This window comes from Rutidosis leptorrhynchoides, chromosome 9, assembly GCF_046630445.1.
Source record: "Rutidosis leptorrhynchoides isolate AG116_Rl617_1_P2 chromosome 9, CSIRO_AGI_Rlap_v1, whole genome shotgun sequence".
Taxonomy (NCBI): Eukaryota; Viridiplantae; Streptophyta; class Magnoliopsida; order Asterales; family Asteraceae; genus Rutidosis; species Rutidosis leptorrhynchoides.
Window position 1 is genome coordinate 320,493,616 of NC_092341.1, and position 72,089 is coordinate 320,565,704.

The following is a 72,089-nucleotide window of genomic DNA, read 5'->3' on the forward strand; positions in this document are numbered from 1 at the left end:
AAATATATTTATTTTATATATATTCTATTAAATTATCATGATAATACATTGTATACTTTATTAGAATATTTTGAATAAGTATTTAGTATTAATATTTTTAAATACTCATAATTTTTAATATGATAACATTTTTAATGAATTCGAGTTATATTAAAACGTAAATGAACGAAAGTATTTTGTTAGTAAAAGTAGTATACTTGTTATATGCTTCTATATATCTAATATTTGTATCTAATTTATAATATCTATCTTTTTAGTTTAAGATCATAATATTGTAGTTAGATTTTATATACATAACATATTTAAAAACTAAAGTTATAGTTAGTTATATTAATTATAATAATAATAATGATAAAAATAATATTAACTTTAATAAAAATATAAATTTAAAAATAGTGATACTTTTAGTAATAATGATAATAATATTAATAGTAATACTGATAATAATAATAATAATAATAATTATTATAATAATAATAATACTACTAAAAAAAATATATAGAATAACAATACTACCTCCATGTAATGAGCTCTTAAAAGAAAAATAACCACCAGTGCCCGAGATCAAACCCGAGACCTCCCGTTCCCTTACACACACCCCTAATCAATGATCTGCCCATTACCTTCTGTTGTAATTTGTCCATTAAGTCTTTTTAACCATAATCACTTCCATTATTTATTTATCATCATCGCTTATTATCATAACTTTATTATTATCAAAACTTTTATTATTATCACTTCAATATTATCTTTATCATAACCATTTTAATCGTCATCATTTTTCAAGTATCATCATAACATCGTTATCTTTATCCTCATACCATCTCGTCATCATCATACTCCATCCTCTAAAATCATCATCTAACTTTGTACCAAGTGTTTGTGAGGTTTTCGGCCCAAAAGCACGAGCCATGCATGGCCCAATGAAAATTACAGCCCAACTACAATTCCAACCAATAAGCTCACGGTGGTTTCATTTTTAAAACCGAAAAAAAAATGGAGACATTTATCAAGTAGTACTTCAATAAAGTTCAAGTGGGTAACATGTTTTAATTTTTGTCTGCCATAAGGAAAAAGGAATATGCCTTATTAACTTAAAACAATAACATCACTTTTTTTTTTCTTCATCCTATCATTAATCGAGTCTTTTTTTTTATATCATTGTTGCTGTAATGATACCACCGTTTATCTTTCTTGGATTCAAACAGTAGCAGACGCAATTACGTAGAAGAAGCAGGAACCATTTAAAATGTCGAATAACAGACTGTTTGGTCTTGGACAAGCAGGAGAAAAATAGTCATATAATGTTTCATGTTTGGGTTGTGTTTGAAGGGAACAGAAAACGAGAAAAAAAAAATAACAACACAAAGTGGGTTCTTGAATAAATCATGCAGGTAGTAAAAGTAGTAGTAATAAAGTGGGTGTTCAAGTGGTTTTTAGATGAATATGTGTTTGTGGTGATGATGTAGGTGACGGTTGTATGGTGGTGGTTTAAGTGGTCTTTGTACATGGAAGAGAAAAATAAAAATAAAATTAACCTTCCCAAGTTCGATGGCAATGGTGGCAATCGATCATTCTATCAGGAAGATGATTAGGATTATTTAGTTGATGAAGTTTCGATGGGGTTGAATATCAGTAGAGGTTGGTGATCGTTTGCTTGAGGGTGTAATGATTTTGAGTGAGGGTGAAGGTGTTGATAGAGTGGTCGTGGGAGATGGACTAATGGTGGCCGGGTTCCCAACTGAAGGATGGTTGCGTGTTCAATGGTGCCGATGAACAAAGATAGACACAAACTCAAAGTAAAATGGTAGCAATGTAAATGATTATGGTATGTATATGAAAGAAGAGAGTGAAAGAGAAAGTTTATAGTTCAGTTTAATTGAAAAAGTCACCAACAAGTATAGTAACTCAATCACACTAATTATCAATCTTATACAGTAAATATCAATCAAATAACAGATTCGATGAATTGTGAATATAAATATATAATATAATAATAATAATATTAATAATAATAATCACACTAGAAAAGTCTATCAATTTACGGATCTAATATCAAGTAGGATTCAATTAGCCACAGTAATATATATTGTGTTTTCAATCAACTCACGGATCCTAATTAGTTTTTTGTAAATCCAAAAATGGAAAAGCAACTTCTAAATCTAATAATTCTACAAAGTTTTAAAACGTGTTCTAATTTCACGGAGTACTATTTGGTAGTCCGTTGTCACTCAGTAGTGAATAAAAGTGTTCAGAAGAATCCCCATATTTTTAAATTAACCATAATTATTTATTTTGGTCATTATGGTATAAAATTCGATCATAAATTTATTAAATAAATATTACATCAAATGTCCCTCTCATTAATGGGTGAAATATAAAAAGTGTTGAAATTTATTAATTAGCTTCTAAATATATTTTTAATAAACCTACAATTTATATAGCTCATTTTCGGATCACCGTTTATTTTAAAATTACATAAGTTTGAATTTAACTTGTTTAATATCAATCAAAACATCAAACGAGTATTATAATCATTTAATATTTATTTTTAATATACTTTATTTATATATAGAGATATATTTTAAATAATAATTATTATAATATCCTATTTTTATTTTATTAACTTTTAATAAAAACAACATATAATACTTCAAATTATATTTCGAATTATTATTTATATATACATACACACATATCTATTTACAATTAATTGTTCGTGAATCGTCGAGAGCAGTCGAATGTCAAATGAATATATTAAACACAGTTCAAAGTTTTTAAGATTTCAACATTACAGACTCTGCTTATCGTGTCGGAAACATATAAAGATTAAGTTTAAATTTGGTCGGAAATTTCCGGGTCGTCACACATTACAACGTCACATGTCTGCTTCCCGGCTCTTCTGATCGTTTATCATGTCATTCTTCACCAATCATGACTGTATGCAAGTTCTAGTCATTCTTCACATATGATTCAAACTTTGCTATAGTCCCCATGGTCAACTTTTGGATCTTTAGCGTTTGGAATACTATGGTGCAATAAGCAAATGATGTCCCCAAAAGGTTTGACTTACCAGTTAACATCATAATATCATTTGGTTAGAATAATTTATTATATCGAGTATCATATTTCAGCCCTGCAAATTTGCTGGTTATAAAATAGTAATTATTATTGAAAAGTATATGGTCATCCATAATCTGTTTAATAATAAATTACCGTAATATATAATAAACAAATATTAATCAATTATCATAATGGGTCTAGATAAGCCGTCCTTGAGAAACCTCCCTTAGTTGCTGATGTGTTAAGGAATAAACAATTTAGTCTTGTTGACTTTATATAACAATAATAACAATTGTCTTCTTGATAAATTCTTTTAGAGGTTTATTCATTCTCATCCATATTTCTTTGTGATCATTTAGTACAAACTAGTTGTGGAGCCCTCGCTTCGCACGGAAGGCTCCGTTTTGAATGCGAGTTAAAAAAAAGTCCGTCCTTTTGTGGATCTATTTTGTAAAAAAGAATTTTTTTTTCGACATCTAACATTGAAGGGTTTTTCTTTTGTGAAAGTTGCTTCTTTTAGCGTTAAAGTTAGTTGATCTATTTTGTAAAAAAGAAAGTTTTTCGACATCTTTTGGTAGCATTGAAGGGTTGTTCCTTTTAAGAAAGTTGTTTCTTTTATCGTTGGAGACAAAAAAAAAATGTAGCACAGTAGTGGCCTATGTGGGTCCTACTGTTTGAGCGCAATGTACAAGTCAGTAAAGCGTGATGGGTGTTATTATTCAGTATTTTTGGTATTAGTGATGGGATAAATAATAATTTAGAATATAGGTATAAAGTGGGGGTTCGATTTGTATTTTAATGGAAGTTAGGGGGTTAGAATATAGGTATAAAGTGGGGGTTCGATTTGTATTTTAATGGAAGGTAGGGGGTTAGGTTTGTAAAAAATGAAAAATTGAATAATACTATTCATAACAAATAAGACAAATTTTTTATATTAGTTATATTGGTAATGGTTGTAGACGATAAATCTATGGATCTTAGGTCGCTTGAACTCTAAACTAAAGGCGGAACACAATAGAATAGAGGTAAATCGAGATACGGGTCGTTTCGGGATCGAATTGGTCGAACCTAGTGCAAAACCTAGATTAGATCGACACCTAGACGATGTATTTCGGTGGTATTCGGTGTTAGGGTTTTCTGGAGACGAGAAACAATGATTTGGAACAAATGGGACGAGTAACCTCATCAAAGAAGTCTAAACCCGTATATATACTGCAAGTCAGACACACTCGGTCGAGTGTGTCTGTCAGTCGGTCGACTGACTTACACAGTCGGTCGAGTGTGTACACACACTCGATCGACTGTGTGCAGTTTAACATATTGATTATTTAATAAACTAAGAACGCACAATCACCATAGTAATCAATAGTCACTAGTAAATAACATTATTACATAACCGAATGTACTAAACGTAAGAATAAACTACGGCTGGGGATTCATGCACCAACAAACTCCCCCTAAGACCTAGCCGTAGAACAGAAATAAAAATTCGATTATCAATCAGTAAACGGATCTGTCACCCAGTTCTTCAAATAGCAAAGTTTCACAACCCTGCAGTACTGTTTAGCCTGCACACGATTTTCTGGGCGATACAGCATCCGATTGTAGTAAAGGGTAAACATATCTTCCTCACAGCAGTTTCGCAACCAAACTGGATCTAGAACCCTTATACAATCATTTTCATCTCCACCATCCTTGTCTAACACAATAACTGCTTCCTCTGAGCGTTCATCATAATACCACCAACGAAAACGAGGACTGAAGTGCTGCGGCATCTTTCTCAAAGGAACCTTCCGCATATACTTCACAGGTCGATATTTTACTATCTTCCTTCTAACCCCTGTTTTCTTGTTCGTTCGATAAGAAATCTTCAGAAACTGAGGACGAAAACCTATGAAATTATGTGACTGATACGATTTCCTTATCTTACGAGCCAAAACATCAGGAATTCCACTGTAATCCTGATATAACATCTTAAGCCTGGCCACCTGCATAAACTCAAAATAAGGTAACGTTTTGAATTCAAATGGAGATTTGATATAATCCACTCCATATTCTTTCTTGATCGCATACATATCGAATTCTTTAATATTGGCCCAGGCTATGATCTTTCCCTTAGCACGTAAACTCTCACAGTGCTCGATAAACTTCAAAAACCGCGGCTCTACTTCAGGTTTCATCACATACTTCCTAATCCGCATCTGAATCTTCCATTCTTCTTCCAACACTTCAATCTTTTCTTTGTTGATCTTCACCGGCAAGAAACCTTCTGGTAACACACTTTCTTGTTCCTTCTGTTCCTTTTCTTTACATTTTCTGTTTAAAAGCTCATCATTCATCTCAAAATAATCAGCAAAAGTTGGAAGATCATCACCAACGCCTTCATAACGAGGATAAGGCTCAGTTGGCTCATCCTCAATAACAATCTCATCAAAACTGTTATCACTTTCATCAAAAACATCAGTATCACTCATTTCATCTTCAAAATTCTGAGCTCCTGATGTCGAAGCCTCAGTTGCAGCTTTTGATGTAGCGTCAGCAGATTCCTTAGCTTCTCGCTCTAGACGCTCCATCAATTCCTGCTCAATTTCGGTCAGATCCGGAGGGATCTCCCCTTCTTCTAAATCAGTGTAAACAGTTGTATGATTAAGACGATACTGCATAGCTAAAAATTCAGAAACTGTTAAAACTTGAAGAGGAGTTACATACAACGGGTTATCCTCCGTGTACCCTTTAGCAACTTCAACAGCTCTGTCCTCTTCTTCCTCACCAAAAGTACCAAATGGATCTGGTTCATCATCCTCTTCTTTACCCACAATCCTCTTCCCCCATTCGTTCAATCTATCCGTCAGATCTCGGTTTTGTGTCTGAAGAGATAAAATTTCTCCAGCCTGACTTTCCATATTTTTCTCCAGCTCACCAATCTTCAACCTCAATGCAGACATTTCAGATGTTGTCTTTTTCTTATCTTCATCAACTGCCTTTTGAAACTTAGCAAAATCCGTAGACAACTGAATCAATTTTCGGTTAACAATTCCTGTCATATCACCTGCAGTAGTCTCAGAACGTTGAGAAATTTGAACTTGCTGAGAAGATGTAGTTTGTTGTAGTTGAGTGGGTGCAGCTTGAGTAGATCCACCAGTAGCTGGACCAGTCCGAGCAACCTTCGGCTGGGACTTTGTTGTGGAAGACGAACTTCCATCTTTAACCAAAATCTTCAAACGTTTCTGTCTCCCTCTTGTTGACACCTTGGGAGCTTCAGCTAACTTTTGCTTCACCAAATCCATTTGACTATCATCAAGCGCTGTTACATCATCTTCATCAACCAATCGAGGACCAGTTGATTTTGGTGGAGGCTGATTCACCTCTTCTTCACCTGCAATAGTAATATCAGTCTCATCCCCTGAATTACTGTTTTCATGTCGGCAACTCAAGCCTTCTGGACACACGTAGTTCTCATTAATCAGATGACCAATCAGCCCTTTCTCCGGTACTTCCACTCGGCTCTGCAAAAACCTGTTGAAAGATTGATCATTTAAATGATTCTGCTTTAGTTCATCCTCAGGAATTTTTACCAACCCTTGAACCTGCTTCTCTAACATAATCTGAAGAAACCTCGGGAACACCAGATGAACTTTCCTCTTCACGTTTAGAACCATTGCATCAAATATCACCTGTGAAAAGTTAAACTCAGCGTTCAAAACCAACGCAACAAACATAGAGCTGTATTTCGCAGTCATCTCATCAAAACCTCCTTGCATCGGGCTCAAACATCTAAGAAGAACGTATGTAAAGTATCGATACTGCCTTGGAAGTTTCGTACGTTTAACAGCTTTGGTTATGTCACCAGTATAACCACATCTCTTTAAACACCTTCTAACTTTCAGAATCGGCAAATCAGTTGGCATATTATCATCGTCCGGAAACCCTAAATCTTCCTTGATAGTCTGTGCAGAAATACGAACAATCGTGTTGTTGACAGAACTCAATATCACCTTCTTGTTATCTTCAGTAACAACTTGGGCAACCTCCCAGAATTTTCTCTGATGAGAATAATACGGAGTGCATTCAGCAGTAATAGCTTTAAAGATCCTGGAACGTTTCAAGAAAGCAATGATCGGACCAAAACCTCCTCTTTGGGCCTCTGAACCCTTTTCATCAACACACGCAAGTACGTTTGTATCTTCTCGACCAATCAGACCAGGTAACTCAGAAGATAATGGGATTCGTGGTTCACATTCTTCATCAGACATCTGCTGTTGTTCTTGAGACATAGTGAATAGCTGAAAAACACTCAAAACAACATAACAAATAAGCATTTACCTCCATGTATCATGGGGTATCTAATGAATTATATGAATCAATGAATTAACAAACATAACAAACACATTAAATAAATCACACAGTTACGTCATCCACAAGTTATTGTTTATTACACACCATAGTATAAGGTCTAACAAGCTAGCCTGATCAAATTACAAAACAACCATAAATAAACATAAGCACATGAAATCATAAGCATGAGAACTATCCTTCAATAACTTCCTCTGGAACCAGATTCCATTCATAATTCGTGTCCTCATCCAGATCAATCTCATCAAACAAATGATTTAAAAGAACTGCATAAGGAAATGGTTTTTCCTCATCATCCAAAGCATCTTTCATGACATTAACGACTATCTGCCCAAGATTCACCTTGACACGTTCCATAAGATAGTACAATAGAACAGCCTCAGTACCAGATAGTATATCATCATGAGGATCTCTAAATACCACATTTATTTTGATAATTCTCATGTTAAGCATCAAGTCATCCCTAACATCGCTCTCTCTGACCTCAATACTGTTAGAACCAATTACATATCCTGGCTTAGTGATGTGAGAAGCTACCCCACCGGCATCAAACTTGCTAGAAATCTTCCTAAGATCTTTACTAGAACAGTAAATCTTGGCTCCCCAGTAATTCAATAGAAGGTTATCTGCAAAGTCATCTATGGTCCACTTATAGTCAACACCAAAGAAATTAGCCTGAACATACTTCTTCTCTATGGTCACACTAGAATAGAACTCTTGGATTAGCTTAGGACAGTAATGATTCCCAATCTGAAGAAACATCAAGCAATCTAAACCTTTCCACTGATCCTTCGTGAACTGGGATGCAACAACTTTGGTCTCTACAAGGATAGGCCTATGTTCGACCAATGCTTTCCTACGTTCCAGGTCATACTTCCATGTTCCACTTAACCTACTACTTGGACCTGACATTCTAAAAGCAAAACTATGCAACATATTCAGTTTAAACATGATATCATAACAAAACAATCAAAAATAGCAAAATCTTAAAAATTAGGGTTTCTATACACTCGGTCGAGTGTGAATACACACACGATCGTGTGTGTTTTGGAACGGTCGAATGTGTGAACTCACTCGGTCGAGTGTGTTGTACACTCGGTTGATCGTATTCATCAGATCTGAGACCTCCAATTTTTCAAATCAATCAAATCCGTTGATTTTGCTTCAAGATCTGGTCACAATAACATCTAAACAGTCCGACTAACAAGTTCATAGCATCAATTATAACAGATTAAGTCTTAACATCGTTCAATTTGAGTTTATCACTTCGAATATAAAATCAAAGATTACGAACAAATTAAAATGAGTTAGAATACCTAGTTAGTGGCGCTGTGATCACAAGAAAAAGATGTAGGTAAAAAGCACGATCAAAAACTCCTTCCTTAGCTTCGAAAAATCTAGGTAAAATCCGCTCAAAAACACCAAAGTGTTCTGAGCCGTTCAAGACCTCAGCCTATTTATACTCACAGACACACTCGGTCGAGTGTGTCTCTCACTCGGCCGTTCGAGTATATATACTCGGTCGAGTGTGTTATGAACACAAAACATTATTTAAAACTTGATCTGTCGAATGATTGACACACACGGTCGTGTGTGTACAATTACTCAGTCGAGTGTGTAGCCTCAATCGGTCGTCTGTCTTTAGGGTTTACAACTTAGGAAATTTCGATTTCAATTTCACAAACCCTTTCCTATTCCACTCCCCCTGGGACTGATCTCCACCGTATATATTTAACACGCTTTGTACCTTTATGTTCCAAACAGCTTGGTTTTAAAAATTAACTAAAAATAAAGAATTCCTTTCACAATAAACCTTTTCGAGAACTGAGTTGCTTGACATAATACACTAAACAAAGATGCACATACAGCTAATCTAATTCAAGTAATCAAATATGGACTTTTCAGATAGGAAAGCATATGCAAATTCATAAAGCAAACTACTGTACAAGATCCAGCATATCATGATTAGCAGATAAATGAGGTTATCAGCGTAAGAATTAATAATACAACTTATCATGAAGCCCCGTACGAAAAGCATAACACATGTTTTTGTGAGTTAACATATCACACTGATTTAATCTTATGATTTGGGGATCAGAACTGAACTAAATTTGACATGTAATTTCACGCTTCATTCATAAAGTACTTGATAAAGCATATACAAAACAACTTTCAAACATATCAATAAACATTTACCAACTTTCACACTAGACTTCGATGATCACGTTGATTAATTACTTTAATATTTTACAATGTTAGATTTTAATCACGAAGTCAGTCCTCACTTGAGATCGCACGATGTTTCAGGTAGAACAATTGAGCACAACATGTTGACGCTGTCCTCTTATCACATCAATGTACTTTCAATCTGATTGAACAGAACCATCTCACGATGTTTCTAGTAACCCTGTCAGCCATGAGCTTCTACCTTAAACTTACACTTTTCATTTCAGATAACTTTGTGAATCTCAAATTTATTGCATACTTTGTTAAGGCACATACCGGCCGCTATAAACCCCATACTTAAACGGAAATCGTATGATGTATGATGTTTGATGGATGGAAGTGATAAATATATTTGAGTGATGGAACGCTAGGATACCTTCCAGAAGATATTCCCTCTATCCAGGTCAACATGCACAATCCCATATCACAGATAAACGATTTAAAGTTCACTAATTGAGATGTGAACTGAATGATTTAAGTTCTCTATATATGATGATCTGATAAATTCTCCCCCTCGGATGTAGATAACTAAATAGTTCAAAAAGTCTCCGATTGGAATATATGTTGTCTCAGACTTAGATAACCGAGGAATCTTTGAAGCTATGTTCAATTCTTGATCCATGATTCTCGTGCAGCTTGGTGGTGCATCAAATTATTTACAACATAAATGAACAACCACAAACAAACCATAAATTTTATTTATTTTTTTTTTTTTGGATTTTCTGATGTTGCCTTTTCTCCATAAATAAAACAAACAAAATAAATAAGTAAATACAACTATACATGATGATGATGCACTACAGTCTTTAACGTTAGTAGTAACTTCACGGAAAACCAATCTTCTGATATTGAAATCTAGAACCCGATGACATTGCAATATACACATCATTCTATGTCTGCGATACAAGACTGCACTTCTCAACCCTTCAAGATAAAACACCTCCCGTTGGGTATCCGATATGTACGTTGTTGGATTTCGGTCCAAGTAATAAAGGTAAATAGAAACAAGTATGCATCCTAGACAAAGTATGCTCACCTTGGGGACTCACAAAATTATCCTTTTGCTACCGAGTATAAACCGTAGTAGGGGAGACCTCAATCGTCTGTTGAGTTTCTGAACAACCATTTCTCAGTACATATTCAGTGATAAGTAGGTGACTACCCTCAACCGCTGTAAACCTTTCCATGATTTCCTTATCATGATATTTACGCTTTGTTCGTGTGATCACCTCTATCTAGAGTTAGGTCAATAAAGTCTACTAACACATTATCAATCATCCTGTATTACTTGTTTTATACAACTTACATGTCGGTTCAGTATTGCAATCACTTTCCCACAAATATAATAAGCAACTCATTTTCAGGCTTTTCAATTTTTATAGATTTTTCATTTTTCAATTTTTATTTGTTTTTCTGGTTTTTCTGATTTTTATGGCTTTTCTATTTTCTCTGTACAATAGTATAGATTTATCTAAAAACATAAGCAAACATGCAGAAATATCAGGAAAAACGAATCTATCATGCAAATGAAAAGTAAACATGCAAATAATCTACAAACTATCATGCAAAACTATACATACTCTACAAGCAGTTTCTTAACAAATCACAACTCAGTCTCAGGTGTAGGTTCCTCTGTGTCAGGAACCTCATTTTCAGGAACCACATCTGAAAGCAATTTAATACCTATTTCATTTAATAAGTAATTAAAACGTGGTTTATCAAAAGCTTTTGTGAAAAGATTAGCCCTTTGGAACATAGTGTCTATCTGCACAACATCTATCAACTTTTTCTCATAGCAGTCTCTAATGAAATGGTATTTAATCCCTATGTGTTTCGTTTTAGAATGATTTACGGGATTTTTAGTGACAGCTATGGCAGCAGTATTATCAACATAAATAGGAGTGTTAGAAATTTGCAAACCGTAGTCACGTAGTTGCTGTTGAATCCAGATAACCTGTGATGTACAGCTGGCCGCGGCAATGTACTCTGCTTCGCAAGTGGATTGAGCCACTGCAGTCTGCTTCTTACACTGCCATGTAACTAGTTTGCTGCCAAGGAACTGACAACCTCCTGATGTTGACTTGAAATACTTCTTGTATCCTCCATAGTCAGAATCACTGTAAGCTGTGAGATCAAACCCATCCTCACATGGATACCATAACCCTAAACTCGGTGTATCTTTCAAATACCTCATAATCTTCTTAACCACTAACATATGATGAACATTAGGATTTGCCTGATAACGAGCACACAGACAAACCGCAAACATGATATCTGGTCGAGAAGCTGTAAGATACATTAGAGAACCTATGATAGCCCTGTATAACGTTTGGTCCACTGCGGCACCCTCACACTCAGGTGAAATACCATGGTTCACAGACAACGGAGTTTTAGCCGGTCTTTCTGCTTCCATTTGAAACCTCTTCAGAATATCAGCAACATACTTGGTTTGATGCAAGAAGATTCCTTTATCTGTCTGAGCTACCTGTAGACCCAAGAAAAACTTAATCGTTCCCATTGAACTCATCTTGAACTTCTGCTGCATGACCTTCTCAAACTCATCAACCATACCCTGATCTGTTGACCCGAATATAATATCATCAACATAAACCTGCACTAACATAAGATGTTGTCCCTTCGTTTTGATGAAAAGTGTCTGATCAACGACACCTCTTCGAAAACCATTTTCAATCATGTAATTGGACAACGTTGCATACCATGCTCGAGGAGCTTGGTGAAGACCATAAAGTGCCTTTTCAAGTCTATAAACCTTTTCTGGGAAATGAGGGTCTTTGAAACTGGGTGGTTGTTCAACAAACACCCTTTCATTGATCTCTCCGTACAAAAATGCGCTTTTCACATCTATCTGAAAAACTTTAAATTCCATGAAGGATGCAAATGCCAAGAAAATCCTGATTGCTTCCAGTCGTGCAACCGGAGCAAAAACCTCATCATAGTCAACTTCAGGGATTTGTTGATATCCCTTTACCACCAATCTAGCTTTGTTTCTGATAACTATACCATGTTCGTCCTTCTTGTTCTTCAAAACCCATCGAAGACCATAGGGCACACAACCATGCGGTGGATTGACTAGTTTCCAAACCTTCAAATGTTTAAACTGTAACAGCTCCTCTTGCATTACACTAACCCACTCATCATACTTCAGTGCCTCATACGCATCTTTCGGTTCAATTTGACATACATAGCATGAGTGAGCATGCACAAATATCCTACCTGTCTTATTCAGCGAAGAATAAAATGCTGTAACCACATTCGCACTTTCAGTCTGAACATCATCTGCTGCTGTTGAACTATTGTTAATCACCGGGACCTCTGATGTGGTCGAAACCTCACAAGTTGATGCCTCTGTTGTCGTAATCTGGGGAATATTAATATGAGGAATTCCACGTGCGTCCACATAATAATCCTGTAGACGTTTAGGCGGTAAAATAACACGATTGGATCTTCTCACCCTTCCTGCTTCAGTTGGCCGTTCAGGCACTGTCACAGTTGGTGGTTGATTATATAGAGGATTAAGATGTTCCTCTGTCAATCGTGATCGGTTAACTTCCTCATCATCTTCAAGATCACTTTCGTCATCTGTATATTCTACCCTGTCCGCATTTTAATCAAAAGCATCTGTCACTCTCTGTGGACTAGGTTGCAAGCTAGAAACCGGATTCTGAAACTGCGATGGAATACTAACAACATTCTCAGTTGAGTTTTGAGAATCAAACAAAACCTGAGTTAAAATCTCCTCCTCTGTAGCATCGGGTGGAAGATTGAAGGAATTAAATAATTTATCATATTCAAATTGCCAAGCGAACCCTTTACTGACACGAGGTGGAGCATTGCGCTGAATATCCACCTCATAACGTTCCTCCACACGCCTAGACTCAGTGTTATATACTCGTTTGTTTGGATTCCCATATCCCAAGAAGATACCAGAGATCACCTTTGAATTGAATTTCCCTCCAGCGTCTCGTACCAGAATAGTACAAGGAGCACCAAAAGGTTCGAAATGTTTGATATTAGGCTTTCTCTTGTACAACAGCTCATAACACGTTTTACCATGTCTCTTTACCACCAGAACTCGGTTCATCACATAACATGCAGTACTCACGGCTTCTCCCCAGAAAACAATTGGAAGACATGAATCAGCTAGCATAGTTCTTGCAGTTTCGATTAGAGTCCTATTCTTTCATTCAGCAACACCGTTTGATTGAGGTGTATAAGCTGGACTGAACTGTTGTTGTATCCCTTTCTCATTACAAAACAGCTGCATCTGAATGTTCTTAAATTCTGTACCATTATCAGTACGAATCTTCCTTACCTTCAAGTTATACAGACTTTCGAGCTTCAGAATCAACACTTTAATATGCTTAAACGTGTCTGACTTGAGTTTCAACATCACAACCCACAAAAATCGGGAATACTCATCTGTAACTACCAAGCAATATGATTCTCCAGTGAGAGTTTTACAATTAACTGGACCAAAGAGATCCATGTGTAACAGCTCCAAAGGAATATTGACAGAATGATGCTTTTTGGTAGTATGTGACTTTCTAGTCTGCTTCCCCTGTTTACACGGAAGACAAACCTCAGGAATATGAAAACTTTTAACATTCACACCATCAACTAATCCATTGTGGACTAGATTATTCATCTTCCTCAGACTCAGATGACCCATACGCTTGTGCCAAAGAATCGACTCCTGTTCAGTAGATTTAGAGACAAAAGCTTGATGGCCTGTAGCTGCCTTAACATGAGCCTTACGCATATCAAGGATATAGAGATCCTTGCACCTTGGAGCAGTCATCAGAATCATGTCCTCCGGAATTACGAACTCTTTTCTTAAAATATAACAAAACTTATCCTCAAAAGCAACAGTATATTTCTTATCAGCAACTTGTGAAACAGAAAGCAGATTGTTCGACATCTGCTCTACATAGTTAAATTTATCAAAGCTGACATTCTCATTAGCAATAACACCCTGAGCAGTAATAAATCCTCCTTCACTACCTGCAAAAGAAACTGGTCCTCAATCTACTGTTTTCACATTAGACAGCAAAGACAAGTTCCCTGTCATGTGCCTGGACGCCCCACTATCAACAATCCAAGTACTGCAGCGTGGATTGTAGGCGACCTGCACATTAAAGTAAGAGGATTAGTTAGAAAGGGACACCCATGCCCTAATGGCAGTGGGTTTCCCATCAACACCAACAACTGGAAACTCCACCCATTGTCCTTTAGATCCAGAATTTAACTTCTGATTTAGGTTTCCAAACTGTGTTATTCGGTAATGGTTTTCTATAATAATCATTAGTTTGAAAAACCTTTTTATCATTTGTTTGCACTGAAAAAGAATTAAACACCGGTGACAGTGATCTCCTATTAGAGAACCGATTTGGACTAAGATCAACCTTCCTTCTTGGTGTCTGTCGAATGGGTCTGCAATTCATAGCCCTGTGTCCCAACCTCCCACAATTAAAGCAGTTAACATTATCAAAATCATGAGAATTAAACACTTTGCGTCTAATTGGTAAAAACTGTCTTCTAGGTGGTTCAGTATGTTGTCTAGTCGTAGGGGATGACAAGACTTGTTGCTTAACAGTCTGTCGACGACCAGGCGGAACATACTTGGACACATTCTCAGATTTGGAACTCGCCTCTGTTGGTGATTGTTCTACCTTAGGACATGATTCATCTATTCGGCCCTTACTGATAAACTTAGGTGACACTCCCTGGGTGTTCTTCTTCTTATTCTATTTGGGACTCACAGTTTTCTTAGGCTGAGCCTTTTGACTCTGAGTCATCTTACTAGCATTAACTGGATTTTTCAGAATGGTAACAGGTTTAGTGACAAGCTCAAATGGTTTGCTGTCTTTTTCAGTGTCGATATCAGTATCTGACTCTGTTTCATAGACAGCATCTAAAGGCTTCTTCGACTCAACTATCTTAACAGTGCTCTCAACAGGTGCTTCTTTAGGCTTACCATATTCTAGTTCTACAACATGACCCTTACTTTTCTCAACTGGTTTGTTAATGTACTCACCCAAAAGTGGCGGGGCAACCTGGTTATAACCTAAACCCTGCTGTTTAGGAGGATTCAAAGTCTATTTCACATAAGATATCCTCTGCCAATTGTCGATCCTAGCTTTTTCAGACTCGTATTTCAACTTAAATGAATCTCTTTCAGCCTTAAAAGTCTCTATCTGGCCCAAATACATAGTAATCACTTTTCCATCATCTATAACAGTTGATTTTAAGTGACCTACCTGATTCTCTAAAGACTTAATAACATCAACATAGTCTTTCTGTTTGTTAAGGTAGAAAAGTGCATCATCATAGTTCTTTTTATTAGTCTGATTCTCCAATCTAAGATCCTTAAGGTCAACTAAAAACTTAGGACAGGTCTCACATGTAACAGATATCTCATTAAGCTTCGAAATTACACACTCGAGCCTCTCAATTTCCTGTTCATAATCAACGCATCTAGAACATTTAGAAACTGAATCATTACATACCTTATCGTTACCGGATGTGTTGGCCATAAATGCATAGGTATTTCTTCCAACCTGAGTGTCTTCATCTGATTCTGACTCAGACTCTGAACTCGTACTGTCCGCGTAGTCAGCCTCATAACCTCCTTTGTTCTCGCTTTCGTCTGAACTATAACAATCTTCTTGTCACCACTCTTAAGATCACAGTTGAGCAAATGTCCCAACTCTTGTCTGAACCAAGTACCAACATGACAACTTCTTTCTTCATCCTCATCGGAAGAATCAGTCGTAAACTCAAAATCTGATAGGTCTCGAGCTTGGCGAAACTTATCATACAGTCGATCTTTAATCCTCTTTCTGAGGCACAACTTCATAATCTCCTCAGCTCTTTTCATTCTAGCATCACATTTGCACACATAGCAGGTGCAATTCGGATTATCTTTTCCAGTACAACCTGCATTTCTCCTAGCAATTCTTTCTTCTTCAATTTCAGCTTCAGTTTTACCTACAAACACAACATTAGCTTGATGCGTATCTGCCGTGATGGACCAGTCACACACTTCATCAGCATACGTGGTCGTCAAGGCCTTAGATTGAGTAGACCCCGAAGATTCTTTCTCAACAATAACATGTTGTGGAGTAACTGAAATGGTTGTATTGTGAATAGGATCAGAAAAACCAGTCTTGGGTGGCCTCGTGCAAGTCTTCTTAAAATGACCAAGCTCATCACAATTGAAGCATCTAACCTTTGACATATCAAAACCAAACTTCGAGTCTCGATTCAAACTCAAAGACCTCTGTCCGGTTTTCTTCAAGTACTTCCTAGCCCGTCTAACAATGCTACCCATGCAATAAAGTATATCCATCCTTTCGATATCGTCCTCATCAATCTGATCATAATCTTCATTTTCAAGATGACTATTAATCACTTGTCCACTAATCATATCGTTGTATGAGTTAACAACAATAGCTGCCAGAGCCATATCTTCCTGAATTGATTCGATGGGTCTCTTCCTGATATTCTCAGTTTGAAACACAGGAGTCTGAGTCTGAGTCTGTTGAGAAGGAGAATTCTAAGTCTGAGCTTGTGATTTAGCATTAAAGTAGCCAGACTGAGATTGTGGAGCAGACATTTGAGAAGCATTTGCTGTAATATAAGCTGTTTGTAATGGAGCATGACCAGAAGATGAAGCTAAAGTGGATGCAGAAGCAACTACAGAACCAAGTCTCTTCCTCTTAGCTTCTACCTGAATATCCTTCTCCATCAACTTAGAAGTAAAAGCTGTCAATGTTAATGTACGACCTGATGTGCTGTACATGTTCTGAATCTTTTCAATCTCATGGTCCCACTTTTCTGGAAGACCATCTTTCAACACCCTGACTGCCTTATCATCAGGTACATCAATCCCATAATCCGCCATCTCTACTACCAGTAAACGATATCTCTCCAAAGTTTGTCCCAGTGACTCTGATGGAAGAGCAGCTAATGCCCTCCATTCATCCTTCAATACCTTACCTTTTGTTGCCCGATAAGTAGCAGTACCCTCTGTTGCAGATTGAAGGGCCAACCAAAGAGTATACGCGGTTTTGTTACAGTTTTTGAACTGCTGGAAAATGTCCTTTGACAACGCTTGCGTTAGCTGAGCATAACATCTACACTCAAGATTATATTGTTCACGCTCTGTAGGACTAAACTGTTGTGTTTCTTTGGGTTCACCATCACCTCCACAAGGCCAAACAAACAGATTCTCAATACATTCCCAAAGTCTAGAGTCAACACCATTTAAGTAAATAACAAACCTAACTTTCCAGTCCAAGAAGTCTTTAAGATTGTCAAGTCGAGGTACTTTATTTGTCGATCCAGATTCGCTTTCGTTAAGTAGCAGTTTTTGTAGTCCAGGTGCAATTACTAACGCACTATATTCATTTGTCACTTGTTCATTAGTGTCCGACATGTTAATTGATTAAGTTTGAAAATAAAAGATTAATTAAGATCCTGATTAAGTCACACGGTCGACTATCTCTGACACACGGTCGACTGTATAAGACACACGATCGATTGTACTTATCACACGGTCGATTGACTAACAAAATTTTGGCAGCACTTCGTTACTATATAAGCCTTGGGTATTGTAAACACATACGGCCGATTGTCTAACTCTCACGGTCGATTGAAACTCTCACACGGTCGAGTGACAATCTCACACGGCCGGCTGACTTAGGGAATCTGGCACGGCTCTAGTAAAACTCACACGATCGGTGGAACAATACACACGGTCGATCTTAGGACTCACTCGGTCGGTTGTCAGGACACACACGGCCGAGTGTGTTCTTGACAGAAGCTGGTCGACTATTAGGGTTTTCTAGACAAAAATCGATTTTGCAATCGATTATGGATGGAAAACTCAAAAACAACACGTAGATAACGAAAATAAGCACTCCAGAAACACCTTTTGACAATAAAAACACTATCAGTAACGTGTAAACACAGATTAATAGACCAAAAACCTAAAAAAAACCAAAAACACAAACTTTGACCCAAAAAACTATTTGATCAAGCAAAAACCAGAGACTCTAGCTCTGATACCACTTTGTAGACGATAAATCTATGGATCTTAGGTCGCTTGAACTCTAAACTAAAGGCAGAACACAATAGAATAGAGGTAAATCGAGATACGGGTCATTTCGGGATCGAATTGGTCGAACCTAGTGCAAAACCTAGATTAGATCGACACCTAGACGATGTATTTTGGTGGTATTCGGTGTTAGGGTTTTCTGGAGACGAGAAACAACGATTTGGAACAAATGGGACGAGTAACCTCATCAAAGAAGTCTAAGCCCGTATATATACTGCAAGTCAGACACACTCGGTCGAGTGTGTCTGTCAGTCGGTCGACAGACTTACACAGTCGGTCGAGTGTGTACACACACTCGGTCGACTGTGTGCAGTTTAACATATTGATTATTTAATAAATTAAGAATGCACAATCACCATAGTAATCTATAGTCACTAGTAAATAACATTATTACATAACCGAATGTACTAAACGTAAGAATAAACTACAGCTGGGGATTCATGCACCAACAATGGTAATTCCCCAACCTGAAGATTCAATCTGCTAGTTAATTAGTCCCTTCGAACATACCTCAAATGGCGTATTCTTCATATTCGTCTATTTGTAAAAGCTTCAAGTATGATGTGTTTTTAAGTTTCAGGGGTGGTAAAAACTTTGTTGATCATCTTTATCACGCTCTTCACCAAAAAGGCGTCCATACTTACAAGGACGACGAGAAAATAGAGAAAGGAAGAAGGATCGATGATGAGCTCATTAAATCGATCCAAGACTCTAGATTTTTCATTATTGTTTTCTCAAAGAACTATGCATCTTCATCATGGTGCTTGGATGAGCTTGTTAAGATTATGGAGTGTCATAAAATGACTGGGCATACTGTTTACCCGGTATTTTATGATGTAGAACCCTCTGAAATCCGTAAACGAACTGAGCAACTTAAAGACGAATTCGCAAAACGTAAAACAAAGGAGGTTGTTGGAAAATGGAGAGATGCTTTGAATGAAGTGGCTGATATTGCTGGATGGGTAATTCTTTTGTCATATATTTGCACAAAATTTATCTGATCCACATACATTTCAAGCCCGAGCCCGAACCCGAGCCCATTAACTTATGGATGAGTTAACCGGGCTATATTACTAATAACTCAAGATTTATAAAAAAGGTTAAAAGGGTAAAAGGTAGAAGATTTATAAAGTTTATTTTAATTAAATTCATCTTTTTAGAGAAGGGATTATATTTATAAAGTTTAACTACACCAAAAAATCATATATTATTCTTTATAATAAACAATGCATCTAATAGAAACGATAATAATTGAAGTTTGATACATAGATCGAACAGAAGTTTTAGATTGATGCACACTATAAACATTAGACTTTAATTTGATATTTTGATGAGCAAAATCATTTTGAATGCATACATTTTTCCGAGTCTTTGCACTGGTGGATCTAGCAACGATAGTCACCGGTGTCACTACTTGTTATAAACCCAAATTTACTAGATTGATTATTTCAATGGTGTTACTCAAAATTTTTTTACACTGGTGTCACTAGATAAAAACCAAAAAAAAAATCCCACCAAATCGCGTATTTCACTGGCTGCACATGCCACCGGTGACCACCATGTAGGTCCACCCCCGTCTATTTGTTCACACGAATCATATTCATCCTATAATATCATATTCAGCACTGTTCTCATATTTATATAAAAAGAAGAAAAAATGGACAAAAATGCACACGTAAGCTAACACCCTAATTTCAGTTTATACACTTGCTCATTTCCACCTTTCACCAACCCTGTTCAATCTCACTTCTCATCTCTACATGGATGTAAAAAGACGATACATTGCATCTTATGTTATATTATTAGACTCGTAGTCAAGGTTGATTCTAGCTGTTTGAGAGATTAATTCATAGATATAGTTATTTGATGACGGGGTTATATATGATTGTGGGGTTTTGATCAATCTAATTAAGTGTTTTAACATGTAGGCATGAAGCTAAATTCATACAAAAAATTGTTGAAGAGATTTCACTGCAGTTATGGTCGTTTAATACAAGCGTTGATGGAAAACTAACAGGCATGGAGACTCGAGTAAAAGATGTTTTCTCATTATTAGAAACTAATATCGGTGATGTTCGAATGTTAGGGATCAAAGGGATAGGAGGAGGCGGGAAGACAACTTTGGCCAGAGCTGTTTTTGATCAAATATCTATGGAGTTCGAAGGTAAAAGTTTTGTTGAAAATGTTAGTGTAACAACCCGTCCTTATCCACATGGACGAAGTCATCATCATCTGGTCCCATTGCGAGGTACTGACCTAAATATGCCATGAATGACTCCAAATAATATCTTTCAATTGAGCAAATGCACAGCGGAAGACTTAATTCGTACCTGAGAATAAACATGCTTAAAAGTGTCAACCAAAAGGTTGGTGAGTTCATAGGTTTATCATAACAATCATTTCAATATATTAATAGACCACAAGATTTCATAATCATAAACATAATACACTCGCAAGTGTATGTAAAGCATTCTAAGTGGTTGAGCACTTGGTAACCATACTTAACTATTAATCAACGACGCATATTCTCTTTATTATGAAATCTCACTACACTGTACCAAGTGTAGCCTACAAAACGAAGTACTGTGCAACCGTTGAATACTGGTCGTCCAGTCCGGTTGGGGTTGTCAGGCCCGATAGATCTATCAACATGATTCGCGTTTACAATAACACATGTAAATAGTAGTTACCAAGCTATTAGGGAAGATATGCAGGGTGGTACAACTCAACGTAGAATATATTTTAAATACTTGTGTCTATTTTGTAAACATTTATAAAAGCAGCGCATGTATTCTCAGCCCAAAAATATATATTGCAAAAGCAATTAAAAAGGGAGCAAATGAAACTCACCATACTGTATTTTGTAGTAAAAATACATATGACGTCATATATCACGTGTAGGGTTGACCTCAGATTCACGAACCTATATCATTTATATATATATATTAACACATAATATGGTAATCGAACGAATTTATATTATTAGTGATATACTTGTTATTTTAATAACTTATATGTTATATTTAATGTTATGTATTAATTGTTAGTTGGTAAAATAATATTAATACTCGTAATTAACAAGTTGTAATCTCTTTATAATGTTAATAATAATGATATCAATAATGTCAATTCAAAATAATAAATAAAAATGATAGCTTTATTAATAATGTTATTTTTAATAAAAATATAGTTTTAGTAAAAATGATAATTTTAACAATAATGATACTAAAATAAAAGGTTGTATTGTTTTTTTTTACAATAAGAATTATAGTTTTAATAATAACTCTTAATATTAATAATGCTTAATAATAATACTTGATAATAATTAATGTTAATAGTAAAAATAATATTAATGATAATAATAGTTATAATATTGATAGAAATGATAATAATAATAATAATAATAATAATAATAATAATAATAATAATAATAATAATAATAATAATAATAATAATAATAATAATAATGATAATGATAATAATAGAAATGGAAGTGTATACCCTTTAAAAGGTTATCCTAAAAAGAATTGTGCCTTATGAGACTCGAACCCATGACCTCTCGATAACCCAACACCTTCCTAACCCGTTCGGCTGAGCTTGTTTTTCCGTTTTAATACGCTGACCATAAATACATGTACCCATTATCTGCTTCAGTCTTATACATCATCTTCTTCAAACAAATAAAGTCGACCATTGAATCACAATCAATTTAAAACAACAAAATTTATTAATTTTAGGATATAAATCGATACAGTAATGATTTGGAGACCCATTAGTTTAATTAAAAAAAAAACAAAAACAAAACTAAAAAAATAAAATAAAAGAAGCTGTGAAACTCGATTGAACTAAAAATCCAAATTCGGATTTGCAGGACGTATTAGCTTAAACTTATAACATGAAAAGGATTTTGAATTACCATTAAAAACTTTCTGAAGCTTTAATTTAACTTGAAACATACTATAGAACTCGAATTTTATCAAGAACAATATGTTTGACCTTTTGAAATATAACTTTGACTCTACAATTCAAGCTTGATATATAGAATTAGACTTTGATGTTTTGAAGATAGTTTAAGCGTACAATTACTAACGAAACTGAATTTAAACATTTGGCAAATTTGATTCGTAATCGGGGTTTTGTCAAAAAGGTGAAGAACAGAGAAAGTTAGATATATTTTCTCAAGTCTTTTTTTTTTGTATTTTATTGACGAATGATTGCAGCAGGGATTAGATAAACATGTGGTTGATTAATCCCGTTACAAAAATTGAATGATATTGTAGTGTAGTGATGAGCCATCGACAAGAATATCACGCTGAGGAAAAAAAAAACGATCGCAGAAAGGGATAGAAATTAGAATAGGAATTTTTATGTTTATATATGTATTTATCCTTATTTAAATTTTGATATATATCTGTATGTGTACATATATTTATATCTGTACATATTTTGTATATATGAATGTATTATACTCATAATTATAAATATACATATATCTATATATGAGTCTATATATATTTACTGTATCATATATATATATATATATATATATATATATATACTTGTTTTATATTTATATAAATACATATGTATATGTTATTTTAACTTTTATAATATTACTTAATAATATAAATCTACTAATAGATTTAAAAATGTTTTTAATTCATTAAGAATACTATTTCTAATAATAATAATAATATTAATAATAATTTTAGTGAAATTTATACAAAGAAAATAATTAAGGAAATCATAAAATGATAATAGTAATATTACTGTTAATACTGTTAATGATACTAATCACAATAATATAAGTAATAACACAATAATTCATTCATACCTATATATTTTCATATTAGTCTAACTAATATAGATTTTAATATGGAATGTAACAAATATATTGTTATAACAAGTATGTTTTATAACTATACTTATTATGTTAAATTTTATTATTACATTTTATTATTTATGTAAAATATATATATCTATACTGAATATTTGTTAGTCAAAGATGAAGTTTATATATATATATATATATATATATATATATATATATATATATATATATATATATATATATATATATATATATATACCCATTTTGAGTATAACTTAATAATCCTATTTAGTATATTGCATTCTTTAATTCTAGTTGATTAAAGTGTATTTTTTTTATTAATACAAATTATTATATAACCTTATATTTATATATATACATATTTAGTTACACACAATTGTTCGTGAATCGTCGAGTACAATCAAAGATCAAATAATTTCATGAAACAAATTCAAAAGTTTTGAAATTCAACATAACAGACTTTTGCTTATCGTGTCGGAATTCTATAGAGATTAAGTTTAAATTTGATCAGAGATTTCCGGTCGTCACAGTACCTACCCGTTAAAGAAATTTCATCCCGAAATTTGAGTGGTATTATCATGGCTAACAATAAGAATGTTTTCATGACGAATATAAGTTGATAAATAGAGTTTCATCATTATTGAGTAGTGAAGATATAACTATTCGATTATTTGAGAAGTACGAGTGAAGCTATCACGAAAAAAAAATGAATAAATGCAGGTTCGTCTTAACCGATGACATAGTCACGGTTGATTTCCGGAAATCAAGAAATTTAAAGAAAATCTTTGAAATCTGAATAAGATTTGATTTCCTCGAGATTAAGGAGATAAAAATCTCGTTAATTTAATGCGATCACCTGTCTCGATTACTCTGTCTGATATTTCCATTATAAATTAGACTTTTTCCATTCCATTACTTTCACCATTCCTATACTTTCTTTCTTAGTTCATACGTCCAAAAGATTGTGAAAATGCATAATCCAATTCTGATTCTTGTTCTTATCCTCACCATCGCAACAATCATTCTCCTTTTCTAATTACCACCGGAGGAATCTGTTTTCTTCTACTTTGCCCTTGGGTTTATAATGTTTTTAATTCTCCCGTGTCTTTATGTTGCGATAAACATTGATATACACGATTTGTAATTCCTGTATTTGTGATTGGCTTTATATTTTCCTTTATTTTATTTTATTATTTTTTTTTCTTTCGGAGCTCCATGCTCTTGTTTTCTCTTCCCGACTCCAAGTCAAGCGAATAATGGTTCAGAATTCGTAGATATAGAGTTTCGAATGATTATAATGTTCTAAGCAGGAAGGAACGTGATAGCACGATTTGATTTTCAAATTTATCAATATCACGGAAGATAGCACCATCAAGAATACATTTTCTTGATATGTTCAGAATGAAAGAGTTATGTAACATGGCACATGATAATGGTATGATTTACTGTGAATCATCATGTCTCATTAGAAACTCAGCATGACATACTGTAATATAATCACGTTGCCCGGACGTCATTATATTATACTAACCCATGCTTCAATTCCAAGACTTATCCACAATTCATTCATAATTTCTACTTAGATTTTACAGAAGTTTTCAATATAATGGAATACAGAAAAACACGAAGAGGTAGATAATTTCGGACAAGAATATTTATGAAAATATCCTCATAAATATCGAAGATATTTATGATGATATTTTGGAATTTCTAAGTTTCATGAAGAAAAATTTTTCGCTAGATTTTAACATGACTTCGGAGCAAGATATTCTCTAAAGATTTCATCAGATACAGAATCATCTGGATTCATTAAGTACAATTTTTGTCCTGGTGATTTGTCCACAGCCTTCTTCATAGTTTCACATAATCCGCTTTTTAGTATCAAATTTTCTATTGAGTGTTTCCAATACTCCGTTATTTATTATCAAGATTTTGGCCATTAAGACCATCTATAGCTTTTGCTGCTTCGTCAGCATTCTTATATCTGAATCATTGGTTATCAATTCGAGGTGTTTTCAGGAGAATTGTGTTTTTAGATGATTAAACGCTGATAGTAATATGATGGAATATAAAAGGTTCCCCGGTAATAATAAAAGAACACGCATATATATCAAAGTTATAATAAGGTTATTTCGAACGAAAAGTCGAAGTTGATTTGCTGGAGCTATGACAAAATTGACTAATTTGGAGAGGGATTGTCAAATTACTTTCGGTAATAACAATTCCAAAGGAGCTAGCACAGATATATGTTTACTCAGGTTTCAAATGTTTTCAGGTGCATAACTATATGCATCAATCTTTTCTTCCGTAGATAAAGTGCGGTTGGTTCATCCTCTCGATTGAGGTGTTTTCAAGAATCATGAAAAGGTTTGAACGTAGATTGTCATCGTCAAGATACAAATGAGGTTTAAGATGAAATCAAGTGGTAAACTTGAAGAATTGTTTAGTTTCATATGTTATAATCAATATTTTAATTTATTTTAATCGTCCAATGTTGGTAGTCCTCAGTTAATAGTCCACAGTTAGCAATATATAATATTCGAATTAATTAATACGTGTCGTGACCTGTATACATCTCAGACACGATCACAACTCAAACTATATATATTATTGTAGAATTTACCTCAACCCTGTATAGCTAACTCCCGCATTACTGCATATAGAGTGTCTATGGTTATTCCAAATAATATATATAGATGCGTCGATATGATATGTCAAAACCTTGTATACGTGTCCCGATATTTAAAGTGCGTAAAATAAATAACAGAAATTAAATGACGATAAATAAAGTGCGTAAAGTAAATAACAGAAATTAAATGACGATAAATAAAATTGCGAGAATGTAAATTGCGAGAATGTAAATTGCGATAATTAAATTGCGATAAATAAAATGTAACCAGTTAGCTAGGAACAGTTAGCTAGGAACAGTTAGCGTGGATTCTTAACAATATTCTTCTCATATTTAAATTGTTTGTTTCTAACAAATTTTATGTGTCCAATGTTTTCTTCATTATGCCACTTGTTGGATTCTGAGAAGTCAAAATCCGAATATGAAATTAAATAAAATGGTTATTCTGTGGTGAACGGATTCGTATATCTGTGGATGTAAGTAGGATAGTAAATGACTGTTGAATCAGATTCGAAGAATGTATAATGTAACTTATTAATATGAAATCTAAATATTCCTCAGGTATTACCTACCCGTTAAAATATTTTCACCATTAACAGTTTGTACGAAAAAAATTTTAATTACAATCTTTATGAAAATATACTTACATATATATTTTCTTCAGATGTAATCATAGATTCAATGAGTTAATATAATATTAATCTCATTTGATTTACCGTTATAACTAGAATACATAATCTCTAAAACATTAGAGATTACATAATTGCCATGAAGAACGAAGATAATTGATGTAAAATGATACATAGAATGATGATTATGCTCGGGGTACATAATGAGATGTTGAGGCGTGTGATGTTGAAACTTGGGTTGTTGGTGGTACTGGTATTGATGTTGGTGGTACTGTTATTGATGTTGCTGACGTTGCTGAAGCTGGTAATGTTTGCACCATATCCTTCACATTGATTACTCGAGCGCGAAGCTCGTTGACTTCTTCTATTACACTGGGATGATTGTCAGTAGGAACGAGCGAATGAATAAGGTTTAGAATCTAAGTTATGATATAGTCGTGGTGAGATATTCGGAAATGAGAGTGAAAATGGTGTTTCGGATTGGTTCGCCGGTGAATGCTTCAAGTTCTTCGCCCAGCGGACAATATGGTGGATGAAAGGGATCGCTTCTTCTTGTCTCCAATGAATAAGTAGGCTACGAACCCATCAGATGTATTGAAGATGACTAGTTGGTTGATCCATTTCGTTTACACTGCTTTCGGAGCTTAGGTGAATATCCATGTCGGAATAGCTGTCGGAATAACTATCGGAATAGCTATCGGAATCTGAGGGACTCGAACTAGTTGAGGGATTCACCTCGTACGATCAGATGAAGGATTTTCGATAAGAAATAGATTATAGGATGTAGATTAGTACCCTGCAATACATAATTTTACATATGCATATATAATACTAAAATTCCCATAAGTTACGGAGGAATCTACGGAAGCTGTCAGGCAAAGGTAACAATAACAGATATGCTAAGATATGAATTTATCTATACACTGTCTATGCAATAGGGGCAGTAAGACATGTCTAGACTTTAAGGATGATAAACAATTAATTTTCGACACTAAATGATAAGCAAAACCTTTAACATGCAGACCAGGTCGAAGTCCAGACTCACTAATGCATCTAATCAACTATCAGTTAGACACACTAATGCAAGACCTGGTTCGCTAAGACCACCGCTCTGATACCAACTGTAATAACCCGTCCTTATCCACATGGACGAAGTCATCATCATCTGGTCCCATTGCGAGGTACTGACCTAAATATGCCATGAATGGCTCCAAATAATATCTTTCAATTGAGCAAATGCACAACGGAAGACTTAATTCGTACCTGAGAATAAACATGCTTAAAAGTGTCAACCAAAAGGTTGGTGAGTTCATAGGTTTATCATAACAATCATTTCAATATATTAATAGACCACAAGATTTCATAATCATAAACATAATACACTCGCAAGTGTATGTAAAGCATTCTAAGTGGTTGAGCACTTGGTAACCATACTTAACTATTAATCAACGTCGCATATTCCCTTTATTATGAAATCTCACTACACTGTACCAAGTGTAGCCTACAAAACGAAGTACTGTGCAACCGTTAAACACTGGTCGTCCAGTCCGGTTGGGGTTGTCAGGCCCGATAGATCTATCAACAGGATTCGCGTTTACAATACCACATGTAAATAGTAGTTACCAAGCTATTAGGGAAGATATGCAGTGTAACAGATTGAAATTGGGGTTAGAAGTAATATTACTTAATTACCCTTAGGTTTATATTTGTGGTTAAAATATGCTTTTATTTTAATAATATGTTTATTATTAATTGAATATGTGGTTAAGACCAGTTTGTGACAAGGGTCACAGAGATGGTTTGTTTGTTAAATTTAAACTCCGTTAGGGTTGCCAAATTAAGTGCGAAAGATATCAGATAACTGATAAATACCCGTGTGTTGTGGAGTATGGGTTTTAATACCATCTTAATAGTGTAAACTGCTTCCTTCTTCTCATTTCTAGATAATTCTCAAAACTAGTACGTACCAAACTCTTTCACTCTCAAACCCTAATCTAATCCAAGCCACAAATTGAATTAAGAGGCTCTAGGATCTGAATCTTATCATCCTTGTGATCATTTATCCAGGTTTGTTTACTTAGATTCGTGATTTAATTCTTATAGAAATGGGTTTGGGTATAAAGTGGGTTTTTGATGAAATTAAGCTTGAATCTTCATGATTTGTGTTTGTTATGTTTAATTGATGTTAGAAATAGTTGCTATATAGTTTATATGATCTAATTATGCTGTGAATTGAGCAAGAACTTGTTAAAAATGATGAATTGTGTGTTAGAACTTGAGTTTATGTTAAAGTGTGTATTTTGGGATGAATTAATCCCAACTCTTGATTGTAGATGCTAGATTTTGATGTTTATAGTTGGGAAAAGTGTTTATGTATGATTGGTATGTTTCTTTATGCTTGAATTTGGACTATAAACCTTGAAATCGAGTTTTTTTTGCTTAAAATCACCAAATTAGCGAAGCTGGTGGTGAAGAAGAAGCTGCTCTAAAAACTCGCTCGAAAACAGTGTTCGAGACTCGCTCGAAAATAGTGCTCGAGAACCTTTTGCTCGAAAACATATTATTGCTCGAAAAACTCGAGTTGCTCGAGAACCTTCTGCTCGAAAAACTCGAGTTGCTCGAGAACCTTCTGCTTGAAAAACTCGAATATGTTCGAAAACTCGAATTCGCTCGAAAAACTCGAATTTGCTCGAGAACCCCATGTTGCTCGAAAACCTTGCCTGTTATGTGAATATTTTCTGTTGAATGTAAAGTTGTGTATTAATACTTGGATATAATACTAACTTGAGATATTATGTGATGATTCACAGGTGATAAACATAAAGGTGAAGGCTCAGAAAGATTAGACCTCTGAGAACCTTCAACTGCTGGTAATCGGTGAGTGGGTCTATCTCCGGATAGAGTATTAAGTAGCTGACACGCTACTTGTTCAGACTCTTTATTACTATATTTATGTTCAGTACGATTACCATGCGTAGTTAGATATTTCCATACTAGTTAGGACGATTGCATGACTATTTATCTGTGATCTTATGTGCACACTGTTAGTTTGACACCAACCGAGGCAGCAAGGTTGGGAACCCTCCGAGGCAGCAAGGCAGGGTTGATGTGAGGTCGACAGTGGTAGCCTGGTCGGGTCATGAGTTACTGATTGTTCAGTATAGCATAGAAGGACGCATGTGTTGCGTCTGGACGGTTATGCAGTGAAATCAGTAAAGCGGATTATCGGTAGATTGTAGCTTGATCAACTACGTCGTGTGCTCGTACAAGCCGCCGATCCTCATATTGTCAGTTATTGTATGCTAGTTTAGGACGTTAGCATAACTGTGACCCTTGCATGCTCAGTTACTTATGCTTAGTCTGTTAGATAGTATCCATTCACTTAGCTGTGTGCTAATTTCCCCCACATTTCCACCCCTTGCAGGTTTAGGTACTGCTGGTTAGGATGGGTGTTGCTGTTGGGTTGAAGACATGTTTGACTACGTGCCTAACTCTGATGTTTTCTGATTTTATAATGTTTCACGTAACACCAATGTTTTGAAATATTGCAATAACATTAACTAAGCTAAATTGATAACTATGGTTTGTAAATGTTATCTAAGGGTATTTATGCAATTCAGTCTTCCGCTGTGATATATATATATATATATATATATATATATATATATATATATATATATATATATATATATATATATATATATAAATCAGGGTGTTACAAGTTGGTATCAGAGCTGGTTTAACCTAACTGGCAGGTTAGTCGTAGAGGGGGTTCTCACAGTGGCGACCTGTGACGAAGCATTGGCTCTTACCCCTTGCGATCCCTTTATGTGTAAAGGGTTGGCCGGCTGTGCGGAGGCGCGGGCTGTAAAACCAGGCTTTGAGGTACACTCAGTGGTCACCCTGTGCGCAGGAACGGCACTGAGTGGGATGCGTCCCCAACTTGTTTTACAAGTTGGTATCCGAGCATGGTTTAGCAGCAAGTACGTGCGCATATTTGTTCCTAAACCCTGAGGTAAGTCAAACATGTCTGTGGGGTGGGGTTAAGTGAATGTAGGATACGTGTGTGTGTTAGTTGTGTCTGAAATAACGGTTATCCACTAAGCTTTTGTGTAAGCTGTTTTGTAGAATAGGTATGACAGAACAAGATAAAAATTCAACTGACCCCAATGCCCATAGAACGTCTTTAGCTTCAAATGAAGGACATGTGCTAGATAAAGGTCAGCAGGAACAAATAATGGAATTACAAAGTCAACTACAAAAGGCTCTAAATCGAATTCACATATTGGAACAGCAACAAGTTCAAGAGAACTCGAGTATTAGTGTCCCCAATCAGATTACTCCTACAGTGATAAATGGATACTTCAGTTCACCAAACATGTATCAGCAAATAGGGAATGCTCTTCAACAGCCGATATTACCACCACAATATTCCTTTTCTCAACAGAATCAATTACTACCTCAATTCAATTCACAGTTTCCTAATCAGTTAGTATACCCTCGTCAAATGGTTTCTGGGAATAGTATGATAGGATATGATATGCCGCAGCAAAATCAAGAGGTGGGTCAGTCGAGCTCTAAGTCGAAGAAATTGCAGGGAAAGAATCGTAAGCGAAAGTCAAAGCGAAATAGATCTGGGTTGAGTAAGAATTTATGGTGTTATGGTTGTAAGGCATTACATAGCGGACTGTGCACAAGCATAACTAAAAGATGTTTAAGATGTGGTATAGTAGGGCACGAGATCCAAATGTGTTCATTAAGTGAGGATGTGTGTTGGAGATGTCAACATGTAGGGCATAAATTCGCACAGTGCTCGAGTGTAGTGAAATGTAGTAGTGGTCCGAGTGAATCAGGGTCCGGTTTAGGGCGAAAGAAGTCTTGTCGACATTGTAAATCCTCACATGATGGGTCATGCTCAGTAATGACAAAAAGGTGTTTGAGGTGTGGTGTGATCGGGCATGGGTCCCAAACATGCTCTTTTTCGAAAAATGTTTATTGGGTATGTCATCAGGTAGGTCACCGATCAAAACAATGTGCATCTTCCAAAAGTGGGAGTTCTGGGGCAGGGGCAGGGGTGCAGTTGATGTCAATAGGAGAGTCCTCTGCTTCTGCAGTAGGACAGAAAAGAAAGGATCCCTCATTGTCTACAGCGAGAGAAAATCAGAGATGCATCGAGACGGATGCTGCATTTGATGACTTGATAGCCAGTAAGTCTTCGTTGCTGTTATTACACCTTATGAATTGTATTATGTTGACTGTTGTTTGTCTGTGTATATTAGAAGCTACCTTAAGTTGTTTAAGTTAGTTTTCATAGACCTTGGAGCCTGAAATCTATTTCTTTGATTTGTGGTCTTGTGTTCTGTGTATTGACTGTTGTAATCACTGAGTGTTGTGTTGGGATAATACGATATGGGTTCCTTTAACATTGATTGGCGGGACACACGTCATGGCCGTAAGGATCAAGATCGCTTAACAGTCGACTTGTTAGTGATGAATGGCTTGAACCTCGTGTTCTAACGCTATATTATATGTGATTTGCATGCATATGGTTTATGGTGTAACTTTTATGCATTACCAACCCTGTTATATCATCGCATTACTGGACTAGTTGTGTAGGACCGTAATATTATCCTAAGATATTGATCTCCTTAATTGGGATGACGTAACTTTTTGTGTGGCCCTTAGAATGTAAGGATGGGTGGTGTTTCCTAATTATCTCTTGGATATATAGGGAAGAACTTTGTCCTGATTGAATAAATGTGAGTCTTGGAAAGATTCATAGTAATGCCTCAAGGAATTGTTTTCCTTCTGTACCCTCGTGACGTCTGTTATGATTTTTTAGAAATGTGTGTGGGTAGCGCTCTCTGTGTTGTGTATCTAGATGATAGTGAACCCTTTGACCTGAATGGGGAGTTGTATCTGATTTGTGTTATGACTTGGGGATTGATCAAATGAATGGTTGAGGCTTGGAATTGTGATTCGTATATCATTAGGATGGAATGATGTATCATAATATATTCCTATGCTTTGAGCGTCGTGTGGCATCTTTGCGTGAAGGTTATAAACTTCAGAACTTGAATAGTAAGGATAGGGTTAGTGATTGTGTTCGTGAACTTATGAATCAAATTTGCAAGTGTATTTGTAAAAGGTGATCTTTTGGATAGACTAGGAACAGTATAGATGGTGACTGATTTGTAAACAGATTGGGATAGTTGTTGTTGAGTGATAAGGCTTTTGTCAACAAACTTTGTGATCTTTTAGAGTTACTTAGTGAACTATAATTAAGAATGGTTTGTGTGGGTAAGACCTCGATGAATTAATAAACATAATTAGGGTCATAGTTCCATTATGTCTTTACCAGAGACTTGAGCCTTAGTTAGGGGTCTTTTGAGACATAGTCTGTATGGTTAATAGAAAATGGTAGAACCAATAGATGTGACTGGACCAGTAGTATCCTTGTATGACTAGATTTGTCGTGTAGTACCCGTAGGGTTGTCATAAGGAACTATCTTCCTTTCTTGGCCAGACGTGACCTTATGTGTGGTACTTAGAATGTAAGTGCAGGTTGTTTCTTAGTATTGGTCTCTTGGGTAGGAAGAGACGGACTTTGACTGGACTGAGGATTGAGTTTTGCGTATGAGTTGATCTTAAGACTAGGGTGAGTATCCGACAGTGAGTGAGGTTGTGATTAGTATCACTTAAGAATGAATCAATGTAAATTGCTAATACCATGTTCAGGGGGTATTATGACAGTAGAGGACTTAGAGAGAAGTGTTGGAAAATACTAGTAGATAGAAGGATTAATTGGGTACATTTGAGCAGTGAAAATGTGCCAGGATAGTTGTAATCAGATAACAAATTAGAAACCCTGAGTTTAGAATATATTTGTTAGTTAGTGGATTATAACTCTCAGTGATCAGAGTATAAAGACTGCGATTGATCAACAGATTCAATTAGGGTCTTGCACCAAAATACCCGAAATGAAGATATGATTTGGGAATGATGTATTACGCCTGGCCAACGGAATACATCATGGTAAATCATACAGTAGTTTCGGGAGTCGGAGGAGATATAGTGATTGATAGTCTGTTTTGAATTTTAGAGGATTTTGACCAAAAGCTTACTTTTCTGACGAGGTGCAGACGAATGTAATGTACCTAGACTTATGTGATTATTAGTTTAATAAGTTTAGATTGTGAATTCTAATGAAATCTTAACCTAGTCATGACCTACGAGGAATCACTTTAGCGACGTTAGACAGAAGAATTAAAGTTATTTGAAGCAATTAACTATTAGATAATTTACTTCCGGTATAGGATGATGGTTATTCTATACTCAGGATTCGTGAACTATTGATTATATTTGACTTGGAACTGTGTTGGTAAGCGGTTCTACGCTGGATGAGTGGACCAGTAATGCATTTTTAGTCATTAAATTAGTGAGTGAATATCGTCATGATTGAGCGAATTTCGATGAAATTCTTATTATCAGGTTTGAGACAGATATTAAATTACAAAATTTGGATAATTTAGTGTAGTCCGAGTTGACTTAGCGATATTGTAGTGATGAAATTAGTTAAGTTGTGTGTTCTGAGGTAAATGATATCCGTTAATCAGTATTTAGAATGGGTTGATTTGGGAAATTCGATGATTGTGATTCGGGGATAACCACGAATCATGATTGACAGATAACAGGCAGAGGGTCATTAATGGTGATTCGACAGGTTAGTGTGTAAAACTTAGACTTGAGATGGAAATTTTGTGGTAATTCGTAAGATTTATGACTGATCAAGTTTGGAATTCGGACGGAATTAGACTTGTTCGGCAGTTTTTCAACATTGAATTACTTTTGTAGGTAGTATAGACAAAAGATAAACTAGATCGGTGTGTAAGGAACGTTTCAGATGTTGTGTAGTGTATAAGAAATTGTAGTTCAGTGTATAGCGGGTCAACCCTTGTAGTAGTTTTATTAGACGATGTGTTTGACTTTGGGCCATTGAGTTATCATTTGACTTAGGAGAAATGGATGGAGCTTTATAGGGTATATGTCCGTAAGACCAGTTTTGGTTTAGGTCTAGTTGTGACCTGTTGTGGTGGTTCATGGTACTCATGTATAGTGACCCGAACTTTTCCATGTTTATATATATTAATTGAGATTGATATTTACATGATTAAATGTTTCCAACATGCTAAGCAATCAAACTTGTTAAGACTTGATTAATTGAAATATGTTTCATATAGACAATTGACCACCCAAGTTGACCGGCTATTCACGAACGTTAAAACTTGTAAAAAAGACATGACGATATATATATGGATATACATATGGTTAACATGAGATTATGATAAGTAAGTATCTCCATAAGTATATTAACAATGAGTTATATACATATAAACAAGACTACTAACTTAAGGATTTTGAAACGAGACATATATGTAACGATTATCGTTGTAACGACATTTAAATGTATATATATCATATTAAGATATATTAATATATCATAATATCATGATAATATAATAATTTAACATCTCATTAGATATAATAAACAATGGGTTAACAACATTAATTGAGATCGTTAACTTAAAGGTTTCAAAACAACACTTACATGTAACGACTAACGATGACTTAACGACTCAGTTAAAATGTATATACATGTAGTGTATTTAGATGTATTAAAATACTTTTGGAAGACTTCAAGACATATATCAAAACACTCATACTTAACGAAAATGGTTACAGTTACTTTTCCATTCTTTTCTTTCATCAAGAATTCTAGTCGTATTCTTACCCGTATTATACACAGCTTCAAAACGTACTTACTATGAGTATATACCAATAGGAACTAGCATGGGATTCCACTCTTGATTATGTCCTGTATGACTAATCAATTTTAACTTCTACCATGAGCTAGTCAACTAACTAGAACTCCTTTTAACCCCACTCACCACTCACCAATTACCACTCATCATTCACTCCATTTCACTTCCAATTCTCTTTCTAATTCTCTCTCAACACACACACACTATTATGAACGTATTTTTCCAGTAGTTAATCATCATCTTCATCAAAAATCACTTCAAGAATCAAGCTATAATCATCATAGGAAGAACACTTCAAGAACACTTCAAAAATCCCTTCAAGTTTACTAATTTACTTCCAAGCTTTCTAATCCATTCCAAGTAATCATCTAAGATCAAGAAACCTTTGTTATATACAGTAGGTTATCTTTCTTATTCAAGTTAATATTCATATTCAAACTTTGATTCAATTTCTATAACTATAAACTATCTTAATTCGAGTAAAAATCTTACTTGAACTTGTTTTTGTGTCATGATCCTACTTCAAGAACTTTCAAGCCATCAAAGATCCTTTGAAGCTAGATTATTTCTTGTCACTTCCAGTAGGTTTACCTACTAAACTTGAGGTAGTAATGATGTTCATAACATCATTCGATTCATATATATAAAACTATTTTATTCGAAGGTTTAAACTCGTAATCACTAGAACATAGTTTAGTTAATTCTAAACTTGTTCGCAAACAAAAGTTAATTCTTCTATCTTGACTTTTAAAATTAACTACACACATGTTCTATATCTATATGATATGCTAACTTAATGATTTAAAACCTGGAAACACAAAAAACACCGTAAAACCGGATTTACGCCGTCGTAGTAACACCGCGGGCTGTTTTGGGTTAGTTAATTAAAAACTATGATAAACTTTGATTTAAAAGTTGTTATTCTGAGAAAATGATTTTTATTATGAACATGAAACTATATCCAAAAATTATGGTTAAACTCAAAGTGGAAGTATGTTTCCTAAAATGGTCATCTAGACGTCGTTCTTTCAACTGAAATGACTACCTTTACAAAAACGACTTGTAACTTATTTTTCCGACTATAAACCTATACTTTTACTGTTTAGATTCATAAAATAGAGTTCAATATGAAACCATAGCAATTTGATTCACTCAAAATGGATTTAAAATGAAGAAGTTATGGGTAAAACAAGATTGGATAATTTTTCTCATTTTAGCTACGTGAAAATTGGTAACAAATCTATTCCAACCATAACTTAATCAACTTGTATTGTATATTATGTAATCTTGAGATACCATAGACACGTATACAATGTTTCGACCTATCATGTCGACACATCTATATATATTTCGGAACAACCATAGACACTCTATATGTGAATGTTGGAGTTAGCTATACAGGGTTGAGGTTGATTCCAAAATATATATAGTTTGAGTTGTGATCAATACTGAGATACGTATACACTGGGTCGTGGATTGATTCAAGATAATATTTATCGATTTATTTCTGTACATCTAAATGTGGACAACTAGTTGTAGGTTACTAACGAGGACAACTGACTTAATAAACTTAAAACATCAAAATATATTAAAAGTGTTGTAAATATATTTTAAACATACTTTGATATATATGTATATATTGTTATAGGTTCGTGAATCAACCAGTGGCCAAGTCTTACTTCCCGACGAAGTAAAAATCTGTGAAAGTGAGTTATAGTCCCACTTTTAAAATCTAATATTTTTGGAATGAGAATACATGCAGGTTTTATAAATGATTTACAAAATAGACACAATTACGTGAAACTACATTCTATGGTTGAATTATCGAAATCGAATATGCCCCTTTTTATTAAGTCTGGTAATCTAAGAATTAGGGAACAGACACCCTAATTGACGCGAATCCTAAAGATAGATCTATTGGGCCTAACAAACCCCATCCAAAGTACCGGATGCTTTAGTACTTCGAAATTTATATCATATCCGAAGGGTGTCCCGGAATGATGGGGATATTCTTATATATATGCATCTTGTTAATGTCGGTTACCAGGTGTTCACCATATGAATGATTTTTATCTCTATGTATGGGATGTGTATTGAAATATGAAATCTTGTGGTATATTATTATGATTTGATATATATAGGTTAAACCTATAACTCACCAACATTTTTGTTGACGTTTTAAGCATGTTTATTCTCAGGTGATTATTAAGAGCTTCCGCTGTCGCACTCTTAAATAAGGACGAGATTTGGAGTCCATGCTTGTATGATATTGTGTAAAAACTGCATTCAAGAAACTTATTTTGTTGTAACATATTTGTATTGTAAACCATTATGTAATGGTCGTGTGTAAACAGGATATTTTAGATTATCATTATTTGATAATCTACTTAAAGCTTTTTAAACCTTTATTTATGAAATAAAGGTTATGGTTTGTTTTAAAAATGAATGCAGTCTTTGAAAAACGTCTCATATAGAGGTCAAAACCTCGCAACGAAATCAATTAATATGGAACGTTTTTAATCAATAAGAACGGGACATTTCAGTTGGTATCCGAGCGTTGGTCTTAGAGAACCAGAAAATTTGCATTAGTGTGTCTTATCGAGTTTGTTAGGATGCATTAGTGAGTCTGGACTTCGACCGTGTTTTCTTTAAAAATGATTGCTTAACATTTTTGTTGGAAACTATATATTTTTAACATATGAATATTATGTGATATATTAATCTCTTAACGTGTTTGATATTATGTGATAGATGTCTACCTCTAGAACAAGTCCCATTGACTCACCTAATAATAATGAAGAGTCAAATGTAAATTGGAATGATTCGTGGACTGATTCACAAGTTCCCGAAGAGAAACCGGAAGAAGAGTCGGAACCGGAAGAAGAATCGGAACCGGAAGAAGAAATAGAACCGGTGGGGAAAATAATAAAACGGTTAAGTAAAAGAGAATCCTCAACCAACCGACCAAGGTTAATTATGGTCAATGGTGTTTCCGCCAAGGAAGCAAAATATTGGGATGATTACCAATTCTCCGATGAATCGGATTCCGACGAGAATTCCGATGATGTTATAGAAATTACCCCAACTGAATTTAAAAAGGCAAAAGAAAATAATAAGGGAAAGGGCATAAAAATAGAGAAATCTAATTCCAACCCAGATGAACTTTATATGTATCGTCAACCCCCGAAGTCCTTAAGTTGTAACAATGACCCGGGAACCTCTAAACCACCAGGTTTTTCTAAACCAATGTGGACAATGACGGCTCGTATTAGGGGAGCATCATATATCCCTAGAAACTTGGCAAAACGAACCAAAACCGAACAAGAAGAAACGAGCGAGTCGGAATAAGATAGTTGTATTCGTGTGGTGTAATATATGTAATATAGTGTGCTTATGCTTTATGATATATGTAAAAATTGCTTGTATTAATAAGTATTTTGTTTTATGAATCTAACTCATGTCTATTTTATAGTATAAAAACACAAAATGAATAGACAATCCAATATTTTAAGAGACCTACCCGGAGACATGATTGATGAAATCTTGTCTAGAGTCGGTCAGAATTCCTCGGCACAACTATTTAAGGCGAGATTAGTTTGTAAGACATTCGAAGAACGTTCCAAGAATGCCTTGGTTTATAAAAGGCTTTCGTTCGAAAGATGGGGGATATCACATTGGGAAATCCATAAGTTACGATGTGTTTACTTTGACGCATATATTGCGGGGAACCCAAATGCTATTTTACGCAACGGGTTAAGAAATTATTTTGACTCAGTATATTCGAATATAGGACTTCGTGATTTAGAAAAAGTGGCTAACATGCAACATAAAGAAGCATGTTATGCTTACGGGTTAGTAATGTTCGCTTCTCACCAAAGTGAGAACAAGAACATCGGGCTACAACTATTAAACAAAACGCTCCCACAAGTGACGGAGTCGGTAATTGGGGTAAGAAATGAGGTTTTTAGGTTATTACGAGACTGTTGGTCATTAGGTAACCCTCATCCCTTTGACGACGTTACAACACGCTGTCTTATCAACGGCCATAACGGTTATGTTCCACAAGACCAAGGATGGGAAGTAGTCCTAGTAAAACTAGAATGCATGACTTATTTCTGGACGTATGAATTACGTGTCTTTATTGCCTTTGCTGAACGACTTGTGTACTAGCTAGAATTATCTTCACAACTATCTTGTATCAAAGTTATTGTGTGCTATATTTCATGCTTTATGTAAAATAAGCGGTATTGTAAGTTTGTAAAATATTGTATAAAAGTTTGAACGCGAAATATTATTACAATCAGTTTTTCATATAGAATTGTAGTAGTTGAATTGTATATTAGCTACTAAGTATGAACTTAACGGGTAGGTACTACCCGAATTTAAACTTATAAAACGCTAATATGAAGAAAAAGCTTTTATAAATGAGTTCATATTATGCTACGAAATACTATTAACTACTCTTAATATTCTGTATGATTAACTTGTTCCATTTGACTATTTTGAAGGAAATGGCACCGACTACTCGACACACCGTGAATATGAATGAAGAGGAATTCCGTACTTTTCTAGCTTCAAACATAGCCGCAGTATAGGCTGCGCTACATACCAACAATAACCTTGGATCTGGCAGTACAGGAAATCGTGTAGGATGCACCTACAAAGAATTCACTGCCTACAAACCTTTGGAATTTGATGGAACCGAAGGACCGATCGGATTGAAACGGTGGACCTAGAAGGTCGAATCGGTGTTTGCCATAAGTAAGTGTACTGAAGAGGACAAAGTGAAGTACGCTACGCATACCTTCATAGGTTCTGCGTTAACATGGTGGAATACCTATCTAGACCAAGTGGGACAAGATGATGCGTACGCACTACCGTGGTCAGCATTCAAGCACTTGATGAACGAGAAGTACCGTCCCAGAACCGAGGTCAATAAGCTCAAGACAGAACTTAGAGGGTTACGAACCCAAGGATTTGATATTACCACGTACGAAAGACAATTCACAGAATTGTGCCTATTGTGTCCGGGAGCATTCGAAGATGAGGAAGAGAAGATCGACGTATTTGTGAAAGGATTACCGGAAAGAATCCAAGAAGATATAAGTTCACACGAGCCCGCCTCCATACAACAGGCATGCAGAATGGCTCACAAACTAGTGAATCAGATTGAAGAAAGAATTAAAGAATAGACTGCTGAAGAGGCCAATGTGAAGCAAGTCAAAAGAAAGTGGGAGGAAAACGGTGATAAGAATCACCAATACAACAACAACAGCAATTACAACAACAATCGCAACAATTATCCCAACAATCGCAACATCAATCGCAACTACAACAAACGGCCCAACAACAACAACAACAACAACAACAACAACAACAACAGCAACTACAACAATCATCCCAACAACAATAATAACCGCAACAATAACAACAATCAGAAGCAGCTATGCCAAAGGTGTGAAAAGTATCACTCGGGGTTCTGCACCAAATTTTGCAACAAGTGTAAAAGAAATGGTCATAGCGCGACGAAGTGTGAGGTCTACGGACCAGGGGTTAATAGAACGAAAGGAACAAATTGTGTCAGAACGAGTAATGGCGGAGCAAGTAGTGTCGGAGCAAGTTATGCCAATGTAGTTTGTTATAAATGTGGAAAACCGGGCCACATTATTAGAAATTGCCCGAACCAGGAGAACACGAATGGACAAGGCCGCGGAAGAGTTTTCAATATTAATGCGGCAGAGGCACAGGAAGACCCGGAGCTTGTTACGGGTACGTTTCTTATTGACAATAAATCTGCTTACGTTTTATTTGATTCGGGTGCGGATAGAAGCTATATGAGTAGAGATTTTTGTGCTAAATTAAGTTGTCCATTGACGCCTTTGGATAGTAAATTTTTACTCGAATTAGCAAATGGTAAATTAATTTCAGCAGATAATATATGTCGGAATCGAGAAATTAAACTGGTTAGCGAAACATTTAAGATTGATTTGATACCAGTAGAGTTAGGGAGTTTTGATGTGATAATCGGTATGGACTGGTTGAAAGAAGTGAAAGCAGAGATCATTTGTTACAAAATGCAATTCGCATTATACGAGAAAAAGGAAAACCCTTAATGGTGTACGGAGAAAAGGGCAACACGAAGCTACATATTATTAGTAATTTGAAGGCACAAAAACTAATAAGAAAAGGTTGCTATGCTGTTCTAGCACACGTCGAGAAAGTACAAACTGAAGAAAAGAGCATCAATGATGTTCCCATTGCAAAAGAATTTCCCGATGTATTTCCGAAAGAATTACCGGGATTACCCCCACAGCGATCCGTTGAATTTCAAATAGATCTTGTACCAGGAGCTGCACCAATAGCTCGTGCTCCTTACAGACTCGCACCCAGCGAGCTGAAAGAACTGTAAAGCCAATTACAAGAACTTTTAGAGCGTGGTTTCATTCGACCAAGCACATCACCGTGGGGAGCTCCTATTTTGTTTGTCAAGAAGAAAGATGGTACATTCAGGTTGTGTATCGACTACCGAGAGTTGAACAAACTTACCATCAAGAACCACTACCCACTACCGAGAATCGACGACTTATTTGATCAACTACAAGGCTCGTCTGTTTATTCAAAGATTGACTTACGTTTCGGGTATCATCAAATGCGGGTGAAAGAAGATGATATTCCAAAGACTGCTTTCAGAACACGTTACGGTCATTACGTGTTTATGGTCATGCCGTTTGGTTTAACTAATGCACCAGCTGTGTTCATGGACCTTATGAACCGAGTGTGTGGACCATACCTTGACAAGTTTGTCATTGTTTTCATTGATGACATACTTATTTACTCAAAGAATGACCAAGAACACGGTGAACATTTGAGAAAGGTGTTAGAAGTATTGAGGAAGGAAGAATTGTACGCTAAGTTTTCAAAGTGTGCATTTTGGTTGGAAGAAGTTCAATTCCTCGGTCACATAGTGAACAAAGAAGGTATTAAGGTGGATCCGGCAAAGATAGAAACTGTTAAAAAGTAGGAAACCCCGAAAACTCCGTAACACATACGCCAGTTTTTAGGACTAGCTGGTTACTACAGAAGGTTCATCCAAGACTTTTCCAGAATAGCAAAACCCTTGACTGCATTAACGCATAAAGGGAAGAAATTTGAATGGAATGATGAACAAGAGAAAGCGTTTCAGTTATTGAAGAAAAAGCTAACTACGGCACCTATATTGTCATTGCCTGAAGGGAATGATGATTTTGTGATTTATTGCGACGCATCAAAGCAAGGTCTCGGTTGTGTATTAATGCAACGAACGAAGGTGATTGCTTATGCGTCTAGACAATTGAAGATTCACGAACAAAATTATACGACGCATGATTTGGAATTAGGCGCGGTTGTTTTTGCATTAAAGACTTGGAGGCACTACTTATATGGGGTCAAAAGTATTATATATACCGACCACAAAAGTCTTTAACACATATTTAATCAGAAACAACTGAATATGAGGCAGCGTAGGTGGATTGAATTATTGAATGATTACGACTTTGAGATCCGTTACCACCTGGGGAAGGCAAATGTGGTAGCCGATGCCTTGAGCAGGAAGGACAGAGAACCCATTCGAGTAAAGTCTATGAATATAATGATTCATAATAACCTTACTACTCAAATAAAGGAGGCGCAACAAGGAGTTTTAAAAGAGGGAAATTTAAAGGATGAAATACCCAAAGGATCGGAGAAACATCTTAATATTCGGGAAGACGGAACCCGGTATAGGGCTGAAAGGATTTGGGTACCAAAATTTGGAGATATGAGAGAAATGGTACTTAGAGAAGCTCATAAAACCAGATACTCAATACATCCTGGAACGGGGAAGATGTACAAGGATCTCAGGAAATATTTTTGGTGGCCGGGTATGAAAGCTGATGTTGCTAAATACGTAGGAGAATGTTTGACGTGTTCTAAGATCAAAGCTGAGCATTAGAAACCATCAGGTCTACTTCAACAACCCGAAATCCCAGAATGGAAATGGGAAAACATTACCATGGATTTCATCACTAAATTGCCAAGGACTGCAAGTGGTTTTGATACTATTTGGGTAATAGTTGATCGTCTCACCAAATCAGCACATTTCCTGCCAATAAGAGAAGATGACAAGATGGAGAAGTTAGCACGACTGCATTTGAAGGAAGTCGTCTCCAGACATGGAATACCAATCTCTATTATCTCTGATAGGGATGACAGATTTATTTCAAGATTCTGGCAGACATTACAGCAAGCATTAGGAACTCGTCTAGACATGAGTACTACCTATCATCTACAAACTGATGGGCAGAGCGAAAGGATGATACAAACGCTTGAAGACATGCTACTAGCATGTGTTATTGATTTTGGAAACAATTGGGATCGACATCTACCATTAGCAGAATTTTCCTACAACAACAGTTACCATTCAAGCATTGAGATGGCGCCGTTTGAAGCACTTTATGGTAGAAAGTGCAGTTCTCTGATTTGTTGGAGTGAAGTGGGGGATAGACAAATTACGGGTTCGGAGATTATACAAGAAACTACCGAGAAGATCATCCAAATTCAACAACGGTTGAAAACCGCCCAAAGTCGACAAAAGAGCTACGCTGACATTAAAAGAAAAGATATAGAATTTGAAATTGGAGAGATGGTCATGCTTAAAGTTGCACCATGGAAAGGCGTTGTTCGATTTGGTAAACGAGGGAAATTAAATCCAAGGTATATTGGACCATTCAAGATTATTGATCGTGTCGGACCAGTAGCTTACCGACTTGAGTTACCTCAACAACTCGCGGCTGTACATAACACTTTCCACGTCTCGAATTTGAAGAAATGTTTTGCTAAAGAAGATCTCACTATTCCGTTAGATGAAATCCAAATCAACGAAAAACTCCAATTCATCGAAGAACCCGTCGAAATAATGGATCGTGAGGTTAAAAGACTTAAGCAAAACAAGATACCAATTGTTAAGGTTCGATGGAATGCTCGTAGAGGACCCAAGTTCACCTGGGAGCATGAAGATCAGATGAAGAAGAAATACCCGCATCTATTTCCAGAAGATTCGTCAACACCTTCAACAGCTTAAAATTTCGGGACGAAATTTATTTAACGGGTAGGTACTGTAGTGACCCGAACTTTTCCATGTTAATATATATTAATTGTGATTGATATTTACATGATTAAATGTTTCCAACATGTTAAGCAATCAAACTTGTTAAGACTTGATTAATTGAAATATGTTTTATATAGACAATTGACCACCCAAGTTGACCGGCGATTCACGAACGTTAAAACTTGTAAAAACGACATGACGATATATATATATATGGATATACATATGGTTAACATGAGATTATGATAAGTAAGTATCTCCATAAGTATATTAACAATGAGTTATATACATATAAACAAGACTACTAACTTAAGGATTTCTAAACGAGACATATATGTAACGATTATCGTTGTAACGACATTTAAATGTATATATATCATATTAAGATATATTAATATATCATAATATCATGATAATATAATAATTTAACATCTCATTAGATATAATAAACAATGGGTTAACAACATTAATTGAGATCGTTAACTTAAAGGTTTCAAAACAACACTTACATGTAACGACTAACGATGACTTAACGACTCAGTTAAAATGTATATACAAGTAGTGTATTTAGATGTATTAAAATACTTTTGGAAGACTTCAAGACATATATCAAAACACTCATACTTAACGAAAATGGTTACAGTTACTTTTCCATTCTTTTCTTTCATCAAGAATTCTAGTCGTATTCTTACCCGTATTATACACAGCTTCAAAACGTACTTACTATGAGTATATACCAATAGGAACTAGCATGGGATTCCACTCTTGATTATGTCATGTATGACTAATCAATTTTAACTTCTACCATGAGCTAGTCAACTAACTAGAACTCCTTTTAACCCCACTCACCACTCACCAATTACCACTCATCATTCACTCCATTTCACTTCCAATTCTCTTTCTAATTCTCTCTCAACACACACACACACACACACTATTATGAACGTATTTTTCCAGTAGTTAATTATCATCTTCATCAAAAATCACTTCAAGAATCAAGCTATAATCATCATAGGAAGAACACTTCAAGAACACTTCAAAAATCCCTTCAAGTTTACTAATTTACTTCCAAGATTTCTAATCCATTCCAAGTAATCATCTAAGATCAAGAAACCTTTGTTATATATAGTAGGTTATCTTTCTTATTCAAGGTAATATTCATATTCAAACTTTGATTCAATTTATATAACTATAAACTATCTTAATTCGAGTAAAAATCTTACTTGAACTTGTTTTTGTGTCATGATCCTACTTCAAGAACTTTCAAGCCATCCAAGATCCTTTGAAGCTAGATCATTTCTTGTCACTTCCAGTAGGTTTACCTACTAAACTTGAGGTAGTAATGATGTTCATAACATCATTCGATTCATATATATAAAACTATCTTATTCGAAGGTTTAAACTCGTAATCACTAGAACATAGTTTAGTTAATTCTAAACTTGTTCGCAAACAAAAGTTAATCCTTCTAACTTGACTTTTAAAATTAACTACACACATGTTCTATATCTATATGATATGCTAACTTAATGATTTAAAACCTGGAAACACGAAAAACACCGTAAAACCGGATTTACGCCGTCGTAGTAACACCGCGGGCTGTTTTGGGTTAGTTAATTAAAAACTATGATAAACTTTGATTTAAAAGTTGTTATTCTGAGAAAATAATTTTTATTATGAACATGAAACTATATCCAAAAATTATGGTTAAACTCAAAGTGGAAGTATGTTTCCTAAAATGGTCATCTAGACGTCGTTCTTTCGACTGAAATGACTACCTTTACAAAAACGACTTGTAACTTATTTTTCCGACTATAAACCTATACTTTTTCTGTTTAGATTCATAAATTAGAGTTCAATATGAAACCATAGCAATTTGATTCACTCAAAACGGATTTAAAATGAAGAAGTTATGGGTAAAACAAGATTGGATAATTTTTCTCATTTTAGCTACGTGAAAATTGGTAACAAATCTATTCCAACCATAACTTAATCAACTTGTATTGTATATTATGTAATCTTGAGATACCATAGACACGTATACAATGTTTCGACCTATCATGTCGACTCATCTATATATATTTCAGAACAACCATAGACACTCTATATGTGAATGTTGGAGTTAGCTATACAGGGTTGAGGTTGATTCCAAAAAATATATAGTTTGAGTTGTGATCAATACTGAGATACGTATACACTGGGTCGTGGATTGATTCAAGATAATATTTATCGATTTATTTCTGTACATCTAACTGTGGACAACTAGTTGTAGGTTACTAACGAGGACAGCTGACTTAATAAACTTAAAATATCAAAATATATTAAAAGTGTTGTAAATATATTTTAAACATACTTTGCTATATATGTATATATTGTTATAGGTTCGTGAATCAACCAGTGGCCAAGTCTTACTTCCCGACGAAGTAAAAATCTGTGAAAGTGAGTTATAGTCCCACTTTTAAAATCTAATATTTTTGGGATGAGAATACATGCAGGTTTTATAAACGATTTACAAAATAGACACAATTACGTGAAACTACATTCTATGGTTGAATTATCGAAATCGAATATGCCCCTTTTTATTAAGTCTGGTAATCTAAGAATTAGGGAACAGACACCCTAATTGACGCGAATCCTAAAGATAGATCTATTTGGCCTAACAAACCCCATCCAAAGTACCGGATGCTTTAGTACTTCGAAATTTATATCATATCCGAAGGGTGTCCCGGAATGATGGGGATATTCTTATATATATGCATCTTGTTAATGTCGGTTACCAGGTGTTCACCATATGAATGATTTTTATCTCTATGTATGGGATGTGTATTGAAATATGAAATCTTGTGGTCTATTATTATGATTTGATATATATAGGTTAAACCTATAACTCACCAACATTTTTGTTGACGTTTTAAGCATGTTTATTCTCAGGTGATTATTAAGAGCTTCCGATGTTGCATACTTAAATAAGGACGAGATTTGGAGTCCATGCTTGTATGATATTGTGTAAAAACTGCATTCAAGAAACTTATTTTGTTGTAACATATTTGTATTGTAAACCATTATGTAATGGTCGTGTGTAAACAGGATATTTTAGATTATCATTATTTGATAATCTACATAAAGCTTTTTAAACCTTTATTTATGAAATAAAGGTTATGGTTTGTTTTAAAAATGAATGCAGTCTTTGAAAAACGTCTCATATAGAGGTCAAAACCTCGTAACGAAATCAATTAATATGGAACGTTTTTAATCAATAAGAACGGGACATTTCATCATGACCTTTGTTGACCCAGACTAGATTCCGAGGACGGAATCTCTTTAGGGGGGGTGGATTTGTAACAGACTGAAATCGGGGTTAGAAGTAAGATTACTTAATTACCCTTAGGTTTATATTTGTGGTTAAAATATGCTTTTATTTTAATAATATGTTTATTATTAATTGAATATGTGGTTAAGACCAGTTTGTGACAAGGGTCACAGAGATGGTTTGTTTGTTAAATTTGGACTCCGTTAGGGTTGCCAAATTAAGTGCGAAAGATATCAGATAACTGATAAATACCCGTGTGTTGTGGGGTATGGGTTTTAATACCATCTTAATAGTGTAAACTGCTTCCTTCTTCTCATTTCTAGATAATTCTCAAAACTAGTACGTACCAAACTCTTTCACTCTCAAACCCTAATCTAATCCAAGCCACAAATTGAATTAAGAGGCTTTAGGATCTGAATCTTATCATCCTTGTGATCATTTATCCAGGTTTGTTTGCTTAGATTCGTGATTTAATTCTTATAGAAATGGGTTTGGGTATAAAGTGGGTTTTTGATGAAATTAAGCTTGAATCTTCATGATTTGTGTTTGTTATGTTTAATTGATGTTAGAAATAGTTGCTATATAGTTTATATAATCTAATTATGATGTGAATTGAGCAAGAACTTGTTAAAAATGATGAATTGTGTGTTAAAACTTGAGTTTATGTTAAAGTGTGTATTTTGGGATGAATTAATCCCAAATCTTGATTGTAGATGCTAGATTTTTATGTTTATAGTTGGGAAAAGTGTTTATGTATGATTGGTATGTTTCTTTATGCTTGAATTTGGACTATAAACCTTGAAATCGAGTTTTTTGGCTTAAAATCACCAAATCAGCGAAGCTGGTGGTGAAGAAGAAGCTGCTCGAAAAACTCGCTCGAAAACAGTGTTCGAGACTCGCTCGAAAATAGTGCTCGAGAACCTTTTGCTCGAAAACATATTATTGCTCGAAAAACTCGAGTTGCTCGAGAACCTTCTGCTCGAAAAACTCGAGTTGCTCGAGAACCTTCTGCTTGAAAAACTCGAATATGTTCGAAAACTCGAATTCGCTCGAAAAACTCGAATTTGCTCGAGAACCCCATGTTGCTTGAAAACCTTGCCTGTTATGTGAATATTTTCCGTTGAATGTAAAGTTGTGTATTAATACTTGGATATAATACTAACTTGAGATATTATGTGATGATTCACAGGTGATAAACAAAAAGGTGAAGGCTCAGAAAGATTAGACCTCTGAGAACCTTCAGCTGCTGGTAATCGATGAGTGGGTCTATCTCCTGATAGAGTATTAAGTAGCTGACACGCTACTTGTTCAGACTCTTTATTACTATATTTATGTTCAGTACGATTACCATGCGTAGTTAGATATTGCCATACTAGTTAGGACGATTGCATGACTATTTATCTGTGATCTTATGTGCACACTGTTAGTTTGACACCAACCGAGGCAGCAAGGTTGGGAACCCTCCGAGGAAGCAAGGCAGGGTTGATGTGAGGTTGACAGTGGTAGCCTGGTCGGGTCATGAGTCACTGATTGTTCAGTATAGCATAGAAGGACGCATGTGTTGCGTCTGGACGATTATGCAGTGAAATCAGTAAAGCGGACTATCGGTAGACTGTAGCTTGATCAACTACATCGTGTGCTCGTACAAGCCGCCGATCCTCATATTGTCAGTTATTGTATGCTAGTTCAGGACGTTAGCATAACTGTGACCCTTGCATGCTCAGTTACTTATGCTTAGTCTGTTAGATAGTATCCATTCACTTAGCTGTGTGCTAATTTCCCCCACATTTCCACCCCTTGCAGGTTTAGGTACTGCTGGTTAGGATGGGTGTTGCTGTTGGGTTGAAGACATGTTTGACTACGTGCCTAACTCTGATGTTTTCTGGTTTTATAATGTTTCACGTAACACTAATGTTTTGAAATATTGCAATAACATTAACTAAGCTAAATTGATAACTATGGTTTGTAAATGTTATCTAAGGGTATTTATGCAATTCAGTCTTCCGCTGTGATATATATATAAAAAAAAAAAAAATCAGGGTGTTACATGCAGGGTGGTACAACTCAACGTAGAATATATTTTAAGTACTTGTGTCTATTTTGTAAACATTTATAAAAGCAGCGCATGTATTCTCCGCCCAAAAATATATATTGTAAAAGCAATTAAAAAGGGAGCAAATGAAACTCACCATACTGTATTTTGTAGTAAAAATACATATGACGTCATATATCAAGTGTAGGGTTGACCTCAGATTCACGAACCTATATCATTTATATATATATATATTAACACATAATATGGTAATCGAACGAATTTATATTATTAGTGATATACTTGTTATTTTAATAACTTATATGTTATATTTAATGTTATGTATTAATTGTTAGTTGGTAAAATAATATTAATACTCGTAATTAACAAGTTGTAATCTCTTTATAATGTTAATAATAATGATATCAATAATGTCAATTCAAAATAATAAATAAAAATGATAGCTTTATTAATAATGTTATTTTTAATAAAAATATAGTTTTAGTAAAAATGATAATTTTAACAATAATGATACTAAAATAAAAGGTTGTATTGTTTTTTTTACAATAAGAATTATAGTTTTAGTAATAACTCTTAATATTAATAATGCTTAATAATAATACTTGATAATAATTAATGTTAATAGTAAAAATAATATTAATGATAATAATAGTTATAATATTGATAGAAATGATAATAATAATAATAATAATAATAATAATAATAATAATAATAATAATAATAATAATAATAATAATGATAATGATAATAATAGAAATGGAAGTGTATACCCTTTAAAAGGTTATCCTAAAAAGAATTGTGCCTTATGAGACTCGAACCCATGACCTCTCGATAACCCAACACCTTCCTAACCAGTTCGGCTGAGCTTGTTTTTCCATTTTAATACGCTGACAATAAATACATGTACCCATTATCTGCTTCAGTCTTATACACCATCTTCTTCAAACAAATAAAGTCGACCATTGAATCACAATCAATTTAAAACAACAAAATTTATTAATTTTAGGATATAAATCGATACAGTAATGATTTGGAGACCCATTAGTTTAATTAAAAAAAACAAAAACGAAACTAATAAAAAAAAAAAGAAGCTGTGAAACTCGATTGAACTAAAAATCCAAATTCGGATTTGCAGGACGTATTAGCTTAAACTTATAACATGAAAAGGATTTTGAATTACCATTAAAAACTTTCTGAAGCTTTAATTTAACTTGAAACATACTATAGAACTCGAATTTTATCAAGAACAATATGTTTGACCTTTTGAAATATAACTTTGACTCTACAATTCAAGCTTGATATATAGAATTGGATTTTGATGTTTTGAAGATTGTTTAAGCGTACAATTACTAACGAAACTGCATTTAAACATTTAGCAAATTTGATTCGTAATCGGGTTTTTGTCAAAAAGGTGAAGAACAGAGAAAGTTAGATATATTTTCTCAAGTCTTTTTTTTTTTGGTGTTTTATTGACGAATGATTGCAGCAGGGATTAGATAAACATGTGGTTGATTAATCCTGTTACAAAAATTGATTGATATTGTAGTGTAGTGATGAGCCATCGACAAGAATATCACGCTGAGAAAAAAAAACGATCGCAGAAAGGGATAGAAATCGGAATAGGAATTTTTATGTTTATATATGTATTTATCCTTATTTCAATTCTGATATATATCTGTATGCGTACATATATTTATATTTGTACGTATTTTGTATATATGAATGTATTATACTCGTAATTATAAATATACATATATCTATATATGAGTCTATATATATTTACTGTATCATATATATAAATATATATATATATATATATATATATATATATATATATATATATATATATATATATATATATATATATATATATATATATACTTGTTTTATATTTATATAAATACATATGTATATGTTATTTTAACTTTTATAATATTACTTAATAATATAAATCTACTAATAGATTTAAGAATGTTTTTAATTCATTAAGAATACTAATTCTAATAATAATAATAATAATAATAATAATAATTTTAGTGAAATTTATACAAAGAAAATAATTAAGGAAATCATAAAATGATAATAGTAATATTACTGTTAATACTGTTAATAATACTAATCACAATAATATAAGTAATAACACAATAATTCATTCATACCTATATATTTTCATATTAGTCTAACTAATATAGATTTTAATATGGAAGGTAACAAATATATTGTTATAACAAGTATGTTTTATAACTATACTTATTATGTTAAATTTTATTATTACATTTTATTATTTATGTAAAATATATATATCTATACTGAATATTTGTTAGTCAAAGATGAAGTTTTTATATATATATATATACACCCATTTTGAGTATAACTTAATAATCCTATTTATTATATTACATTCTTTAATTCTAGTTGATTAAAGCGTATTTTTTTTATTAATACAAATTATTATATAACCTTATATTTATATATATACATATTTAGTTACACACAATTGTTCGTGAATCGTCGAGTACAATCAAAGATCAAATAATTTCATGAAACAAATTCAAAAATTTTGAAATTCAACATAACAGACTTTTGCTTATCGTGTCGGAATTCTATAGAGATTAAGTTTAAATTTGATCAGAGATTTCCGGTCGTCACAGTTAGGGAAGTTTCAAATGCTTCTTTGTCCAATATTAGGTTGTTACAGAAACAACTTCTTTCGGATGTGTTAAATGATGAAGGTATCAAGGTAAGAAGTGTATATGATGGGAAAAGCATGATAAAAAAGATGATGTGCGATAAAAGGGTTCTAATTGTTTTAGATGACGTGGATCATATAGATCAGCTTGAGGCATTAGTTGGTGAGCCTAATTGGTTTAAGTTTGGAAGTAGAATTATCATTACAACAAGAGATGAGCAAGTGCTGGTAGCACATGGTGTAAACTTGATCCGTAATGTCAATTTACTATCGCACGAGGAAGCAATATGTCTCTTTAGTAAGTACGCATTTGGGAGAGAGTATCCAATAGAAGGGTTTGAAGAGTTATCTAGAAAAGTTGTACGTTATGCTAATGGTCTACCTTTAACTATCCGAGTTTTGGGTTCATTTCTACGTGGTAAAAATGAGGCTGATTGGAAAGATGCACTGAAAAGACTAAAAAAAATCCCGTTACAAGAAACTATGAAGATTTTGGAACTAAGCTATGATGGTCTAGAGGATGATTACAAGGAAATATTCCTAGATGTTGCATGCATGTTAAAAGGCAGTTCGAAAGAACTTGCAACTAGAATTCTTGAAAGCTGTGGATTTCATGCTATAAATGGTTTAAGAGTTCTTGAGCAAAAATCTCTCATATCTATCTCCGAGGATGGGTTCTTAGGCATGCATGACCATATAGAAGAAATGGGTAGGAATATAGTTCGGCATATGCACCTCGACGATCCTAGTAAACATAGCCACTTATGGAACGCGGATGAAATTATAGATGTATTGTCTAGTGACTTGGTAAGGATCTAGTTAATTATTTTTTGAGGCAAAGAAATTAAACTAATAACACGTTTACAGTTCTTATATGACACAAGTTTTATGGTTGCTTTTGGTTTGTAGGGTACTGAAGCAACAAGATGTATAAATATGTTGTCAATGGTACACAATAATCCAGAAATTGTTATGAGAGGTCTTCTAAACATGAAGAAACTAAGAGTCCTTTACATATATACTACATCCTACTGCGATACCGATGAATATAGCCGATGCTTTCCAAGTTCTTTATGATATCTTGATTGGTTCAATTGCCCTTTTGAGTCTTTATCCGAGGCATTTGGGGAAGACTTTCTTGTTGGGCTTGACATATCCTTCAGCAATGTCAAACAGCTTTGGAAAGGGGGAGAAAAAATGGTACAATATTGGTTATCTTTATCTTTTCATAATTATTGGTCTAGCAGTTTGTAACCTTTTAACCATATATCGGGATGAGGTTCAAGTTATGGGTTTGGGAGTACACATTCATGGATTAGTCGGTGTTTGTGTTTTAGTTTGCACATCTTATTATGTCTTAAATCTGCGCGACCGTAGTCGTTTTTACTGCAGACTGTTTGTTTTTATGAAGACATAAGATAAAATAATGACTTATTTTTTTCTGCAAACTCGCAGACTTAGAAATGTGTTTCTTAGTGTTGCAAACAGGATTAAGTTATTTTGCAGATATAAAAACAAATAATATTCACTATTCAAATAAACAAACACCACCTTAATGTATGTATTCGTGATAGTGATGTGTGAGTACTTTCCTTTAAGAAAGAAAAAAGAACTACTCCGTATTATAATGCTACACATGTACTGGTTTGTAATTAAAACATTATTCTTATTTTCCCTTGTATTAGGTTCTTAATAAGCTGAGATTCCTTAACCTCAGCTATTGCCAACTGAGAACATTTGACCTTGGGATGACTCCGAATATCGAGATGTTAAATCTTGATGGATGTAAGAAACTTGCAGAGCTTATCGTTCGTGACAGATGTCCAAAGCTCGTGTCTATTAACCTCAGTCATTCAAAGTTGAGGACCCTTGACCTTGGCCAGACTCCTAATCTTGAGACATTAAATCTTAATGGATGTAAAAAACTGACAGAGATTATCATTCCTGACGCATGTCGAAAGCTCGTGTCCCTTAACCTCAGTCAATCAAAGTTGAAGACCTTTGACCTTAGACAGAGCCCGAATCTTGAGACATTAAATCTTAGTAATTGTGATGATTTTGTAGGGATTCACATGCCCGTTGAATGTCTAAAGCTCGCATTTCTCAACCTTAGTTATTCATCTTTGAGGAAACTTGAACTTGGGCGAATTCCAAATCTCAAGACATTAAATCTTGAAGGATGCAACAATTTGATGGAACTTCACATCCCATTTGAATGTCCAAAGCTTAAATCCCTTTCCCTCAATAGTCCAAAGTTGAGGACCCTTCATATTGGGCCGACTCAGGGTCTCGAGACATTGAGTCTTGCAGGATGTTCTAGCTTGGAAGTACTTCACATTCCCGATGGATGTCGAAATCTTAAATTCCCAGACCTTCATTGTTCAAACTTACGGACCCTTGTCCTTGGGCTAAATCCAAAGCTTGAGAGGTTCGATCTTAAAGACTGCTGTAATTTGGTGTATATTCGTGCTAGCGTTGGTTGTCTACAAAACGTTGTCTACTCAGACTTAAGTGGTTGTGGGAGGTTTAAATATTTTTTATTTGAGAAAGACTCTCAATCAAAGGAGGCTGGTTCCTTACCAGAATTACATCTGATTTCGGAGTCCGTAGATATATGCCCACTGCATTCTGACAATAATTTGCCAAAGTTTCAGTTTACATGTTTCTATAGTGAACATTCGATTTCAGTACCTAAAAACCTTGAGAAACTTATTTGTGGACACCTTTGTGCTTGCAACCTTGAGAGTTTTTATGTAAGCGTTTGTGCCTTCGAATTGCTAAGAAAGTTTACACTTGAAGGTGCCATTTTAGAGATCCCGAAAGATTTAGGACGGTTAGAATGTTTAAGGGAGCTATATTTATCAACTCCGGAGATTAAAAGTCTTCCTGATAGCATTTGTAAGCTAAAAAATTTGAAATATCTAAAACTCAAATCTTGTTGGCGTCTTGATAAGTTACCAGATGATTTTGGGCAGTTAGGATCATTACAGAAGCTTAGTTTGTCATCTTCGGTGGTTATAAAGTTACCGGATTCCATTAGTAAGTTCAAAAATCTTAGATATATCAAACTTAAAGCTTGTAGGTATCTTGTGAAGTTCATAGATGATTTTGGACGATTAGAATGTTTAGAAGAGCTAATCTTGATATCTAAAAGTACTAAGCATCTTCCAAATAGCATTTGTTCATTGAAACAATTGAAGTCGCTCGAACTTAGATTGTTTTGGCTTATTGAGAAGTTACCTGACGATCTTGGAAGACTAGAAAGTTTAGAGAAACTAATCCTAACAGAGTGCATGTTCTTAAGAGAGATTCCAAATAGCATTTGCGAAATGAAACGTCTAAAATGTTTTCATCTGCTATATTGTATTCTAATCGAGCAGTTGCCTGTTGATCTTGGACACATAAAATGTTTACAAGAGTTGAATGTACAAGGTTCGGGCATATCTCAACTTCCAGAAAGCATTTGGCTGCTGAAAGATATGCGTATTATTGGGTCTAGATGGTTGTTCGAGAACTGTAGTTTTACATCTGAGATACAAACCTCAAAATACGAAATCTTCTACCACATATAGTCGTTGCAAGGTACCCACATCACGAGTCAACTCACTTGTAGTGGTGTCCCCTTTAGCCTGGGGGACATCGTCGGAGAACAATGTCGAGATGGGGAAATTTAGAAGTTGTGAGTGGTGGCAAAGTTATGTGAATGTTACGAAAGTAAGGGCGTATTGGTAAAGGTTCTGGGAAGGTTGTGGTGATGTATCAAAATAAAATTGGTATATGTTAAAAATGTGGTGGAAAAAGAGGGGAAATCCTTTAATAACATAGATTTTGTTTCTCAATGATTTTTCATGATCAATGAAAAGGTCCGTTGTGAAGGGGTGGTGAAATCACGAACGCCCAGTCAGAACGCCCATTAGGGGCGTTGTGAGATGTCTAACTCCACCAAAACTATTGCAACAGGTACTTCGATATCTAGTTTTCTTATTTTCATCATCGTACTTTAACTTGGATTATGTTATTGATATGTAAATAATTGATAGTTCAGCAAGGAAGCAAGAATTTTACCATCATATTCATTATCTAGTTATAGTTCTAAGGGCCACCTTTGAGAGTTCCAGACATATATTCTTTTGTTTTTATTACTAGTAATACTAATAGTAATAATCACCTACTAACTTAAAAATACCAAGTCTCGCACCATCTTGATATACTTTTAACTGCACATAAAATAATTTCTTAGAATCAACCCTTTCTTTCTTCAATATGCCCAATACTACACGTTAGGAAGAACATTAGAAAGGTAAATTATTGCCAAGAGAGACCGGAGAACGCTCTGCCCCTTCACGTGTACCGGAGTACGTGTTGCTTCTCAAAGCCGTCCGAGTCAGACCCCGATATCGAAAGTGGCACGTGCCAGAATAAAAATACTCGTCCTTTCGGATTATTTAACCTTTCGGATAATTAGGACAAGTATTTTACACTAAGGAAAGAAAACCTCTTTCACTTTCATAATAAAATATACAGAGTATATTTTACACTATAAATGCCTCTGAATTACGTATTTTGTTAGGAGACATTTTTAAAACACTCAACTATCATTTCAAATATCTCAATAATAAGTTGAATGTTGCTGTATTATTTTTTCAAGACATTAATGCAACAAATAAAGAAACAATATTTTTTTTTTTTTTTTTTTTTTTTTTTTTTTTTTTTTGCAAAGCAAAGAATTTTATAAATTATAAAGAAAAATTAGCAAGACGCTAAACAAAACAATACATAATTTGATACGGCAAAAAGACAATAACACTATATATTGCAACAACTTTTCATCAAAACAATGAAATTTCATCAAAAAATGAAAGCTCGAAAATTACAATTGAAGAAGATTAAGACATAGATCGCCTGAACACTACACAAGCAAATACACATGACCAAATGTCTACTAAGCATTTGGGATTAGAATCTAAAGTTGTGACAACCAAATATGAAGCGGATGGGATGAACATATTTTTGCCTTCGAGGTGCGTAAGGTAGAATACTTTGAGCTTTATCGATCGAACAACAAACTTCCAACACGGGAATTCTACGGCCTTAAGAGCCTTGCATTTCCATCAAATGACCCGATCTCCCCCGACTCCTCCACCGTCCAGGCTCTCTTTCCTTATGTGAATTCCAAATGGCCAAAATATTGCCGGGCCAATTAAACAAAACTTTGATGCCTAGATCCTCATTCAGGCGAACCAATCCGTAGTAAATAATAAATTGAACTTATATTATATATATATTCCTGACCCATTATACATTCAAATTGAACTTATGGTTTTGCTCTAGTTATAATCTAGCCTTATATTCTTAAATATAATAATAATGATATGTGACATTCAATTCCCAATCATACGTCTATGGCTAAACATTAAACTTTTCAATAGAAAAGTCGCCTCAGCTTATGAAATGGTCTAAAATAAAAAGATACAACTTCGTCACAACAATGTACACGTACATGTATGTTTTCTACCATATGAAAATACACCAACTTTTTAACTATTGTTAAACTACCTCAAATGACAAATCGACTCCGAGTCTCCAACCTCACTCGTGTCTTCATCTCTTGTTACGCTCATACTCGTTGCATCAGAACCCACACTAGTCTCCGTAAACCCTTCACCCAAAAGCATCGCCTTCCTCTTGCTTCTACTTTGTCTCCATCGTTTAAAATTCTCCGAAGTCGGTCTATCTTTCACCCCAACCACCCTCGGATGCTCCTCTACCAAATCCGCCAAATGTTGATATCCAGAAATCGTCCTCATTCTCGTCATACTATTGGGGAACATAAGCGATCTACAGCAAGATAGCAACGGTACAAGAAGCATAATGTACATATATAAAGATGTCCAAACATAAAGTGTCCATTTCCAATTTCGAACCAATGCTTTTCTCCATGGCAACTCGGATTTCACAATTAATTTGGCTTCATATATTTGTGGAAGGAAAGGTATTCCCGCCCTTGGGATTAATGTTATTCGAATCGATTGTGTCCGAGGGTAGTGACGTTCTTTGTACTTTAAGAGTGCCAAGTTTAATCTTTGGATCTCGCTTTTGATTCCTAATACAAATGGTGCACTATAGAGGAATGTTTGTATGGCTCGGATCGGTGAGCTTCGAAAATGTAACATGATTGGGTGGCTTGCTCTCGATATAACATCCCCCTTCGATGACAAAGACTCCGCGACTACCTAGAATCATATACACAACAATGAGCCTCAAAATGTGCCCAGAAGATAATAAACTTAATTAACTTGCACATGGTTTAGGTCATTTAAGTGGAGGTGTGTGCCTTATAACTTCCACCTATTTTACACATAATTGAGATAAACATATGGGAGTACACATTTTTCTTTTTTTTAATGAAAGCAACTAGAATAAACATTTAATTTAATTTCATAAATGAATTATTCACTTGCTGAAACGAAAACAAAAAATGAAATTTGATGATCGTGAGGACTGTTGTCTCTTGTGATCCCAAACTACCCAAACCACTGTTAAAAAAGAATTGTTCTTAAAATGTCCCCTTAAAAAATGAGTAGAGTATTAAAAATTCTCAATAAGTAAAATTTTCACTAATCAAAATTGACCCATGTTAACCGAAGTCTAGCTATAATTTTATCCATCAAGTTTCGATCTCTATTCAGCGGAATCTTTTCTATAATTTTCACCCCAACCAAGTTTTCATCTCCGTTCCTTTGACGGATCGGTTAAACTACAAAGTAAATACTTATGACTTGAAATTAAAAATAGTAACACGAACACTTATAAAGTTATAATAACGTAACATAGAACACAGAACACTTATTATAATAATATACGGAGTAAGATATAAGATTATGTAGGGGGAAATTATATTAAGAGGGACATATCGAACCTAAATTTACCTGAAACATTCCAATATCTCGATTATAATCGGAATCCGGCATCACAAAAAGCAAACCAACGTTACAAACATGACCAACAGGCACACTTTTCATAACTTTCCCATATTCAACAAACCCCAAATCCAAAACAGCATAAGGATTCATAACCGTATAATCAAAATACATATTTTCTTCAACATAAACCGGTTCTTCAACCCACAATTTAACCAAACTAACCCCTAATAAAACCGAAACCAACATAACCAACATCAAAACAAAACAAACATATGCAGCACCAACAAATCCCAACATCGCTTTCTTAAAAAGGACAACAGTAGTATTAGTACTATTATTTGTTGTTGTCATGGTTTGATTATTATTGGTTTGTTTGGTGAGTGAAAGTAAAGAGTTGTATATGAGTTTGATGAACCATGGGATAATAGGTTGGTGGTCCGGTGGGTACATGGTTTGGCAATGTGGTTGTTTTGTGATGGTGGCTGTCAGATTTGATAAACATGCAAAAGAGTCAAACATAGGGCGATACTGTAAAGGACTCGTGGCATGTTGGTGCTTAAATGGCGTGACACGTGTTCTTTTAGATCACAACCATCATTTGTTTTCTCAAAATTTATGTATTTTTCAAGATAGTTAAAGTTAATTATGGGATATAGAAATAGGCGAAACTAGGATTTTTATATCGGGGGCACAAAATTTTTTTTAAACCGTAGCAATTTTTTTGGACAAAATTTGAAGATTTTTGAGCAAAAGTTGGAGATTTTGGGGCAAAATTTGAAGATTTTGGGACAAAAATTGAAGAATTTGGGGCAAAATTTGAAGGTTTTGGGGCAAAATATGTAGGTTTGGGGGCGCAAAAAAAAAAATTTCACCAGGGACAAAGTCGAAAAACCCAAAAATTTTACACTGAAAAAAAATTCCACTGGGGGCGGCCGCCCCCTTACTCCCACACACTTTCGCCCCTGGATATAAATGGAGTGATATCCTATTAATATTCATATTTATTTAGTTTTTTGTTCACCCATATTTATATTCATTTAAATTCATTTTATCCATTCAAATCTACTGGATTAAACGAGTTAATGGATATCCATTAAATTTAAAAAGATTGTTATAATATTTTTTAATATATAATGAAAATAAAAACGTAATATAGCAAAAATAAATATAACATAACATAATTATATCTGTCTACTAAAATGTGTAATCTTTGTGAAAGATAAAATACAATTTTTTGAATTTACTATTATACATATACTATAAAAATTAAATATGTAAATATGTAATTTGTAAGTTTAATTTGTTAGATATACGCGTGTTTTATTGTCATATATAACAGTTATTATTTTATTATTATGTTAAAAACAAAATGTAGATATAACGGTAAATAAATTGTAATAGTAAATATGTAACCATATATTTATATTTATATATTTTATATATATTTCGGGTGTCAGTGGATGTATCTATGGATGAAACTTTTCAACTATATCCATTTCCATTTAAGTTCATCCATACCCATCACAAAGCGGGTGGATTGGGTGGATATCCACTGGATCGGATGGTCATTGTCGTCCCTATGTTGTATACTCACGTAAATGGCACGTGGGAATGTTTGTTAGCACACATGTGTAGTAGTTACACTCTGTTAATCCTGTAATATGTGACAGACACTCGGTTCGTGCATCTCCTGAGGTATCCTCATGTGGTGTGACGGGCACGATGCTCGTACATCTTATGGGGTATGGATCTTGGATATTAATAATGTTTCGGCCTGACGAGGACGTCAGGAATTTAAGTGGGGGAGTTTGTAACAACCCATTCCACATCGGTTGTATATTGAAAATATTGGTCCCTTATAAGCTTAGGGTTGTGGCTAATTAGTATCTCCCACCATGGTTTTAGTTGTTAACCTAGAGATACCTGATTAGTCCACTGTTTACGCTTATGAGAGGCGATTGTCTCTCGGGTTGCGATGGGCACTCGGCTCGTGCATCTCTTGGGGCCGATTCGAAGGTCGTTTCAATCAACTTCAAACACCTCAATATAACCAACCTCAAACACCTGAATATAACCAGTCCTTACATACCTACGTTTGACACACCACCCGAAGAAGACGAACCCGACGTAGTGCAAGAAACACAACCCGAATTTTAGGAGGTAGAAGAAACACAAGAAAATGTCGCGGCCAGAAAAAGGAAAAAGGGCTAAGGTTTTGTGGTCGGGCGAGGAAAGAAAGATTTTAGCTGAGTGTTGGATGCTATAATACCCCGTCAGAATCCACTAACGGAATATTAACTCCTGGTCCCACAGTTTAGCGATCACGCCCTCTATATGAGACGTTTCCGAAAAGTATTCGCATTACTTATCAAATCAAGTCATTTATTAAAGAAAATGTAACTGGAAAATGTTTGACATAAATGACTAATGTATGTGAACCCAAAACATCTTGAAACAAAATAGTTTAAATGCGAATATTTGTTCTTGAAATGAAAATGATAAATATGCTGGACGCCGTCCAGTTCTAGCAGCAAACAGCATAATAACTTCAATTAAGCGGAAGCACTACCTCTATGTACCTAAGATGCAACATGCAAAACATCAACGAAAAACGTTGAGTGAAACTACAGGTTTAGTAAATTATTTCGTAAGTTAGGCCACAAGATTTTCTTAGAAAACATCATAGGAAAAGTATACATTATCATGAGCACTTGATTATGAAGCTTTAACCTTTGTATGAGCTGAGCACACGTCTTTAGTTTACCCTATCATTGCATACACCGATCAAGTGTACGAGTAACAACAAAGTAGACGCCTGTTGTGATGACCCGTAAATTTCCGACCAAATTTAAACTTAATTTCTTATATGATTTCGACACGATAAGTAAAGTCAGTAATGTGGAGTCTCAAAAATTTTGGAACAGTTACATGAATGCATTTGCCTTATTGACCATTCCCGACGATTCACGAACAATTATTGTAAATAAATATGTATATGTAAATGTAAGTAATTGTATAATATAATTTAAGCATTAGAATTAAATATGTAAAACAAGATACAAAATAATTAAGTGTAAATTTAAAATGAATCTATGTATATATTTATGATTGCTATATATAAATTATTATTATATGTATATTGTAATATATATAAAATTTGTAAATAAAAGTTAATATATTATATCACATAATTAATAATACAAATTAAAATATAGTTATTAATATTATTAATCAGTAATTCATTAATATTAATATTAGTATTAATACCAGTAGTATTAAAATTATTACATGATACATAAATATGGAAATTTAATGCTTTTGATCTATCATATCAATATTAAAATTTTTATCATCATTGTTAATGTCATAATTAATAGAAAAATTATAATTTTAAGTTATTATAATTAATATTAATATTATTATTATATATTATTATTATTATTATTATTATTATTATTATTATTATTATTATTAAGAACTATTATTATTATAAATTATTATTATTATTGAATTTATAAATTAAAAAGATTAATCATATTATATGGGTAATATATGTACAGATATATATAAAAATATATATATATATCTAAATATATACTGATTTAAATGTATAGATATATATTAGGAATCGGTATATAGAATCTGAGATATATTCAGATACGTAAAATATACAGATATAAATATATAATACTATAAATACCAAACTTATATAGTTAATTGACGTATTCTATTCTCAATCACGATCAGACTATTGTGAATCTTGTTTTCTGTCTGTAAAGTGATAAAAAATCGAATCAGAATCATAGAACAAAACAAAATCGGTTTAGGGTCAAAATCACCTTTTATTTTTTTTATTCTCTCTTCGTACCTGATCAAATAATGCTTGTCGACTATTTTGGCTATAAGCAAATCGAATTATTCAGTAATACTAGGAAGTCATTCAGTCCTTCACTCTTATTATCCATTATCACTCTAATCTGTTTTCACTTGATTTAATTTAATTATTTTTGTTAAAAACAGACGTTTACCTCTGTTATTGTTCATTTTTTTTTTCAAATCTCGAATTCAATTTGTATTTAAAAATCTATTAATGCCACTTTGTTAGAATTCCTCTATTTGTACTTTCTGAAAAATCTCAACATCCAATTCTGATTATCAAGGTCGAATTTTTAGAGTCAAAGTTGATAATCAAAAGTCAAACGATTGTGTTCATCTAAAAATTAGGATTCGTGTTAATGTTTTGAGTTCAATTAATCATGGAAAAAGTTTATAGGAATGTTTTCCTACCTAATTCATGTTATAAGTTTCTGTTAAAACAAGCTGGAACTCGAATTCAAATCTTGAGTTCATATCGAGTCAAAAAGCTGTTACAGACACATTTTTGATTTAATTTACTTAATCAGTCAATTGTTATGTTGTATCATTTATATAATCCAAAGTAAACGAGTTTTAACAGTAACGAATTTGAATGATACCCAAACGATTTGTTTTCTGATGATGATGAAGAACTTACATATATACGGTTTATATTAAAACAAATGGGATATAAAACAGGAATCGGGCAACAGCCCAACTGGTTTAGGGGAGTGACGGGTTTTGAGAGGTCACAGGTTTAATCCTCTCTCGGTGCAACTATTTTTTTTAGGGCTCCTAAGGTAGTTTTAAATACCAAAACTATTATTATTATTATTATTATTATTATTATTATTATTATTATTATTATTATTATTATTATTATTATTATTATTATTATTATTATTAGCATTTTCATTATTGTTATTATTATTATTATTGTTGTTGTTAATATTATTAATGCTACAAGTGTTATAATTATTAAAAGTATTATAATTAGTGTTATTATGAAAATAAAACAAGTTATTATTAGTGTTATTATCAACTCTAATGAACATACGTAGTATTACTAATATTAACATTATTATTATAAATATGATCATCATTATTAGTATTATCATCATTAATATTAATATTAAGATTATTATTATTACCACTAATATGATTATAAGTATTATCATGAATATTACTATTATGTAACTACTAAAATCATTATCATAACTATTATTAACAGTAAAATTAATATTTTTATAGTTATTATCATTAATATCATTATTAGTATTATCACTAATAGAAACATTAACAGCATTACCTCTGTTAGAAAACTTAAGTATTTATAATACTACAATTTTAACATATGTAATATTATTTTAGAATTATTATAATTACTATTTTACAAACAAATGATATATATATATATATATATATATATATATATATATATATATATATATATATATATATATATATATATATATATATATATATATATATATATATATATATATATATATATATATTTAACTAGGTTTTGAGCCCGTGCGTTGCTCGACTACTTAAACAACGTTTTAAATAAGTCACTTATTTTAATTTTATGACGCTTGATCTACATTTTCAAGCAATATTTGTGGTTGCATTTAAGGGGGACGTGTCGACCCAATAGCTTAAGTGTGGTTAATTTGAGTCTGTACTCTATTTTCAAGAAGTCATAGTTGTTAAAAAAATGACGCATTTCTAATATGTTAGTATGTTTCGTTGGCAAAACGGGACTATAAAATACATATATGTTTCATATTGCGTGTAGTTGCAACAACAAAAAATTGCTCGAGTTTTATCAGATTTAAGAAATCGCCTGAATCTAATTATGTAATGACATAATTTTATTAATAAGAGTAATACGTTACCATTTCCTCAAAATTAGTATTAAAAATTGTTTGGTAGTTTTTCTTATGATTTTATATGAACAAATGTGTGTATGAATATACTATAATAATAGAACATGTGTGTATGAACAGATGTCTGTAGTTTTTCAGATGATCGTAGTAGTATATAGGAGTAGGGGTGAAATAGGAATTAAATTGTGTAAAATTGGTTTAGTGAATTTTTTAAATTAAATGGGAACATATGGTAGTTTTAGTATTTAAATTGGGTATATATGATATTATGTTATTTACTTGGGTAAATATGTGATTTTAAAGGTTGATAAGGGTATATATGAATAATTGTGACATGTGGAAATTACACTTGGCTTAATATGCAATATTTAAGGAGCTAATGACATGTAAGCTAATCAAATCTCTCTTTTATATAGATATATAGATACATATAACATAACAAAAATTTATATTTTTATATATAAAATGAAAATAGGAAAACATATACATATTATTAATATAAAAATGACATAACTAATAAATTCATATATATATATATATATATATATATATATATATATATATATATATATATATATATATATATATATATATATATATATATATATATATATATATATATATATATATATATATAATTGTTCGATTGCGAATATGTGTATTAATATATACAAATGATTTAGGTTCGTGAATCCAAGGTCAACCCTGTATTGTTCAATATAGCCATATGTATTTTTACTACAAAATACATTAGGTGAGTTCATTTGATTCCCTTTTACTCTTTACATTTTTGGGACTGAGAATACATGCGCTACTTTACAACTGCTTTATTAAATGCTTTGAAATACATTTTGAACTGCGAATATATGAAATACTTTTATAAATGTTTGACGAGATAGACACAAGCAAAACATTCCTCGAATGAATTATGTGGACATGATAATTTCCACCATTGAATTATGTGGACGTGATAATTGCCACAATTGATATGAATATTTTTCCCCTGATTATTATTGCTTGGTAACCTAAGAATTAGGGAACATCACTAATTTTGAGAATTAGTGCACGCCTATTGACGCGAATCCTAAAGGTAGCTACTGGGTTTAACACCCCCACCCAGAATGTTCACCAGACGGAAGGGCTAGTGGGCGTGGTGTTTAGTACTTCGAAGTTTATATGATTATTATACAGACGAGATGTTCTATTTTGGGGATATTATTATGCGCATTATATGTTAAGGTCGGTTACCAAGCCAAGCTATGAAAGCAATGAAAAGTGAATGTTATGTATCGAGAGAATGATTTTATACACAGGTTATGTGTATGTTATTTTTTGTGCACAAGATATGTGTACGGTTACTATGATTTATGAAAAAGGATTTCGTATTAGAAATGTGTACTGTATTTAAAAGATATCGCATGTACATTACAGGTGGGTATAGGATTCGGGCCCATTTGTACCATGCAGCATTTAAATCTTGTGGTCTATTAAAATGATGAATTTTATTGTTTTATGATAAACCTATGAGCTCACCAATCTTTTGGTTGACACTTGAAAGCATGTTTATTCTCAGGTATGAAAGAAATATTCTGCTGTGCATTTGCTCATATTAGAGATATTACTTGGAGTCATTCATGACATATTTCAAATGACGTTGCATTCGAGTCGTCGAGTTCATCAAGATTATTATTAAGTCAATTATAGTTGGAGGTATTATGAAATAGTATACTTGCCGTCAACTTTCAATATAAAGAAAGTTTGTCTTTTAAAAACGAATGCAATGTTTGTAAAATATATCATATAGAGGTCAATTACCTCGCGATGTAATCAACTATTGTGAATTGTTTATATTGTATATGAACGGGGCATTTCAGTTGGTATCAGAGCGGTGGTCTTAGCGAACCAGGTCTTGCATTAGTGTGTCTAACTGATAGTCGTTAGGATGCATTAGTGAGTCTGGACTTTGACCGTGTCTGCATGTCAAAAGTTTTGCTTATCATTTTGTGTCGAAAATTACCTGCTTATCATCCTTAGGAAATTACCTGCTTATCATTCTTAGTCTAGACACGTTTTACTGCATTGACTGCATGAATAGTGTATAGACAAAATTCATATCTTAGCGTATCTGATAATTCATATCTTAGCGTATCTGTTACTATAGACCTTGCCTGACAGCTTCCGTAGATTCCTCCGTAACTTATGGGATTTTAGTATTATATATGCATATGTAAATTATGTATTGCAGGATACTAATCTACATCCTATAATCTAATTCATATCGAAAATCCTCCATCTGATCGTACGAGATGGATCCCTCAAGCAGTTCGAATTCCTCGGATTTCGACAGCTATTCCGATATGGATATCCACCCGAGCTCTGAAAACAGTATAACCGGAATGATCAACCAACCAGCCATCATCAATTCATCTGATGGGTTCGTAGCCGACTTAACCAATGGAGACGCGAAGAAGGCGATCCCTTCCACCAACCGAATTCACCTCTTGACGAAGAACCTGAAGCACTTACCGGCGAACTTGCTCGTAATACCATTTTCTCTCTCATTTCCAGAGTACCTCGTCATGATTATATTCTATCTAAAATTCTAAACCTTATTCATCCGCTCGTTCCGACCGACAATCATCCCGAAATAATATAAGAAGTCAACGAACTTCGCGCTCGAATAATCAATTTAGAGAATATGGTGCAAAATTTACCAGCTTCAGCAACATAATTGGCACAAACAGTACCATCAATAAACAGCACCAGTACCATCAACAATCCATGCCTCAACATCTCATTCTGTACCTCGAATATAATCATCGTTCTACGTATCGTTCTACATCAATTATCTTCGTTCTTCATGGCAATTATGTAATCTCTAATGTTTTAGAGATTATGTATTCTAGTTCTAACGGTAAATCAAATGAGATTAATATTATATTAGCTCTTTAAATCCATTATTACATCTGAAGAAAATATATATGTATATATATTTTCATAAAGATTGTAATTAAAAATTCTTTTGTATAAATTGTTAATGGTGAAAATATTTTAACGGGTAGGTAATACCCGAGGAATATTTAGATTTCACATTAATAAGCTACACTGTATATTCTTCGAATCTAATTCAACAGTCATTTACTATCCTACTTACATCCACATATATACGAATCCGTTCACCACAGAATAACCAATTTCATTCAATTTCATATTTGGATTTTGACTTATCAGAATCCAACAAGTGGCATAATAAAGAAAACATTGGACAAAATAAAAATTGTTAGAAACAAACAAATCAACTATGAGAAAAAAAATTTGTTAAGAATCCACGCTAACTGTTTCCAGCTAACTGTTCCTAGCTAACTGATTACATTTTATTTATCGCAATTTATTTATCGTAATTTATATTCTCGCAATTTTATTTATCGTCATTTAATTTCTGTTATTTATTTTACGCACTTTAAATATCGGGACACGTATACAAAGTTTTGACATATCATATCGACGCATCTATATATATAATTTGGAATAACCATAGACACTCTATATGCAGTAATGATCGAGTTCTCTATACATGGTTGAGGTTGATTCTATAATAATATATATACTTTGAGTTGTGATCGAGTCTGAGACATGTACACGGGTCACGATACGTATTAATTAATTCGAATATTATATATTAAACTATATATGAATTATTGGACTGTTAACTGTGGACTATCGACTGTGGACTAATAACATTGGACAATTAAAATGAATTAAAATATTGATTATAACATATGAAACTAAACATTTCTTCAAGTTTGCCACTTGATTTCATCTTAAACCTCATTTATATCTTGACGATTACAATCTGCGTTCAAACCTTTCATGATTCTTGCAAATACCTCAACCGAGAGGATGAACCAACCGCACTTCATCTACGGAAGAAGAGACTGACGCATATAGTTATGCACCTAAAAACACTCGGAACTTGAGTAAACGTTTAACACGTATCTGTGCTAGCTCCTTTGGTGTTGTTATTACTGAAAATAACTTTGCGATCCCTTTCAAAGTAGCAAATTTTGTCACAGCTCCAGCAAGTCAACTTCGATTTTCATTCGGATTAGCCTTATTATAATCTTGATATATATGCGTGCTCTTTTGTTGTTACCGGGGAACCTTTTATATCCCACCATATTATCAGTAGACGTACCAGCAACCTCGTTGCTCCTTGGCTTAAATATCTCCTACAAATCACTATATTTATCTATTGAAGTCTTATCATATACTCATCCGCATCCTGTAACAAGAATTGCCATACCAATTACAGGAAATCAGCAATCAGTATTTTGAATCTCGTAGCATCTCTACATCAATAGTTATATGTATACATATAACATTTATCTCATAGAATTATGAACTTTCATTCTGAAATTCTGAAAAGCACTCTAGCTTACGAATCAGATCTCTGAGTTCTCGAGCGAACCATGAAGGAGACCAAGGACAAATACAAGGACCAAACTCTGTATTTAAAGAATCATGATGATTCTGTTTCTGATGAAATCTTTAGCGAATACCTTACTCCTTAACCGCTCTAAATCATCGTGAATGAATTTCTTCATCACAATTTGGTTTTAACATTCCAAGATATTATCGTATCTTTCATTGTAAATATCCTCAATATTTCTGAAGATATCTTCATAAATATTCTCGTTCGATATTAATTATCTCTCCACGCTATCTGTGTTATCTCATAAAAGAAAACTGTTTTAGTTTCTATATTCTATAAATCTTTGAATTTAAATTATGAATGTTTTTGAAGTAGTGTTGGGAACTGATGCATGAGTTAGTATAATATAATGACACTTGATCAACGTGATTATATTACAGTAAGTCATGCTGAGTTTCTAATGAAACATGATGATTCACAGACCATAAAGTCATCATGTGCCATGTTACACGACTCTTATACTCTATCTAATCTATAAACATATCAAGAACATATTTTCTTGATAGTCCTAACTTTTCTCTTGAATTTTGGTAATCTAACCAATCAAGATCGTGCCATTACCATTTCCTTCTAGAACATTAATCATGTTCATTCTGAATTTCATATCTACAATTACTGGACCATTATTCGCTTGACTTAAAGTCGGGAAGAGAAAACAAAAGTATGAAACTCCAAAATATAAGGGGGGAATATAAAGCTCGATAACAACACATAAATTACAAACCGTGTATATCAATGTTTATCGTGACATAAAGACATGAGAGAATTAAAAATATTATAACCCCAAGGGCGAAATAGAAGAAAACAGATTCCTCCGGTGGTAATTAGAAAAGGAGAATGATTGTCGCGATAGTAAGGATAAGAATAAGAATCAGAACTGGATTAAGCATTTTCACAATCTTTTGAATTTGGGAATTGAGTATAGAAATGGTGAAAACTAATGGAAAGGAAAAGATAAATTTATAATGGAAATATCAGACAGAGTAATCGAGGCAGATCACCGTATGTAATTATAGAGATCTTAATTTTCTTACTCGCCGAAGAATCAAATCTTTTAGATTTCAAAGATCTTTTTTAAATCCCTTGAATTCCGGAATTCAACCATGACTAGTCAAAAGTTATGATGAAACTTGTCTTCTCATTTCACTCTTTTGTGATAACTTCACTCGTACGCTTCACATAATCGAATCGTTTTATCCATATTACTCAGTGGTAATAAAACTCTATTTGACAACTCATATTCGTCATAAAAATATTTTTTTTGTTAGCCATGACGACCTCGATCAAATTTCGGGACGAAATTTCTTTAACGGGTAGGTACTGTGACGACCCGTAAATTTTCGACCAAATTTAAACTTAAATTCTTATATGATTTCTGTAGTGACCCGAAATTTTCCATGTTTATATATAAATATATATATATATATATATATATATATATATATATATATATATATATATATATATATATATATATATATATTAAATGAAATTGTTATTTACATGATTAAGTGTTTTCAACATGTTAAGTAATAAAACTTGTTAAGACCTATTTAATTGAAATAGGTTTCATATAGACAATTGACCACCTAAGTTGACCAGTGATTCACGAACGTTAAAACTTGTAAAAACTATATGATGACATATATATGGTTATATATATAGTTAACATGATATTATGATAAGTAAACATATCATTAAGTATATTAACAATGAACTACATATGTAAAAACAAGACTACTAACTTAATGATTTTGAAACGAGACATATATGTAACGATTATCGTTGTAACGATATTTAATGTATATATATCATATTAAGAGATATTTGTACATCATAATATCATGATAATATAATAATTTAAAATCTCATTTGATATTATAAACATTGGGTTAACAACATTTAATAAGATCGTTAACCTAAAGGTTTCAAAACAACACTTACATGTAACGACTAACGATGACTTAACGACTTAGTTAAAATGTATATACATGTAGTGTTTTAATATGTATTCATACACTTTTGAAAGACTTCAAGGCA

The 72,089-nt window shown here is 33.8% G+C and overlaps 1 protein-coding gene and 1 pseudogene across 1 annotated transcript; one reads left to right on the forward strand and one right to left on the reverse strand.

Annotated features, from left to right (window-relative positions):
- The first annotated feature begins 19,296 nt into the window (after window positions 1–19,296).
- Window positions 19,297–56,948, forward strand: LOC139865634 (TMV resistance protein N-like; annotated as a pseudogene).
- A 1,333-nt stretch (window positions 56,949–58,281) lies between these two features.
- LOC139865635 (seipin-1) lies at window positions 58,282–60,209 on the reverse strand. Its single transcript, XM_071853710.1, has 2 exons — window positions 59,817–60,209; window positions 58,282–59,120 (listed from the first exon to the last, which is right to left on the reverse strand). Exons 1-2 carry the CDS (start codon window positions 60,159–60,161, stop codon window positions 58,440–58,442), a joined length of 1,026 nt encoding a protein of 341 aa, XP_071709811.1. The 5' UTR covers window positions 60,162–60,209; the 3' UTR covers window positions 58,282–58,439.
- Window positions 60,210–72,089: the final 11,880 nt, after the last annotated feature.

Excerpts from the sequence above, each read along its gene's own strand:
- LOC139865635 (XM_071853710.1), bottom strand. The coding sequence starts at position 60,161 with ATGACAACAACAAATAATAGTACTAATACTACTGTTGTCCTTTTTAAG. Across the intron at positions 59,121-59,816 it reads GAGATATTGGAATGTTTCAG|GTAGTCGCGGAGTCTTTGTC; the intron begins GTAAATTTAGGT and ends ATATGATTCTAG.